The sequence below is a fragment of the Lineus longissimus genome, chromosome 3 (assembly GCF_910592395.1).
Source record: "Lineus longissimus chromosome 3, tnLinLong1.2, whole genome shotgun sequence".
Taxonomy (NCBI): domain Eukaryota; kingdom Metazoa; phylum Nemertea; class Pilidiophora; order Heteronemertea; family Lineidae; genus Lineus; species Lineus longissimus.
The window spans coordinates 10,304,196-10,376,284 of record NC_088310.1 but is presented as its reverse complement, the minus strand read 5'-3'; the positions used below and the strand labels follow the sequence as shown (position 1 = coordinate 10,376,284).

Below are 72,089 nucleotides of genomic sequence, written 5' to 3'. Positions count from 1 at the left end.
TATAGTATAATTGACCTGAAATTAGTTTACCAGTTATTGATACTGTACAATGTAATTGTATAGCACTATCCGTACAAAGGAAACGGCTACTGTAAATATAAAGAAGTCTTCTCTCACAGCATTGTCATCAAGAACCCGCGATAATGATCTTGACGTCTTTGATATAGTCATGCCAAGTAGAAGCCTGACCCGTAATTGCTGTCGTCAGCAGAATACTTTCGCACACGAAAATCTATTTGATCGAATCTAACAACTGAAGTTCTATAATAAACAAGATGTAACATGTACACGTATTTTGCAAGCGTATAATCAAAGCGTTTTTTGTTTCTAGTGATTTATGTAGATTTAGTGGTGTTTTCCTGTTTCGCCTATTCCTTTTCCGCCTATTCCTGTTCCGCCTAATCCTGTTTCGCCTAATTCTTTATTCGCCTATTCCTGGTTGGCCTACTTCCTGTTTCGCCTAATTCCTGTTTTGCCTATTCCTGTTTCGCCTATTCAAATGTATTGCTCACCTCCCCACAGACGTAGGAATATGAACCGTCCCTTACTATAGTGTTAAAGGCTATCATTAAAAATAAAGTCTGAAATAATGGATTCAGCAACATGTCAATTATTTCAGTATTATTCGGAATAACTTTGGAAAATTATACATAGCTTACATCGGCTTATGTTTCAGCTTATTTTCAAAGGCAAGAAATAAAATAGTAAGAAAGTTTTACCCTTTCATTAGATTTGAGAAAGGTTTCTCAGGATTGCATTTTATATTGTGGATTATCTTTCTTTTGTCTTAGTCAGTAACTGGCTTCGTAATAGAAAGAATACCTATATCTACATTGTTCTTTATTATGACATGGGTTTTACAGCTGATTTCGATCAAATAATTATGAGAATGTACAGTATTATGTATTTTTATCAAAAACTCATGAATTCCTGTTTTTATAAAATAAGCGACTGCTACTTCTATTAGTTTTTACTATGTGTCAGTATGGTCATATGGTCAAATAAGTCCCGGACTGTCCCCGCTTTCAAGGTGACTCTTTCAAAACGGTCATGGCATGGTTTGTTAATAAAGTTGATGGCATTTGATTAGTCAAATAGTCATCACATCGTTAACATCATCCAATTGTCCCCTCACATTTCCCCATAAAATGGACATGCATCCCTAAGGTTCCCCCTGGGAGAGTCGATTTATTGTAGGGGTACTGGAAAGTAGGCGAAACAGGAAGTAGGCGAAACAGGAATAGGCCAAACAGGAAATAGGCGAAACAGGAATAGGCCAAACAGGAATAGGCGGAACAGGAATAGGCGAAACAGGAATAGGCGAAACAGGAATTTTGTAGGCGAAACAGGAATAGGCGAAACAGGAATAGGCGAAACAGGCATAAACTGATTTAGTATGGTATTAGTGTGTATGTCACGTTATCAATGCAAATTTGCTTCAGATATCAGTAGGAAAATTTTCACATCTGTTTCGAAAGTATTTAGCATGTGTCTACAAGTAGATATCAAATTGAATTGCAGAATATTCATCACTTCAACATGAAATGGTCCGGTCTATTATGTTGGTAAAACGTTTGCACGCTCGATCAAACTTGGAAGTCAAAATCCATATCGCATAAAAACATAGGCGTACAAGGTAATACGATTAAAGGGGATGATTGCTTAAGGATCCATCCCTTGGATTGTGATTGTATGCAAAACTACCATGGTGAATTTTTTCATACTTGCATGGATGGCACCATGGTCTAAGTCATTAATCATGGTAAATAATGGATTGAATTTGACCAAATAATTTTCTTTTGTCTCGCTCTAAACCCCCAAAAGTGGGAGAAATAATATTTTACAATGAAATTACACATTAAAGTTGCTGCGACACCCTTCTCAAAGAAAGTGAAAAAATAATTTGACTTAAGAGGTTGTTCACGATCTCAAAACCATTGTACCAAAAAAACTGAGGTTTATACAGAGTGTTCATTGTCACTGTTAAACGCGGTCTTCACGTTTCACGATTCACGATTCACATGTCCTCTTTTGGCCTCGTTCGTGTGTCACCTTGCTCTTCCCGTATTGCAAAATTGAAAAAAATATGATGATGTGATAACAAGCGTAGAAACTTTGGTGTCAAATGTTTTGTAACAAATTTTAGTCATATATCATTGTTAACGTCAGTTTGCTTTGGAATCTGGCTAGTTTCAGTGAATTGGAGAAAGACCAAGAAGTTGGCTTTCGTTCCTGTAGTCCACTCCGCAATTTAGAGCTGCCCAGTGCAATGCATTCTCCAAACCCGCACAGTGACGAAATTTGATGATATTCAATTGATATTCAAGCATATTCTCCCTGCCAGCATTGGCATCCATGTTAGAAAGCCAATGTTTCGGCAAACATGGCGGCAATTTAAGCAGCGGCAAAACGACGTCATGGATAAATTGGGTTCTGGTCTTGCGTGAGGAGAGTTGAGTACGTCCAAAATGGTGGACAGCTCGGACATTTTTCAATTTTTTTGCGCTTTGGGCTGGGGCCTTTTTTTCTCATCAATGGAGTATTTTTGATCAACATTGTACCAATAGCGCGATGCAAAGAGTTAACATCTAAATGCCTACAGTTTTCTTTAGCGGATCAACCGTATATTTCTTTCACAATCCTCTCGAGTATAAGGGTGGAATAATTTTGAAAGGTTATCGGTATATGTTTTTTTGAGTACGGTCTTTTTTATTTGTTAATGTCGTTAGAGTCCTTCAAGGGGCTCAATAATGTAACATGAATGCGGATTGAACTCCACCAGTGCCTTGTGGCCAATTACAGCTCGCCATACAAACGCGCGATATTTCGGCAAATTTCTTTAATTATGTTGACAATGATCATTGTGTTGATTTAAATTAATTCTTTTCAAACGAAAATAACAGAATTAAGAGACCTTCATTCGACAATCAGGGATAGGCAATCCAACACGACATGTTCATTTCAATCACGATGTAATACTACGTGACACTCCGACTCTATGTAGGCGTATCCCTGGTGCATTTTGAATACGTACATGAATTACATGTCTTACCAGATTATCAGTTTATTAAGCGCCAACACCTTTAACATGACCCGCTCCACCTCTTTGTTAACATAGTTCACAACCACGTCGCATGTCTTGAATCGCTCTTCTAACCATGGGAATGGCCAGCCAAGCATAAATGGGCTCATAGTTGTCATAAACGTCCTAATATCCGCTCAGAAGTTTCTGGGTCGTTTTAAATTGTAATGAAAAGCAGTGTGGCTATAATCTACTTATTCTTTCACTAAGGCCTTTGATCTTTAATGGCCAGATTGAGGAAGCCCTATTATTTTTTACATCTTTTCTGAAAATCCGACCTTTTTGGCAAAAAATCAGGAAAAAGTTAGAGAAACCACTAATAAGTCGGAAAAAGCCCCCTACTGGATGTATTCGCATCCAAATCGCGCCTAATTTCGACTCTTGTTTGGATAACGAATACTAACACCTACGATGTTTCCTGCCTCCGCCACCGCCGTCCCCCCCCCTCCCTCCTCCTCCCCAGCTGCATCACGTTCCACCAAATGAAATTAATTAATTAGACGGGACAATCACAATGATTTGATGCGCAGGCCATAGTACCGTCCATAGAGGCTGGTTACTCTATTGTCCGTCACACTATAAAGTATGACCTAGCGTTGCCCCCCCCCCCCCAAAAAAAACAAACATACTGACTATTATACACCTCCTGCATCCTTTTTGTAGATTTGGCGTTGATTCATCTGTATTTAATGGACTCATCAATGTGGAAAGCGGTTGGGGGGGGGGGGGGATTTGAAGGACAGATATCCAACTACATCTTGGACCTGATAAAATTGCGATAGGCCCCATCTAAACGATATTATTGACGATATTGATTTAGACATGATGTCAAAGTTGTTGTGAGGTAAGTCAACTCTTAAAAGTGTACCGGAATGGTACTTCGAACGCGATTGATTGATATTAGAAAATTATTAAAAGTTGTGTGTTGCAATGTAGCTAAGTTAGCAACATTAGAAAGACGAGAGAAATTATGCTCAAATTGTTAACTATACATATTTATATTGTACACGTATCAAACCACAGTGCGCCTATAGCAGACTGTTTAGACTGTTTTATACTGCAAGACTGTTTAGATACATGTTATGTAGGAAATGCACGGCGTACATGTAGAATCATAAGTGGTACATGTATTTTGAAAAATGTGCTGGATTTGAAACGTTTGGAGAGGTTTTAGCCAGCACTCAAAGAGGTGGGAGAGGTTGCAGCTGTTTCCACAGGGTGTGGATGAAACATCATAATGTTATCGAGAGAAATATCTACAGAATGCCGATTTGGTGAAGCTTTTCTCAACGAAAATGATGTTAGTCTGTCACGTGCAGACTCATGCATTACATTTGTGAGTCAGCTTGAGATTTGCCAACAGTAGTTGCACACTGGCCACCTATCGGAAGGGACAACAAATATTACAGCGTATGGTCGTCCACTTTCTTATCATGAAATAATTTATTGAATTATATTTGCAAGTGCATAACAAGGATAAAATTCGTGTAATTTATGAATGAAACAGAAAATCCATATGAAAAATTAAGAGTTAGCAATTTTTTCGCGTCGTATAGAACATTCAAAACTTATCAGAAGATCGTGCGACGACATAATCCTGTCGCAGATAACACAAGGGCTCAGTACACATCCCCAATTATATCTGCAATAGGGTCCGCATACATTATATATACATACATTTTCGTGATTTAAAAGAAATCAATGCTGGGATTTTCATCAACATTTGCAGAAGTGTAGTCCTATATTTTGTCAATGCCATAAATGAATTTGAAAAAGTTCCAATGATTCTAAATAGTTTTATTAGTGATTTCAAGAGCTATATCAGAAGTTAATACGATACGTGGCCATGGCTACTGCCAGTGAGAGAATATCTTTCCGACCCAGTAAACTCCAAAAGAGTTCATATTTCAAAATCGACCTGAACTCTGTTAGTTGATATTATTTACAATCAGAAAGCCAAAAATGATGTTTTCAAACTTAATAACTAACATTCCCGGTGGTAGTTAGGCATAATATGACTTTTTAGGCACTTTATAATTATTTGATAGCACTAAACAGTTAATAGTGATCTCAGCCCACAAGAAAAAACGGTTAGTAGTGGCTGCCTTAGCGCCACACGTGGTGCCCGATGATATTAGCCAAAAAGAATTTTTGGTAGGTGCTAAATCGGATAACCAGGCAGTACGACAGTAAAACTTAGAGTACAATAGTGCACAAGTGAAAAATAGTAAGCGGATCGAGTGGGAATCGTACCCGGGTGGTCAGAGTGATAGGCAGGGGCATTAGGCCACTGAGGCAGCTAGCCGACAAACGAAATTTTCTTCTGATTATCCACTGATCCTTATCATTATATAGTGCTACCCTTACCCCTATCCCCAATCCGCCCTCGCGTACTGTCCTACACTGTACTATACTACAGAGCCATCTACAGTATAAGCCAACTACAGTATATGAATTTAACTAAACCACTAATGCGTACTGCCTGGCTATCGGATTCAGCCAACACCGTTGAAGAGCACCTGGAGTGCTCGTGGAACGCAATAACACGTTTTTGTGACGTCATCAGATATCCATCTATATAAGAAACCGGGGAAGGTAGGCACAATCACCATTCACCCGAAGACTTGCGCTTGGAACCAAAGGCAATATTGGTAAGTAAATTAAGCTTGCAACCCACCTCGTATTTTTGTGAGTTTTCCACGACATGATAGATACCCGATGATGGGCAACGCTATAAGGCCTGAACCCGATTGTTAGTTTCAGACATGGTAAAACGTCCCCTGATTCTCACCCTGATTGGGTTGATGCAGTTGGCGGCAACACAAGGTAAGACATCTTTCGACTTACTCGACCAGCTTAAGATGAACAAAATTACATACTTTTGATCTTGAAATACTCCCATAATGTGAATCGTGAATTTACCGAATTCCGACAACGTGTAGCTAGAGATACTTCTATTAAGTTTATTCGATTTCAGTACCTGCATTATTAGTGTATATAATAGACAATTACATTTTTCGACACTTAAGCACGCAAGCAGAATTAATTGGATGAAATGGGCTGTGATAAAGCTACCAAACCAAGGAACAGTGCCAATGCATCCCTTGTTGTTTTGAATTTCTGTTGGTGGCGATCATGGCTATGGCTGTCTTGATTCATCTGACAAAAGATAAGAAAACTTCCATGTTACACAGAACATCAAAGCGATCATGGCTAGGTTCTTTCTTGGGTCTGAGAGATTGATCGGTAACCAATCCCACCAAAATATTTAAAACTTGCACGGCTGCAGAAGTGTTCAAATGCCTATAGAAAAACATCTAATGCATGTAATATACGAGGGCGAATCAATAAGTTTTGACACTGTTTGCGGCAAAACAAGAAGTTGCGTCCTGCTGAAATCTCAGCACATTGCTGATACCACTCTTTGGCAGCTTACACATAAAAATCGGGGTTTAATCGTTATCCGTTAACCGTTGAAGGGCAATTTAACTATGAAAAAAAAGAATTCTGTCAGCATTTGGCTTTTCGACAACATATACTTGTTATACATATTTCCAGAATTCTAAATGACAACTACATTTTCTCTGAAGACATATTTATCAACATACCAGAGCACCGTTCTTTTAATAATTACAGAAATATTGCAATATTTAAAAATTGTCTTATATATTAACGTTAGTCAAGGATAGGTGGTTTTGACAAGCATCCCGTTTGTGACCGATAGATTTTTCCAGATTTTCACCGTACTTTATGATTAGATGATTGGTTAAACTTACCAACCCAACTCTTTGCCTTTAAAAAATATTCGCATCTATTTTATGACGCTTTTTCATGCTCAACGTCATGATAAAACCAGCAAATTCAGTGGCATGTACCGATCTCTTTTAAACAGGCTGCAATTCCCGTAAATGTAGAAGTATGAGGACAATTTTACAAACATGTGCTCATGAAAGATGCATATTTGGAGTAAACGTGTTGTCAAAAGTCTGTGATAATCCCTTTTGAAATGAATGCCCTGTTGTCAAGACTTATTGATCCGCCCTCGTACAACAAATACCGGAGGAAGGAGATCATGGAGTCTGAAGAAAGGTCTGAAGGAAATTCTGAATAAAATTTTTAATTCTTACCAAAGCTACTTTATTTAATAAAGGGTGAATGCCATACCAGTTTCCTTTAATTAAATGATTGCATGAAAATATCCAGACAACAAAATATCACGAAAATACTACCTTTTTAAACCCTGCAGTTATCAGTATTCAGAGAGAACATAATCATATTGTGGTCCGTTCTTTGACGTTTTGATCATGACTTACAGTAAAAGGATTCGAAGAAATCTGTCTATTTGCGACTCTAAAAATTGAAAAAATTTAAAAGTGCCCGGTCAATTTTATACGCCGATATTATCCCAAAGACCGGGCGACAAGATGTCTGTTGCACATTTTTGGTTGGTTCCACGTTAACACTGTAAATAAATATTCTCACGAGTCCAATTTTATTTGTAACACGTGTATACTCTTTATGATTTCCACTGTTATAAGTCGAATATTCACAAGTGAACTAAAGTGTAAGAAAATAAAGATAGGCCTTCTCAAAGGACGACCGGATCACTGTAATCAGGGTTGGTAGTCTTTTTGAGGACTGTAAACGTCTCCCCGGTTTATGATAGCATTTATGTCGCATCCAGTTTCAACCCCGCAGTAGAAGCCTTGGAGTTGAAAGTGTCCTCCGAGACTCGTACATGTTTTTATTGGCCTATCATTATAATACCTCATCTATATTGTGTTTTTTTTGTTACTTCACGTCAAGTGAATCCTGCCCCCAACGGTAAGCTTTTGTACAGAACGGTACAACGGTAAGTTTTTAAAAAAATAGGATCTTTCGTGCTATTTTGATATTTTGATATTGCGGATTCATGTTATTTTGCTCGCGATGTGAATTTTTGAATGTAGCCACAGAAAGAAGAGGCACGGAATGCAACCTTTTGTAAATAAAGTAGTCTTGGTGAGAATTTTTGAATTTATTCAAATTTTGAAGTGTATGTAAACTTTCGGGCTATGCTAAAGAATACGGCATTGCATCTTTTTATAGTGTTTGAGTACATAACGTAAATAATTCGTAACAAACTAGCTAATAAATATGAGGGTAGTTTCTTTGCCATATTTAGGATAAATCTGAGAAGAACGAGAACAGATTCCAGATAGAACAGATTTTAGCCCCATTTAGTGAGCGGACAGAATCCAGTCCAATCCAATGTATTCACCAGATCATCATTTAAATGATTACTCGTATGTTACGTCGTTATCTGCGTAAAGATTTTGTTAATCTAAAATACCTTTTGATAACATTACCAAATGGAGGCATTAAAAGATTAACTGACAGTTGCAACTTTTTGTAATTTGATATGATGATAATACTGAATACCACAATAAAAAAGGCAATTGCGAAAATCGCGGAGTTGGTAGCACTGGCTTGATCGCAAGACCCAAGCGAGTGTTCTAGTAGCCTGAAAATCAAACGTTTTGTTTTCTTGTTATACCGTCAGTATTTGGTAGATAGCCGGTATTCGATGTGATAAGATGGTATAATATTTGTCTTATTTTCCTAACATTGAAAACCTATTAGGCAGCTGCTGTATTTTCGAGGCTGCAATGATTCCACAATAACTCGTCGGAATCCTTTGTCAAAATGAGTCAAATGCACTCCCTTTCAGTTCATTTCTCCCCTCCATTTCACCAGCCAGGATGGATATACCGGCGAGTCTTTATTTGTGGCCAAGAACTAGAATTTAGAGAAATAACATTGGCAACGTGGTCTGACACGTATTTGTTTATTTTTTAACATTTAAGAGATTTGCAACGGCCACGCGGGACTCTGCAAACTCACATTTGACAAAGTAACATTTCCTGGAACTCACAACTCAGGTAAGTCACTTAAACAATGAAGTGGGACAGATAGTGTCAAAGGATGACGAGGCGTTTGCCGCAACCTTTCGGATATGCACCAAATACGGACTGAAACTATCAAATGTTGATAGTGAATGAAGCAACTCGACTGTTATGAGCTTCGAGAGAGAACCACATGAATATGCACTGTTTTTTAATCAAAAGGGGGTTCGGTGGTACCCCCCCCCCCCCCCCCCCCCGACATATGTGTTTTGGTCTTTGAAACTTCAGTAATATCCAAAAGACACTTAAAATTGATATAATCCCGAATTGATCAAGAAAACACCGGGCGGGCGTTCGAAAAAAACATTTTTTTTGAGATTTCAATTTACCTTCAGAACGAATCCAAATCGGCCGTGGTGGGACACGAAGACAGATTATGGAGGAATAGATGTTTTCATTCTGGTTTTGCATATCTTCTAGTTTTTCCGAAAGAGTTATCAATATTCGCTAGCAGGCTTTTTATGCTCCCAGATATAAAGAGGGTTCTTTTTTCTCGTGTTCTCTGAACAAACTTATTGAGAGGCCAATGGGGGATGGGGGGGAGGGGGGGATTCCATCCAATGCCCTGGCTAAAACATGTCAGAAGGCGGAGTTTGGGGGGTCTTCCCCATGTCAACAGCTGCGTGAGTTTACTAGAGCTTGCACTTTAAATATGAATCTGTCAGAGTGCCAGACTACGATAGTCCGGACACCTTTCCAGGGGACATGTTCCATTTCTACACCGTCATTTGACTATTTTGATGATGCAGTTGAGGTACTGCTAAAGAGATAGCCTAAACGGAGAAAACCGTCTATCAAAACATAAAATTGCCGGAAGAAACTACAGCTGGTTCCCAACCAGGGGGTTAGGGGCGGTTTCCCCAAACCTAAAGGCGCTGCGCGCTTACTAGGGCACTGCACTGATGATACTAAACATATTTTGTATGTTTAAACAAAGTGGTTATAACAACATTATAAACTTATTTGTAATATAAAGCAAAAACATATATTCATAAGGGATAGAGTTTCTGAATTCGAGATTTCAAATTATGATAAATGAAATTTACAGCATCGAAATCAGCAAACGAAACAAAATATTGTTTTTCGAGGCCAACATAATAATGAAACCGTAGAACTTAATGTAGTGATATGTTGACTAATTCAGCAAAAGTCTTTGCAAACCCAAGTATCATCAGTTTCGTTATTTTCTGTTTAACACTAATATAGTTAAATGTCATCTTACCGTATCATCACAAATTATTGGTACATGTTTGGTACTCCTCCACTAATATGTGAACAACACCCTGGGGATGTTGATCGGACTCAATCTGTTACCACCAGGGGGCGATATGTGAAAACAAACTAAGTGCGATATTTCGCTTATTAGTGATTCATTTTTGATAAAAAAGGTAGGCCTACTTCTTGCTAGGATACATCACATATCGTATGAGTTTCCGATTAGACCTACTTTTCAAGGTTACGGAGGGCAAATGGTTTAAATTGACCGTCTATGTCTAACTATGGCACATTTCTTAACCACAAAGGTATGAACTTGAAGCTTGGTGAAAATGACGCCCTATGTCAGATAACCCCTGACACCCAATTTCAGTCCGATCTGATTTTCAAATTAACCACCAGAGGGCAAAACTGAAAAGGTAAAACGTGCAATATCTCACTTAACGGTAATTTGTTTTTGATATTTTTTTATGGCATCTACTCCAAGCAAGGATACATCATAAGTTTAAAATGTTTTTGATTAGACCTACTTTAAAGGTCACAGAGTTCAAATGGCGTAAATTGGTCGTTATGCTTTTAAAATTATGGCATATTTCTAAAAGTACAGTGACCAGTGATCTCACATTTGGTACACATGTACCTAATCTAGTCAGGTCATCTCAGGGCCAAAAGTTCGATTCGATTTGATTCATCACTTGGCCACTAGGCGGCCAAATTCGAGAAAAAAATTAAAATGTAATAATTGCGCGCCTGACTACTTGCCCGCTTACCACCAATCTGATATCATGGGTACATCTAACCACCACGATGTTTGTGTTGCATGGGTTTTTGATATGGTCCCTACTCTTCGAGGTCACACGGGTTAAATGGCATAACTCTTCCCTTTGGCTATAAACTAATTGCACGTTTCTTAACCAGCATCAATTTTCAGCTAATATCTATACGGTGAGGACAGTAGTGGCCTTTGGCGGTTTTATAGTTGTTATTTTCATTGTACAATATCACATCACACTAACTTCATCACCCTCTAATGCTGAAGTCTCTGAACATTAATCGCAACTTCACCATTACACACACCATTACAACTCACCCATTATAAAATTATCCATCTCAACCTTCGGGGAGGTAAACATTTCTAGTTTGGCTTGCTTTCGTAATAACATCTAACCTGTCTTTAGATTTGGGTGAACCAGGTCTGACTATGGACAGAGATCTACCTATTTTTCTTATTTTACAGGGGCGAATAGGGTCATGAAGTATGGTGGTTGGCCATATTTTCCCGCTTTGTCCTGCCCATACAGGAACCAAGATTACACTTTCACAGCCCAATTGGATTTTGGAATTCGATTTTTCGACATTGACACTCGTGCCAAGGGAGATACCGCTTACGCGAGTCACAACACAGCTTACGGACGAAAGTTATGGGAGGCAAGTGCAAATTTGAAACACATTATTATTAGATAAGATATCAACACATAAGTGTATATCAAGGTGACTGTATATCAAGATGACATTCCTAGCAAACCAGCTTATTAACGCTGCAATACGTTGATGGGAACACAAATAATGACCATCGGGTGCATTCTGTTGATAAGGGAAAAAAATCATTTCAGATTATACGAGACATTGACAACTGGTTGAATAATCCATCGCACAGGAACGAGGTTATTGCCATTCGATTCCACGACACCACAATGCCATCCGGCTTCGGCAGGTTCATCCCCATCTTCAGAGACTACTTTACTGGAGCAAACGGGAAGGTCGGCATCAATGCAGTGACGGGCAGTTGGCCGACTCTTGGAGAAGCAGTGGCACAAAACAAGCGTGTGTTCATTTTTATGGTGGACCATCTTTGTGACAGCAGCTGTAGGAGTTCTCACCCCTACATCCACTCGGTAGGTAGCGCATTTGTCAATGACATACAACATATTAGTGACCAACAAATTGTATGTGCATGTACCCCACCGAACAACCAACATGACCATCAAATACAACGAATTTCTTTTCGAGAATCAATTGGCCACCGTTGGGAAAACTTGGTTTTTCATAGGGTGCCCCTTCAAAAGGTAGCAAAAAAACTACTTAATGCTCTTTCAGCCCCCCAGATTCCCGGAAACGTATATTTAGCGCTCAAAATTTCCAAATGCTTCGAAAGGGGGGGGGGGCTTTAAGACCCGCTCGTTCCAAGATCACATTCGATCCTCTACAGGTGTGATAGCAGCCCCCCCCCCCGCCTCCCTGAATTTCTGGATCCGCAGCTGTTAAACAATCCATATTTTTGCGCGGGGGGGATGTATAAAACTTCCTTGCTGTTATGGAAACCGTGACAAATCATATTTTGGCCATACTATGTTCAAGGTTTCAAATTGCAATATTTAAGAATAAAAATTTGCAAAGCGATATATTACAATCAATTGTTTATTTAGATATAAATGCGATTGAAGTGCCATCATTCCAAAACTGCTATTTTTTTCTCTCACTCAGGCTAATTTTTACGGCGACACATGGCTAGATCTTAAGGTGACGTCATCATGTGGTAGCATGCCAGAAGATACAAGAAGAAAGTGTGCAAGCATAAGCAAGGATATGATCATTGTCTCAGCATTTGCCTCTTTAGGCCTGTGTGTTAATGACATGCAGAAGTTGGTAGGTTACAAAATTATTTGAGGCACTGGGTACCAGATAAAGCTCTACAAGCCTTACTTCGCTAGTTTTAAGAAAATAAAGCGGACTATACTTAATTCCTGAAAACGATACACATTGTGAACGTGATCTGTCTTTTTATTGCTCCAACATCCACTTATCATAATACTCTATCCCATCAAATCATTGGGAGCAGATCCTCTTATCGTGACAATTTAGTTTGCTTACTTCACATAAAACTAAACTTCTCGCCAAGCACGTTAACCGGATGTTATGACTTAAATCATGAGAATTTTCAAGAGTAGTACATATTAGTTAATCTATTGATTCATAGGTGGCCGAACCTACTAACCAGAGCAAAATTTCTACTAAACTATCATTTCAGTTAAGATCCTTTTGGTAACTACGTCAACGTATCTGATTTAGGAACAACAGTTTGTACGAGAACACTATTTTATTTGAAGTATTCAATTATAAACACAGACTTGCTGTACATAGATAGGATTATAGATATCTATGGGACATGATCTCGCCTACATTTACGTACGTGTGCTCCGAGCGTTAGTGCTATATATACCTTACTTGAATGTTTCTGTTTATTTACTTCAGTGTAACCGGTACATCAGACCCAGTGCCATGTCCTGTTACAACGAACGGAAGAAGCAAGGCCAGACGGTGAACTTCCTGGTGGCAGATTACGTCAACCAAGCCAATACCAATGAAAATGTCATCACCGTCGCCAACGAACTAAATCAGCTCAATATGGGAAATTAAGTTTAATAAAATGTCGATTTCTTCGTTGTTTATCAGTGTAAGAATCACTTTCAAATAAACGTATTGACTGCGCAGTGCGAAATATGTGTTTCAAAGTATTTTACTGCACCTATCCAACCCCAACATTTTCTGTGATTGTACATGTACATCAATTAATCTGTAGTACAGGGGCAGTGCACCTTTCAGGTGTTCGACTGTACGATTAGGCTTTGAGACTGAATTTCAGCTATCTTATCTAGCGATAGATCCGTGTAAAAGACGGATAATACGACTTCGAATTTTTTAATGACATCTTGTCCATGAATTGGCTGATGTATTTGAAAGTGTTCCCAAGTTTCGATAAATCACAGTGCAGTGGCCAGAATCGGTGACAAATTCACAACCAGCTGCAGGCTAGATATATAGCGCTCATCATAAAAAGTTCGTCTTGTTGGCTGTGACTCTGTCTGGAGAATCCTCTGTATACGTGTCGTCTCAAGGTGTCGACTCATCACCGATTGGCATTATCAGCCTGGGGAGGCCTCTTTCAAGGTCCACCTCCAGTTTTATTTGGAGACATATTCACGACAGGCAGGAAAGAACTAGCGTTGTTCGAAGTTTGCCCTGCTGGTAAGAGCAAGCTACAAGAACCTTGTGTCCATACATGAGCCATTCGACATCCAAACATACACCGCGCTAATATAAACCCGTTGACGTTGTTATTTACCACCATATTGTTGAGCCACCCAGTTTTCATGGTTACGTTATTTCTGGAAGGAAAACCCTATGCCAAGAGTTATTTTGATAACATAATATACCCCTCAACCACGTGAGTGCTATGTCAAATAAAATGCCCGATCTCCTGGTTTCCACATTGATTCTTGTTTGGCACGGGAAAAGATACTCCTTCTATTGATTATGGCAATAACATGGTCTGAAGTAACGTCAATAAATTGACTTCTTTAATTAACTGAGTGACTGTGTAATCCCCATAGATTGTCGTCTGCAATGACTGCAGCCGGCAGTGCACCTGATGCCTCGGCTCTTGGTCAGAACCGGAGTTTTTAATAGTCAATTGTATATTCGGACGAAGAAGTGTGGACATGAGCCGAGCGCTTGGCACTGGCATCCGAAACTGTATCGGTAAGGTTTTCATTAAAACATGGTAATGCAAAGATCAATTTACCAAACTATGGAAATAATCTACGCCAACACATCACTCTAATTTCTTCGGTTGATCGCCAGGTTGGTCTCAACATAGATTCTTATGTTTCTCAATCCAGAGTCTTGTAAATGTATTTGAAAGACTCTGGTAAATCTATCTTTACATTACCATGTTTTAAATAAAAGCCTTACCGAAACAGTGCGGAGGCCTTTGATTGAATTGTGTTCAGACTTTTTCGTCCGAATATATTGTATACGGATCTCTGGACACTTTGTTAGAAGTGCGCGCAGCCTGCGGTGTCAGCAGAAAATGCCTCGCTTTCGATTTGTGCATTGGGGTTGGCAAGTATATATTCAAATCCATACTATAGGTGTATGGGTATATCCAGTATATAAATGATCCCAATGCACAACTGCTCATCACGGACATTCCCGGGTGATCGACTTTGGCTTTGCTGGGGAATGTATATTTAGCCCGCCAGCTTTCACATAACTTCCAACTTTTCAGAGAAGATCACTCCAGTCAGGACATCCCACCCCTGGATGAATACGAGCATGCGCCGACTGATCCGCCGGAAAGGCCCGCAAAAAAGCGTGGAAATCAGGAAAATAGATAAAAGATGCACAACGGTGCATGAACCTAGAGGGACCAAAACTGAGAACCAAACTGTGCAGGGCCAACTGAACCTTACTTGTAGAAGCGCCAACTTGAAAGATAACCCAAGTTAGTTCTGGCAGAACACCAAGGCCGCAAAAGCAAGAAGCATCGCAACACGAATGCAACATCTCAAATTGAACAAAGGACATATCAAATGCGATGATCAAGCCAAGTGTGGAAAGCCCGACCTGTGATGTGCACTCAACTCCTTCTTCCGAGGTTAAGCTATAGCGCTGAAATCATTCTATGTTATAGCGCTGCACATGACTTTGGCATTTTGTCTTCTCGATCAGTTGTGCAAGATATAGCGCTGCACCGTATCAAACTCCATTTAGAAAGTGTAAGTTATAGCACTGCACTGAATTTGGGATTTGTCTTCTCAGTTGTATGTGTTAGTTAAGAGCTACACCTCTTAGAGATAAACTTATCTGTGTGAAGACTTGTTCACTCCTCATTTGGTCAAGGGTGCAATGTTAGTGTGGTCATAGACTAGTCATAGTGACTAGTACCAGCCCAAACGTCGGTCTTCTACAAGTTGACACGGACACACCACGTTGACAGTACTAATATTAAAGAAGTTTAGAATCAACATAGATAAGAAAAAACATATATATAGTCATCACAAGTTATAGTCATTTAGAAAAAAATCCATTTAAGAATCTGCATTCCGGTTTATCTTGTTGCCATGTCCATAGGCCGCGCCATGTCCGTCCGGTTTCCCGTGGCTGCGAAAAGGCTGTGCACCAAGGACAAAGCAAGGACCGTCGTACTGGTTGGGTCTATTCTTCTGACCGCTGCAAATATCCATTTTTTTCCACACTATATGCAGTACATCAAGGATAATACTGAACGCTATGAGGCGGAGATACTTTTTGATAATATGTCGATCAGTAGACATTTATATGTGTCTTATTTACTGCGTCGTGCATGTGTCTCTGGAAATCCCCTCCTCATATATTTATATCAAAAAGATGACTCAACACACATTTGTATCCTTCGATGCTATAGTTGTGGTCGTCGTAGATTTTACATGTCTGTTTGTATGAAATTATCCGTTCTTGACACCAATAAGACTATTAAGCTCAGCTGGTTGCCACTATTAGTTAAAGCTGAACTGCATGAACAAAAACAGAAGCGTCCATGTTTAAAAAAGACCACCGCAAGGACACCGGAAGTGCTGGATCATGAGTGTGAATACACATACAATTACACGTAGGCCATGTCCAACCATACTGACGGAATACAATGTACATCCATGTTCGTGTGTGTGCACTGATGAAAATGAACCTGAAAGAAAATAGTTACAAGTTAGAATTATGGAAAATAGATGAGAAAAAAATCCCTTCCCCATCGAAAAAATCAACCTACACCGCTATTTGCGAGGAGGACGTACTAGATACGCCAGCTACTCTCACACCCTGGACGTGAAAAATCGATACTAGGCCAAGTACAATATGAGCACGTGGACAATCGAAAGGGGCAAATACATCCTAAAACCTTCCTAAAAGTAGAAATATGATCTGTAAAATCACACGAACTCACAGAAAGTATATTAACCTGAACCCCATCGTGGATTATCCGATGAAAAGGAGTTTAAATACAGAGAACTCCTGCTATATTCCGTCCTGAAAGCCTCCTCACCAGATTCCGTAACGCCATGTTTTTCTTCCTCGTAGGCCTACATACGGCCTTCTTTGATCAACATGACGTAGGCGTGGTTCGAGGTTGATCAATGTTATTCGCAATCTCTCATCCAGTGGATAGTCAGATTGGCCTTGCGGCTTGAACGTCGCGCTCAGAAATCAGAAGCCAAGAGTTCGAATACGCTTGATACCATTTTCTCATTATTTTTTAAAAGATAGACATTTTTTGCAACATTTGCCCCTGAATACTGTCATCTCGTCTGTGTACCGTCGTTCGTTACATGTATTTCGTAAGAATACGCTCATCTTCATTGTATTTTTTATTTTATGGTACGAAAATTTTTTTAAATTTTTTTATCTCCCAATACTGTAATCTCGCCGGTGTCCCGTCTTTTGCTAATTAACGCTATTATGCCTAATATTATCAGTGCAGTGTCCTAGTAAGCGCGCAGCGCCTTAAGGATGGGGGGGGGACCCCCAAACCCCCTGGTTGAGAACCTGCTATAGTTCCTTCCGCCAATATTTTGTTATGATTGACAGTTTTCTCCGTGTATTTCTTTAGCAGTAACTCAGCTCCATCATCATAATAGACGGCAAAGAAATTGAAAATGTCCCCCCCCCGAAAGGTGTCCGGACTTTCGTAATCTGGCACTCTGGCAGATTCTTATGTAAAGTGCAAGCTCTATTGAACTCGCGCAACTGTCGATATGGAGAGCCCCCCCCCCCCCCCCCCCACCACCCCCGTCCTTCTGACATGTTTTATCCAGTGCATTGGGGGAAGGCCCCTCAAGCCCCCTATTGGCCTCTCAATAAGTCCTTCCGAGCTGCTTACCCCGGGGCGCTCGAGTGGAACCCCCAAACATTCATGATGGTACAGTCCTGTGACACGTTTAACCCAGAGCGAGGAAGAGGTACTCCTTTGATGGTACCCTAGCCCCAACACTCAACCATCATTACCTTTCCTTTTCACTGGAATGATATTGGCAAGACTGCCAAGAGGTGGTACTGGTGGCTTCCTTGAGACAATTGCAAGAAGTTTTACCTGGGCAACCAATTCAATGGGTCAGGGATCAGGTTTTTCCCCCACCAACATGTTGCCGAATGGTAAATGCATAAAAAAAATTGGTTGGAAAGGGTTTTTGAAGGCCAAACGACTGGAAGAAACTTGACTCTTGAGGAACACCAGACTGATGAACAAAGAACCTGAGGAACAAAGAACCCTCTTCATATCTCGGAACATAAAAAGCCTGCTAGCGAATATTGATTATTCTTTAGTAAAAAACAAGAAGGTCTGCAAAACCAATGGTACCACATAAAAACATACATTCCTCCTTAAGGTGTCTTCGGATCCCACCACGGCCCATGTGGAATTCGTTCAAAAGGTTTATTGAAATCTCAAAATAAACTTTTGTTCCTCTAAAGGCCAGAGACATCTATTAGCCAGTGTGTACATTCTGTGTACATTTTAATGAACATAGGTTGGTGAAAAAAGTACACTAAGGGTGCTTTAATTCCCACCAAATTGTATATGTGTTATGAAGAGGCTTTTATCAAAATAAGAGTAAAAATTCAAAACATTCCAAATCCAATTGCATGAGAAAAATTGATTTGTGTACAGCATTGCCATCAAATCGTCTCTCGCGGACTGATATGGGCCTATAGAATACAAGTTCTAAACTGGCCAGTGACACAATATTTCCTTAAATTACTTATCAAAAGTATATCCCTGTTATGGCCTGGCTCTGCAGATTAAGAATCCACCAAAGATTGAAGAATAAATCCACTTTCACCCATCACAGTCATGTATTTACCACAGCTTCCCAGTTCAGTACGGACTATGTGCCATTTCCTCCAGTGGATAAATACATGTCTCTGCCCGAAACGCCTGCCCGTTTTTTGCTTCATTAATTCGGGATTATATCCATTTTAAGCGTCTTTTGGATATTATTACTAAAGTCTCAAAAATCAAAACACATATGTCGAGGGGTAAACCCCCAACCCCCCCCCCTGAAATAGAATTTTGATTAAAAAAACAGTGTGAATATTCATGTGGTTCCTTCTCGGAGCTCAGAATAGTCGAGTTGCTTCATTCGCGCGTTTATCTCTTTTGGCGGCCATTTTAAGTCAAATTTAAGCCATTTGAATCGAATCCATGGGCATGAGAAACATTGTTTACATTGGATACGTATGCACGTTAACTACAGTAGCGCTTCGGCTTTTCTACTGTGCGCTTATTATCGCAGTTGCTTAGCCCATGTATTCTAATCTTGTGCGAGAACAAGAACAGGTCCTTGCCGGAGGTTGCAAACAACAACCCGGCTCCGCAGTTTGTGTCGCCTTAAGAAATGAGACAGGGATGTAGATGAGACAGGAATGAGACAGGGATCCCTTGTAAGGCCTACCGACAAGCAAATCTCTGTGCCACAAGGGTTGTGAATCCGGGGGGTTGGGGTGGGGGTATACCCTCGACCTAACCCTGAAGCCCCGTGTGAGATAACGAAAATAGCTGAATGTCCTAATTATTGTACTGTTTATTCAGGCTCTTGGTCATTCTACTTGTAGAGATCCACCCCTGTCTCGTTCATAGAGGCAACACAAATTGCGGAGCCAAATTTTTATTTGCAACCTCCGACAAAGACCTATTCTTGTTCTGACCCAAGATTAGCGTACATGGGCTAAGCAATTGCGATAATAGGCATACTAGCGTTAGCAAAAATCGGGATACAGGCGAGATGACAGTATTGGGAGACAACAAAATGAACAATGGAATTTTTGTACAATAGAATAAAAAATGCTATGTAGATAGGGGATTGCGAATAACATTTGATGAACCTCAAACCACGCTTACGTCATGTTGGTCAAAGAAGGTCGTGAGTAGGCCTACGTGGAAGAAAAACATGGCGTTATGGAATCTTTTAAGGCGGCTTTCAGGACGGAAAGCAGACATTCTCTGTATTTACGCTCGTTTTCATCGGATAATCCATGATGGAGTTTAGGTGAATATTCTCTCTGTTAGTTCTCGTGCTTTTACAGATCAAATTTCTACTTTTAGGGACTTTTTTGGACAGATTCGCCCCTTTCGGTTGTCCACGTGCTTGTATTGTACTATAGGCCTAGTATCGATTTTTTTCACGTCCAGGGTCTGAAAGCCGGTGTGCAAGGGATAGTAGTCCTAGGGCTGATAGTCCGTGTAACAATAGCCCGCATTGCTAAATGTTTTGGTTAGGGTTAGCGGTACAATAGATCATGCTGCTTAATTGATCAAATACAATGCTACCGGACTATGACTCAAGGGGGACTATATCTGCTGTCACACCGGCGTATTGCATTTTATCTTGTACGTTCTCCCCGGAAATAGCGGTGTAGGTTTATTTGTTGACGGGGAGTGATTTTTTTCATTTGTTTTCCATAATGTTTTCTTTCGTGTTCTCATCAGTGCACACATTCGAAAATGGAAGTACATGGTATTCCGTCAGCATGGTTGGAATGGTCTACGTGTAATTGTATGTGTACCCACACTCATGATCCAGCACGTCCGGTGTTCTGCTGACAGACTTACGGCAGCGCCACTGTTTCGCCGTGGACTATCATGTTTCTGGCTGACTTCTGAAGGGTGTTTCGGGCGTTTGAAAGCGCATTTCTCTCGTCCAGGGTCTCCCAGCGCGATGGGTTTTTTTTAACATGGACACTTCTGTTTTTGTTCATGCAGTTCAGCTTTAAGGCAGTTACCTTCAAGATTATAGCATTAAGCCTCCCATCTAGAAGGTCTATGAAACACGTGCAAGATCATAGAATGGACGTTACTGTATAATTTTTTGGCGGGTGTTCAATTAAAGCCTCTCGTAGTCCATAATTATCCAATTAATGGTTCATGAACAAATTGGTATTATTCGTTTAGAAAGTACCACTCCTTGCGTTACGCATCCTCTTGACCTCACTGTCCGGAATGCACAAGGGCAGCCGACGCGAATTCCAACGACATAATTGCCGTTTAAATTTTTTGTCATCTATCATATAAGGTAAAATAGGGTATTTGTAACCCCGGTCAAATTGTAGCCCCTGATAATGTTTCTGATTCATATTGCGGTAACTGCGGAATTATTCAGCCAACCAAAGCATGGATATGAAAGAGGTGACTCTTGAGTATCACAACATCAATAGTTTTGGATTATGCAATATGTTATGTAAGAGCTTTGGCTATAAGAAGAAAACAAACCAGACACATGCACAAAAAAGTCGGATCGAACTTTTTACAGGTCCACATTTTCCATACTTGCAGAGCATTGATATATATGAAACTTGGTTGAGGTGATCAGTATTGAGTGTAGAGAATGTTGTATGCGGCATTTGATGTCATTTCAGAGACACTTTTCTAACCAATGTACCCTCGGGGTATTTGTAGCCCGTTGGTTCGGGGTATTTGTAGCCCCTATAAATAGCTCCATATACCATGTCATAAATCATGAAAATGATAGTTTTTTTATTCTTTTACTCGAATTATATTATTTGATCATAAACCTATTCAATTTTGATACAATGTTAACCCTTCATGTGCCAACAATGATACATTTGATGTTTCATACTAGTTCCTCTAAAATTATTTCGAAATAATTTTAATATTTTCAAAGTTACTGGTGTCTCTCGTTAAAGCAATTCCATTGACTAGATAGCAGCATTTCTCATGGTACATTACATTATCATTAAGTGATGCCAGCTATATTTGGTGTTGATACATGGCCCATAACTGAAACTAAAGTTTTTAATGGCGCATGACAAGACCGCCATTCTATTCAGAATATCACAAGCTATTGTCTGACACAAGATGTAATGTACAACAGAGGTGATAGATAGAACGTTGTGTTTTTACACCATTCTAAAATCAGTCTGATTTGTGACGATATTGTTTAAATTGTTGGTAAGTAATTGCATCGAACACCACTTAATGTGTTCAATAAATATCGTTTGATACCAGCAAAATCTCGTCGTCAACCTTGATTGGAATAATATTGAAAGCTTTATTACCAATAAAGACCATAAACCAATGAAAAAAGTGTTCTCATACATAAAAAACATGCAATTTAAAATTTTAGTCAGGGGCTACAAATTCCCCAAGGCCACGGGGTATTTGAAGCCCCTGACCACGAGTTTTGTATTGTCTCTCAGAGGCATTGTTTAAGATTAAGTGTCCTTAATTGCAGTCTGTACAATTGGAAGAAGTGCCACTACAAGGTGCAGGCCGGTTTCAGTGAATCTGCCTGGTAACAAAAATTATAGGTAAAAAGGGGCTACAATTACCCCAATTTTACCTTATAATTACTTACAAAGCTGCTGCAAAGAAGTATGGCATTTATTAGTGCATGAGGACGAGTCCAACATGGTCGCAACAAATATAACTCTGTCGAAACTAACCCGACGTAGCACAAACATTTGCCATGCAATAATATAAACACAGGCAAGTGTACATTTTACCACTCCGATCCCTCGGTCATTCTTGTTGTAACAGGAAACCTTCGGATTTTATCAATCGGAAGTCGACGCAACAGACACATTTCTGCATCTGTTTCAATGAACGCAGTCTGGCAGTGGCGGTTGTCGTTACGATGTATTCATGGGGTCGTGCCTTTTTTCCCGTGCTTTTTCACGATAGCCAAATATAATCAAAATGTCAAGGACATCGAGCGCCTTTATATTTTGCCTCATCAATGAACTTGCTGAAAACAGTTAATTTGTGTCTATCATGTTTAAATTGCAGTTGGGTCTTCGACGGTCTGGCGGCGAAGATAGAAAATGATACATAAACAATAATAATATTGAGTTCTTCTATGGCGCTTTTCCATCCTTCTCTGTTCAAGGCCAATTTGGCAAAATAAACGGTAAGTTAGAGAGGGAAACATTTTTGTGACTTTCAGAATCCTTTAGTCTCCTATGAAAAAGGCCAATGATCAGGCCTCCACATTACATGCAATTGCTCATGGACTTGATCATAGAAGGAATAATAAATAATCCAAACAATAGCTGTCTTGTTAAAATGCTTTATTTCTTGTTCTACATGTACCGTGACGCATCCGTAAGACGTGATGGAGGCTACATGAAGCACCAATCAGCCTCTATCTCCACTTCTTCAAGAGACTGAAGTCCGGTTTAAGTGGTTTAACCCAGAAGCCACGCTTGTTGGTGCGCCTTTTCACGAATGCTTCGAAAGCATAGTCTATTTCATCGTCTTCTACTTCTGAAATGTATGTATTAAAATATGACGCATTAAAAGAGAAGTGTATTGAGAGAATGCTAAGTCGACACTAATGCACGTGAATGCAAGCCCGATGCACCATCTGCAGGAGAACTCTGTTAACTTCTCGTTTGTCCCGGAGTTGCAGTCACGCATACGCACCTGCACATGCGCATCTTTACCTTATAAACAAAAGCGCATAATTGAATCCTCGGACCCCATACACTACTGTACGTCACGTAAGCCCCATATCTCGAATTACTCTTCATTTATGAGCGAGAGACAAAACGCAGGAGTATTAAGGTTAAACGAACGAAGGCACTGTTGGTATGATATCGTTTCACGGTACATCGGCAAAATTAGCAGCAGCATATATCGGTTGGTCAAAAAAGGGCACCGAACGTTAATGGTTGTTAACAACTATGGCTACCAAGATATCCAGTGTATTATATGTTAATTACTGGACGATAGGTCCTAATTGTTTTTTACGTAATTCTGAATTTTAAGTATAACACATTTATATACTTTTAGATTTACTCCAAAGTCAAAATGTTGTGTCAAATATGCTCGCTAAAGACCAAATGTTTTTCCAGAATCTCAAAAGGATCAGTGTCTATCCTGATGAAAATGCATGCATTTCCTAATTTATATTTCTTCCTACTTCATTTTGATATTCTCCTTAATGTTTAAGTACGTGTAATGTCAAATAAAAGAAATGCCCGTCAAAATCGTAGCGTGTAGTCACCTATGCAAATTGCTTTTAGTGATGAATTGGCTCACCATCCTGCTGCGATACCACCCAAAGCCTCTTCTTCCATGCATGAACTGATGGAACTATTGTTTAAAGGGACAATATAGGGATGCAAGGTAAAGTTACACAAAGCCGCCAACAGGGGGCGCTCACATCTCACAGTAGGTCGAAATGATTCACGCTTGCACGAGGGATATATTTAGTTTAGAGCAAATGCAGCTCATAATCAGTGGTACAAGAATCGTCTGAATCGGTCGACGGGTGTCTGATCTACAGCTGCCGAAAGAAAGGGTATATTTCTGATGTTTAAGCTGTGGGTTTTTTGAAGTAATCTGTCTTTGATGATATCAGTGGCCACAAGAGTGCGAATTTTCAATAATTTCATTTTGATTACATTTTGATTGTACTTTAAAAAGCGGGAGTTTAATTTTATATGAGTTTTTCTTTTTAGATCACCCGATATTTTTTCCCTACCCATAGAACCCTAGAATAACTTTTGATTTTAAATTCTTAGGCATTTCAAATCATTATTCCAAAAGAAATACACAGGCCTCGTTTGGACTGCAGAGGTCAAGCCGGGTCTTTTTTTATTATAACGATCATTATCAGACCACACTCATCAAATCGGTCATCCCTGGGTTTTACATTTATCGCAGGTCCCAACGACCGACTCTGGCAATGACTCTTGCAGACAAGCGATTGATATATTGCATGCAAACTATGCGTCTGCGAGTCGCTTTACGAACTGATGACATACCTGCCGCCGACACTTGGCTGATTACCAGGAGTACCAAAATGCCGAATAGCATTAATGGGAGTCGTTGCATCTTCACGTTTTTACTACGAATTCTGAAATCAGAGGGACTTCAGGTTATGATAGGCAGATTTTATTCCAGCAAGAAGACTTCAAACAAGATTCAGCCCCTTTCACAACTACATATAAATGCAAAAGACTATTTAACGTGTGTAGGCCCAATAGCACGAAGCACATTGTTCGAGTGCTCGCGGTTTATTGGGTGGCACACAGGCCAATCGGAGCCCAGAAAAGTGCCAAATAGTACGAGATGTAGTACAGTGCGAATCGCGGAGAAAATAGTACTTTTTTTGTCCGTCAGCAGGATATCGCTGCTACAGCATTACAAAATTCCTTGAATCGGATGCTAGCGACGTTCTGATTGGACGAATTTATTTCGTGCTTTGAACTAAAATGAGACGAAATATCTCTACCGTGGAGGTTGTGTGTAGGACCGATACACCACGAAAAAACGTTACCATAACGATATAAAAAATAAAGTTGTGTTCCACCAGTTGGAATGTTTAATGTTAAAGCGAACACCTAATTTCCTAAGGATCGGGTATAACATATACAGCCCGCCTCGAACAATAATTGAGAACAGTGCATATTCAAAACCAAAAAATTACTTCTATCCAAATATCTAAACAACTAATGCATTCACTCTTGTGAGAATGGCAAGCCTTGAATGACCTGAAAATAATTTCATCCCTCAGCACCTTCACACGGTGACTGATCAAAGACAAAATTATTTTTGGTCGCGTATTCGTAGTTAATCTGGCATATGGAACGGATGGCGGATGATTACTTAAAAAGCTGTTGCCCCAACTGATTGCAAATAATGCAAGAGTAATCGCCAAGAATACACCCTGCAGTTATGCCTGAGTGAAATCGCGTACTACGAATAAGATAACTTTGACTTTGATTGGAGACCGTACATCAGTGCCCAGCGGATAGGACTGTTCTTAGCAAGATACGTAAACAAGAGCACATGGTTTGTCCGAGCAAAAATAACATTGTTGATAAATCATGAACCCTCTCACTGCATTCTTTTCCAAAAATGTATTCCTTCAGTTATCAACCGAGACTGCTGATAATATTATCACCCTGCAGGCATGGCAGGATGGTGAGTTTAGGTAGCTGAGGGCTCTTGGGTGGGCCTACTAGTTTGACCAATAAAATTAATGAAAATACAAGAAAACAGCCATTAAGTGATCGAATTTACTCACTTTAAAAATTAGCTGAACGTGTACGGAATGTATGTGGCCACATGGTGAAACATGTTTTACACCAACTAAATCCATATATTGTCTGTTTGTTGTTTTTTTTCGCGAGTTTAGCAAACCCAATAGTAGCCGATCGAGTCCCTCCACCCCTCCCACCAAAAAGACCACATCTTTACATGTTTTCCTTCTTACTCGATCGGCTGATATTTGTCCCTTAACTCTTCCTCAATGTCTCTAAGTTTCTGATTATGTGGGAGTTCACTTACATGTAGCATCGACTGGGCTGATCTGAGAAGCAAACCTTGTTTCACAAGTTCTAATCATAGACCCTATCTTACTTACCGGGTGCTGATATAGCCTTGCTTTTCCAAATTGTCAATTAGTCGGAAATACAAACTCACACGTTTGAGAAAGTTCGTGTGGATGACTGCCTTGATCATGCAAGTTGGTTTATTACAAAATAATGGGATATATATTCATAACATTAATTCAACAACTGCAAGCCGATGACTTTTTTTGGGTAATTATCAAATTGATGCGAATATTGATAGGCAGAGATGTGCCAACCTCCATTTAGTATGCTGAATTAAGACGATAACCTTTTATTGGGTTGTCTATTTTACGTGGTTAACGGTCTGGCGGTTATATCTGCTGCTTGAACGCAGCGCCTTGAACAGCAGGCCCAGTATTTGTATACCCAAATAACATCAGTTCATCAGTACACGCTTGCCGGGAGAGCGATTTTTGGCTACGGAATATTTCGGGTAAATTCGGAACCCTGGAACATGAGGAACAAGAGATGCTCGAGACGGCGTAATGCTCGGAATTAAGAATATTGGTTCTCCGGGGCTGGGATGTTCAAAACAAGGGTAACTTTAACGGAGTCGTTAGATTTTAATGGGATTAACTGCAAAGATAACGTCCTTAATGATGCCTAACATAACTGTTAGGGATAACGCGTCCTTTGTGCCATTAAACATCCGGACCCTGGGTGCTTCTGCGCTTCATAGTTAACAACATTTGAAAGAAAAATCATCATGAAACGTATCAATGAAGATCCAGTCTAACGCATTCACCCTTTCAGAACGAGAAATGTAAAACGGCAGACCAATAATCATGAAAATTCATTCACAAATACTAGTATGATTTCAAAACGAACTTCCCTCGGTATAACGGCCACTACAAGCACGGGCATTGGATTCCTAACCATGCAGTAGAAAGATGCAAGGTTATTTTGTGAAACACTGCTGCTGGGAGCAATTGATGACAATTCGACTCGATATTATTCCGGTGGGTAAAGGTATTGGACAGGTTTACCTTTGCATCAAAATGATATGTAAAATGAAAGCTCTAGTAAACTCACACAACTGTTGACATGGGGAAGCCCCCAAACCCCGTCCTTTTGACATATTTTAGCCAGTGCATTGGGGGAAGCCCCCCCCCCCCCCCATTGGACTCTCAGTAAGTCCTTCTGAGACGTTTACCCCGGGGCGATGGAGTGGAACCTCAAACCATCTTGATGGTACAGTCCATAAGTCCTTCTGACAACCATTACCCAGTCATTTCGTGCTATAGCTAACTCCCACCATGACCCTGCCTTCTGATTTGCTAGAGCTAACTCCAACCATGACCTTTGATTTTGATGCCGTTGTTTACCCCAACCATTACCCATCCTTTTCTTGCTATTGCTAAACTCTACCATGACCCTTCCTTCTCATAATACTATAGCTATACCAACTATGACATTTTCTTTTGATGCTTTTGCTGACCCTAACAATTAACTCAGTCTCTTCATGCTGTAGCTTACCCAAACATTGCCCCTACCTTCTCATATGCTATAGCTAACCCCAACCATGACCTTTGATTTTGATGCTATTGCTTACGTCAACCATTACCCATACTTTTCATGTTAAGGCTAACCCCAACCACTGACTCTTAATTTTGATGCTATCGCTATAAACCCAAACCGTGACACTATTACACTTCGTCAAATAACCATAATGACTCACCCGAAAAAAATGAATAAATGCATGTTTAGGATTCCAGCTCTTTCTAATGACATACTATACTTAAACTAAAATTTGGTAGTTAACATATAATCGATTAATCGATGAGTCAAGGAGGGTATACTTTTTTGAGTCACCCTGTAGTACACAATATTTTTATGTCTATTCTCGCACGAAAAATATCTACGAATCTTGAAAACCTATAGACGGGCACTTTTAATTTCTATAAACGTCATAAATGCCTTGCTCAAAGACACAAAGACGAAACAGTAGTGACCCTTCCGAGAATCGAACCCACGACCTCCTGATTATGAGCCCTGTGCTCCAACCACTACGCCACTGATCTAAAAGGTTTAAGAAGGGTCTTTCCCTCAGAGTTGGTGATGCGGACGTTGATCTTGTTGAATCTGTTAAGTATCTTGGTATAATTTTTTCTTGCAATGGATCCCTTAAGAAAGCAGAGCAAACATTAACAAGCAAAGCAAAGCAGGCAGTTTTCCAGTTGAATAAACATTTTAACATTTATCAGGGTACACAAGTAAAAGCACTCCTCAGTTTATTTGATCTTTTAATAAAAACACAACTTCTGTATGGTTCTGAAGTTTCGGGTGTTTATCTTTGTCGTAGAAAGCAGGTATTTGGTGGGGGTTTTTGTCTATGAATTGATTAATACGAAGTTTCGTAAGTCAGTCCAAGGAGTCCGGCGTCAAACGTGTAGTGTTGCTGTTCTTGCTGAGTTGGGACGTCTTACTTTATCTTTTACTATTTTTGTAACAGTTTCAAATTTTATACATCATATTACATCAAAGAATAATGAGTTAGCTCAGTTAGCTGTGAGAGCTGAGTTTAAGAATTTGCAATGTGGAATATCCAGGTTTTTTTACTTTCCAGCTAGTATACTTAAGTTTATAATAGGGGTCGACTTGGTAGATTTAGATTTAAATGCAATCAACACTTCGTTTGTGGAGAAAATGAGGTTGAAGATTAGGGACTCGTTAGAACGTATTTTGATTGATGAACTTAAGTGCAAAAGTAAGTCGGAGTTGTATTCTTCTCTCAACGTCAATTCCGGAAGAGAACGGTATTTAGATTCAGTGGTTAACGCTAACTTTAGGAGAGCCATTTCAAAGGTTCGTGTATCAGATCATAACTTTGATATTGAGTCTGAGAGAAGGAAAAATATACCTAAGGAAAAACGGATATGTTCATTGTGTACCTCAGGTGAGATAGGGTCGGAGTTTCATGTGATAATGGAATGTGCCAGGCATGATATGAAAGAAATTCGGACTAAAGCTCTGGAGGAATTAAAATTATTTACTGGTATTTTTCGGGGGTTGGACAGACAGATATGCTGGGTCATGACGTGAGTATAAGTCATATAGCAGAGGCCTTTCTGTGGAAAATTGTGAAATCAACAAAATAGGGCTGGGGATATTTTGATTCTATTATCACAAGAAGTTATTCGGTTGTTTGTTTTTTAAATGCATTTGATTTAGCTAGTTTACTTGTTATTTCATTGATGTTCAGCTTAGTATTGCCAGTATCATGTATATACATGATACTATTATACTTTATATGTCGTGTGCCTTTTTATATGGTGACTAATAAAGTTCATTTGAATTTGAATTATATGGATTTATTGATGAATACATTTCAAATCGGACAGAAGCCAAGCAGAAGCCGTCTTCAGAAACCGAACATTCACCGAGACCAAAAACGATCAATTTCAGAACAGATATGAACTGAGGGTACGTAGTTAACAGATAAATTTACAAAAACAGAAAGTTATCCACTCGCTGGTCAATGTTGTTTTTACTTTGTGTGGAGAGAAATCGCATGTTTGTTATCTTTTTCGTCACGTCTTTTTAAAAAGTTTTTTCTTACATTTTCACTTTCTTTGGCCGCCGCCACTTGCTCCAAACTCTGCCGGTACTTCGGTGCATTCCTTCATTGAGTCGAAAGGGGACGGTAGCAGTGCACTAGAATGCTTATGGGTCTACCGCAAGAATTTTCATATTGATGGACATATGGATTAGAAATGAAGTTTGTTTACATTTTCTATTATTCTTATATATACTCTTGACTCGCCGATCTAACGCCGGTTCATTATCTCTGGGCATGACCGCCCCCAGCACAATGTGCATTGAACAGGCCAAGGCCCCTTCATACCTGATTGGCTCAGGGCATATCTGCCTGTCGTTCTGAACCTTTGTTGTGAAATCTACACAAAAAACGCCAAGGGCAGAGCATAATGACACGACCATCAGAAATGTTAGGCAACTTGGTGTCGCCCCCTATTGGCTATCTCGATTGAACAATGATGAATGGCATCGAAGGAAAATGGCAGTATATGAATGGAGGCTTGGCATATTCCAAAACGGTGTTAGATCAGTGAGTCTAGAGTATACACGTAACCATTAGACTCACACCTGTTGTGTGAGTTGATAGAAACAAGCCCCTTCCATTACAGTGTCAGAGGGGTAAAATATGATAAAAATAATATATGCACGCCTTACGCCCCTCAAAATGGACTATTCTTTTGTATGTTCTTTTTTGTGTCGTCATTTTCTCTCCAGGTAAGCACGTATTTTTTTCTAAGGCAAATCGATACCTTTCGCTGCCATGATTGTTCGTTGCCTTTCAACATGTGTATAGAAAACGGGTAGGAGACGCCGTCCGATGGTCATGGCGTCATGATCATCCGTCCAGCCTTTGATTTTTTAATTAACTAGTCTTGGGTCGAAGAAACTGCAGTAATGTATATCAACCTCTGATTGTAATCAGCACTTCACATACGTATATTTCGACGGCGATTTTAGTGTGATAGGGAATTCATGGTTTAGCTGGTACATGGATCGACTTGGCCCAGCGGGCTGATCCTAGATGTCGTTTAAACGTTTTTTTAAGGTCAAAGTCAGATTTAATGACTGGATATCATAATTCTGATGAATGTGCTTAACATCTTGCAAGCCAGTCTGACAGACAGAATTTAGATTAGTTAATTAATTTTGATAAGGTATGTTTAATAGATGAGTTCCTTCACATGCATCTCAGGCACACCTGGCAAGTCTGGCAGACAGAATTTAGATAAGTTAATTAATTTTGATATGTATATTTAATGGACGAGTTCGGTTCCTTCACATGCATCCCAGGCACACCTGGATGATCATGATGAATCATATGGCTGTGTACATTTTGATAAATTGCCCCCATATTATCATTTTTTATAATTTATAATTTATTTTCTTAACTTTTGGAAAATGTTTCAATGGATATAGGTAGGAGGGGTGTAATACAAACCGTTACAAAGTTTTAGACACAGCTTTTCACGCATGAGCGAGCAAGGGCAAATTGCCTGAACCAAGTAAAAATTGGTTGGCACCGCAAAGGCCGGAATGGCATTTAAAGAAATGAAACTGACATGGAGGCAAAAGAGTTAGTGATGTAACCTGGAAACTTTGTGAAAAACCAAGCAAATGCGCCTAGTCTACCTTGCCATGGTCTTTAATCCAATTTGAATGCCATCCCTTTTCACGCGAGGCAGTTTTAAGATGTTTTATGCAAATTGCCCCTATTCCCTCATGTGTAAAAAGCTGGATCTAAAATTTTGCAAAGGTTTTTGCCTTCAAATATCCATAGAAACTTTTTCCAAAAATTAAAAAACTAAATTATAAATTATGAAAAATGCTGATATAGGGGTAATTTATCAAAATGTAAACTTTTTGAAATTTGTAATGGTTAAATGATCGGAACTTCATTGTCAAACCATATGAATAGTTCATGTTCTTGAATGAAGCTATTCTATGCAGAAATATTACTATGATTACGTCAGCATTGGATATTTATTTGCTAGGAGGTTTTACCCCCCCCCCCCCCCCCCCCCGACTCCAAGTCTCGAAAATTATCTCAGGGGCGTTTCCATTGATCCAGCTTCGTGAATTTAGCGTCTCAGCCTCAGACGAAGTAGCATTACAAGGTCCAGGCAAGCTTTGGTGTATTCATAGCTCAATTGCCGATAGAACTGAACTAATAGGCAAAAAGGAGGTTCATTTTCTCCCATTTTATCTTCCTATGAAATCAATACCAAGGTAACATGCCCATTAGAGAAATTGGTGTCGCTCACCCATTGTCCATCCCGATTGAACAATGTTAAATAGCATCCAACGACAATGCCCTCAATATCCAAAGGCCTGGCCACATTATATGATTCTGCATGTTGCGACCCGACAGTCTCGTCTTCCGGGCATGCAGTCTTGCGATAAATACGTAGTGCGACGAGCGTCCTCACCATACGATTGCATCAGCCAACTGAAACTCGCTAAAGTTCAATGGGACGGTCTTCACGTTCATCAGTCGAGAAGTCTGCCATGATTACTGTAATCATGTAACGAAGTGAAAAGTACTGATTGGCTATCGCAAGTGAATCGCGTCGCAACCCTTCAAAGACCTCATGACCCGACGAGCGGGTCGCTTTGCAAGGATGTTTGCACTACATGACTGACTACGACTCAGTCTCATAAGACTGGACCAATTTCTTGCAAGACTGGGTCGTGCGACCGCTGAAGACAGCCAACGACAGGTCGCAGATTTGTCCGCATTGGAGAGGTTGTGGATCATTTACGACTCCTACGCAGACTTCAAGAGTGAATTACTGTCATCTAGTGAAAACTTCGATTTAAATTAAGTGACGAACGTTTTCATATTGATCAACTACGTGTACATCAAAATTCCAGATCGGACCTGTCCATAAAGAGGAAATTATGAAGTCGTATTCCAAGTCGTAGTGATTGCCTATGACTTGAATGACGACTTCATTATATCTGTTTTATGCACAGGTCCAATTTGGAATTTCAAAAATGATTGTGCAGATACAGGTAATTTATCAATTTGAAAGCGTTCAACAATTCAGTTAAATTGAAGATTTCACTAAATGACTGTCAGCTTCAAACTCAGTTTAAGTCGGAGTGGGAGTCGTAATAGTATGCATCCTCTCTATTATCCCACCCGATCGGCCGACAGAGTCTTAAGAGGTGTACCATGAAAAAGCAGGTTGTGAATTTGTCAGAGTCTGACCACTGCACTCATTTATCGAAGCTTGAGAACGCTTTCGAACACATCAATCAATTCATGGACAAAATACGTATTATTTTACACGGAGCTATCGCTAGATAGCTGAATTCAGTCTCGGGGCTGAATCGTACATTCGGTCATCCGTTCTGAAAGGTGGGCAACCGCTGTACTACAGATTAATTGATGTGTCCAATCACAGTTAATGTTGGGGTTGGGTAGGTGCAGTAAAACATTTTAAAACACATATAGAGTCAAAACTTTTATTTGAAAGTTTCAAGAGATTCTTACACTGATGAACAATGAAAAAAAATCGAGATTTTACTGAACTTAGAGTCCCATATTGAGCTTATTTAATTCATTAGAGACTGTGACGACGTTTTCATCGGTCTTGGCTTGGTTGACATAATCTGCCACCAGGAAGTTCACCGTCTGGCCTCGCTTCTTCCGTTCGTTGTAACAGTCCATGGCACTGGGCTTGATGTACTTGTTACACTGAAGTAAATAAAAAAGCAAAAAATATTCAAGCAAGGTAAGGCGCGAACGCTGGGAGCACATGTACAGAGGTAAATCTGGGCGAGATCATGTCGCATTTGTATTTTCTAATCTAGCCTTGGTACAGCAATTCTGCGTTTGTTATTGAAAAAAACCAACGATTTTTTCTTTGCGTCAGTGTCATTGGCATTAGGTCGCCTACCGTCTTGGGCGACGACACGATAATACAACCACAAAATACTTATTGAACGTGATTAATAAATGATCTTGAATACCTCTGAGGCACGATCTCGCAGGTAGTTACTACTGTGCGCCCCCAGCTTCAGAAAATAATATTTTGTAACTGACACCGCTGGAGACATGATTGTGGACAACATCGGATTCGCATCAAGAATTTAAAAGGCCTCAGCTGAAAATAGCGGTCTGTTGAATGTGCGCGATAATGAAAGGAATGGTTGGTAAATACATTTTCGAAAGTGTGCAAAACACATGTTTTGACTAGACACGCCCCCCTCCCCCCCAAAAAATGGATAATGCTTTAAAATTGTCGATTTCTGAAAATATCTTCAACACTTATAAATACCGGAGTCTTCAAATAAAGAGTCAGGCAACTAGGAAAATACATGGTTTCAACATCAAAGCAACCGACCATTCCGAAAGACGCGCGTTGGGACAGAGCTGTCTCGGGTCACGTGGTACACCCAAGACAATTCTGCACAACTGGACTTTGAACAATTCTTTGATCAGCTGAACATGGCCGTTACAAACACCCCGTTTTAAAGCAAACGCCTGCTTCAAAGTCACTGATATCTATAAAACTATTCAGATATAATGTCAAAGATAACATTTATATGAAAAACGACATGTTTCGCATTTTGGTTTTCGACAGTTTTGAGGAGAAGTGATGGCACTGGTTTGAGAATAATTTTAGAAAAGCGTTTTTCTTCTCCACATCATCACATATTTTTGTAGTTGGCAGTTTAGTATGTTGTCGGTGCTTAGTGGACCATCTAAGGGTATCACATGGTTCCTTTGTAAAAAACACGCTGTTTGGCTTAAACCTTATAAACATTTATGATGTGTACATCAATTTTTGAGTCCCCTCATAAGAAACAATTTACACTATTATGTTGCCATTGATTACAACCGGATTATGGATTTTTGATAACAAATTGCAAACAGATGAGAGTGATAATTTATACTGCATGTATTTGTAACCCGATAAATCATATGTGTACCTCATGTGCAGAATAAATATTTTTCGTTGGATTTTGATCATTCCATCATTGTTTTACACCTCAGCTCAGTTTGTAGCTGAATTAAAAAGGGCTTCATCGTGGCTTCCAGTAAATTGCCTGAGAGAGCTGTGGGATCAAAGGAAACTTGCCGTAACCTGACTCTTTATTTGAAAGACCCTGTTAATACCAAAAAATTAAGACTCAATATTTCAAAGTGTGCAGTTGTCCAATGACCCCCAGCGTGTGTTTTTCACCTTTTGAAAGTAAGTTTCAGTGAATTTGAATGACCCATAAGCATGTGATAACGTGTTTTTGAATCCGTGACAGCATTTCGGGGGCATAGTAAAAATGATCTTGTCGTGAAGGAAGGTGCTTACTTCACAAATACAGAGTTCTCACAAAAATTGTTGCTCCAAAACCAGATTCATTGACATAGTAACCAAAAAAAACAAATGGGCTCGAAAATTTGCATCCTGGTTCAGGACTGAAGAAAGCAGGTTCGGCCACCTAGGAATCAATAGATGAGCTAATACTTACTGCTCTGATCATTGGAAATTTTCATGATTAAAGTCCTTACATCCGGTTTACGTGCTTGGCGAGAACTTTAGTTTCATGTGAAGTAAGCTACTCAATTATCACGACAACAGAATTTGGTCGCAATTGTTGGGTAGAATATTATGATAGGTGGAGGTTCGATCAATAGCGGGACAGATCAATCTCACAATGTGTGTCATTTTGCAGGAATCAAATATAGTCAGCTTGATTTTTCTCAAAACTAGCTAGGTAAGGCTTGTAGGGCTACAGTAGCCTATTCAGTGCCTCAAGTAATCGTGTAACCTACCAACTTCTGCATGTCACTGACACACAGGCCTAAGGAGGCAAATGCTGAGACAATGACCAAATCTCTTGTCGCGCTTGCACACTTTTTTCTTGTATCTTCTGGCATGCTACTACATGATGACGTCACCTTGAGATCTAACCATGTGTCGTCGTATAAACTATCCTGAAAGAGAGAAAAAAAAACTATTTTTAAATGATGACACTCAAATTGAATTTGTATCTAATTAAGAAAATTTACGGAGGCTTTTTATAATTAATTTTTATTCTAATAACGTTAGGTGTATTTGCCTTCGCTGGTTTAAGCCTGTCGACCACCCTGAAAGCTGTTTCGTGGAGTCGATGTTATCAAGATTTGTTCTGATGACCCTTCGATGGACTGTTCAATGCGAATTTAGCCCTAGGTGCGAGCGGGCTATGTTGAAAAACAATAGACCGTGCAGTGGGCTAGGCCTGAATGCTTTTAACAGTGAGGTAAAATAAGTTTTAGTAAACAGTTTTGCTGTAAGTTTTCTATTAGATACGACTTATATTTCCATTGACAATTCCTTTTTAAGTGACGCTATATAAAAGAATATTATAATTTAAACAATTTATTGTAATGTATCGCATTGCAAATTGCCATTCTTACATATTGCAATTTAAAACATTGCTTGAACATCAATAAAAAATATAGAACAGCCAAGTTATGATTTGCCACGGTTTTCATGAGAGCAAGGAAGTTTTATACATAATTGTCCCAGAAAGAATATGGACAAAATAATAGCTGCGGATCCAGAAAGTCAGGGAGGGGAGGGGGTGCAATTCCACCTAGAGAGGGCCGATTGTGATCTTGGAAACGAGCGGGTCTTGAAGCCCTCCTTAAGAAGCATTTGGCAATTTTGAGCGCCAAATATGCGTTTTCTCGGAATCTGCATGGAGGGCTAAAACACATTAAGTAGTTGTTTGCTTCCTTGGGATGGGCGCCCAGAAAAACCATCCCACTACGACAAAAAGGGGAGTTGCCCGCTCATCATGCGCAACCCCTAAATCCACCATTGCCAAATACTAATATTCTGATTTTTGTGTCATCGAGCAAGTTAATTAAGCTCGATAATTTTTGGTGAGGAGAAATTAAACAACATGTTTTCCCAACGGTGGCTAATGGATTCTCGAAAAGAAATTCGTTGATGGTCATGTTGGTTGTTCGGTGGGATACATGTTAATACAATTTGTTGGTCACTAAAATGTTGTAGGTCATTGACAAATGCGCTACCTACCGGGCGAATGTAGAGGTAAGACCTCCGACAGTTGCTGTCACAAAGCTTGTCCACCATAAAAATGAACACGCGCTTATTTTGTGCCACTGCTTCTCCGAGAGTCGGCCAACTCGTCATCGCATTGGTGCCGACCTTCCCGTTTGCTCCAGTAAAGTAGTCTCTGAAGATGGGTTTGAACCTGTCGAAGCCGGAGGGCATTGTGGTGTCGTGGAATCGCATGGCAATAACCTCGTTCCTGTGCGATGGATCATTCAACCAGTTGTCAATGTCTCGTATAACCTGAAATGATTTTTTTCTCTTATCAACAGAATGCTCCCGATGGCCATTATTTGTGTTTCCACTTATAATCAACGTACTGCAGCGTAAGAAAGCTTGTCAGCACCAGTCCTTGATTACTCACTTGGGACCATGGGTGCCTCAGGCATTGTCAGGCGGCTCGTGCACGTAGAGCTTCCATCAAGGTCATCCACTCCCATTGCGTTTATTTGTTCATGCTTTTTTGGGCCTCACGTTATCATGATTTGCCCTGATAAGCCTTTGATAAGACAGTGGAACAAAGGGAATTTAGGCTTAAGTGGACGATGTTTAAAGACAAAAGACCGTGTATCGGGCTAGGCCTGAATTTTTTAAAATGCCAAATAAATGGGCAAACTATCGCAATTCCTTTTTTTCGGCAATCTTCTAAGACCCATGTAAAGCCTTTCCTTGTTTTAACCTTCCCCGTGTATCGGCTCCGGTTATCCTTCGGTCTACCCCTCCCTCATCGCCTTCTATGCATGTGTTACCAACGAGAGAGCCGTTACCAATGACAAGTCTGACAATAATTGTAGGAAATTAACCCGCGATTTGGTGCTTAACATAAAACAAAAATGGAAGGGGCCTTTTAAAATAATAATCTTTTTTTTTAAACGTAACTTACAATGAGCTCATGTTCAAATTATAGACTTCTGGGATTTCGTGCCATCTGGGTTGACCCAGGGTTCACCTCAACCACGGATTTATAGAAATCAGTATGTCCGTGCCTGAGCGATCGTCTCAAGGCATTCTTCTCAGTTTCGAGAATTCTTTAAGACATTGCATTTTTATAGCAGCCGTTCAACCAGCCCTACACAAGTAACTAAGACAGCATGTCTCGCCGTCTTCTTCCGCATGAAATCAATTTCTATAATCGTGATTCATCAGCTAAACTATGTTGTGGACAACGTAATAAACGCAACCAAAAGACGAACAGTTTTTGGATTCGGACGACGAAGAACCTCATGGACCCGGGTCATTGAATCCTTTTGGAGGCAGTATATGCGGCGATTGTTATGCCTAAAAGGTACATATATTCATGAAAACATTTGCAAGGCAGGTGATCATTAAAGCCTTTGGTACGCAGAGAAGGGCCGGGGTGATGATTCCTAAACCTCAACGGTTTGGGCATCATCACAAGCGAAAGCCAATATATGCCTGTGGAAATTGCACGACAACTCTTTCGGCCTATCACTCCGATCAGAAGTACAGTATCTTCTCATTGAGCAGCCTTTTAGGCTGACTACATTTTGTCTAACGGCTTTCTCAGAGCATGCACCTTGAATGTGGAATTCACTGAGTCACGACCTGTATTTCAAATTTGCACTTGCCTCCCATAATTTTCGTCCGTAAGCTGTGTTGTGACTCGTGTAAGCGGTATCTCCCTTATTACGAGTGTCAATGTCAAAAAAGCGTATTCCAAAATCCAATTGGCCTGTAAAAGTGTAATCTTGGTTCCTATACATACAGGACAAAGCGGGAAAATATGGCCAACCACCATACTTCATGACCCTATTCGCCCCTGTAAAATAAGAAAAATAGGTAGATCTCTGTCCATAGTCAGACCTGGTTCACCCAAATCTATAGACAGGTTAGATGTTATTTCGAAAGGAAGCCGAACTAGAAATGTTTACCTCCCAGCATTTGATAGGCAGGAAGGTTGAGATGGATAATTTTAGAATGGGTGAGTTGTAATGGTGTGATGGTGAAGGTGTTTGATGTTAAGAATGTGTATGTGGTGAAGTTGAGATTAATGTTCAGAGACTTCAGCATTTGAGAGTGATGAATTTGAGTGTGATGTGATATACAATGAAAATAAAAACAATGAAACCGCCAGAAGCCACTCTCCTCACCGTATAGATATTTAGTGGACAATTCATGCTGGTTAAGAAACGTGCTAGAAGTATATAGCCAAATGGAAATGTTATGCCAATTAACCTCTGTGACCTTGAAAAGTAGGGGCGAAATCAAAAACACATGTGACACATATCTAATGGTGATAAGATGTACCGATGAGATTTGTGGCAATCAGGCAAGTAGATAGGCAATAACCACATTTTAGGTTTCTTTTCTCACGAATTTGGCCGCCTGATGGCCAAGTGATGAATCAATCGAACTGAACTTTCGGCCCTGATGACCTGACTAGATTGGGTACAAGTGTATCAAATGTGAGATCAATGGTCACTGCAGTCAAGAAACGTGCCATAGTTTTAAGAGTCTAACGACCAATTTACGCCATTTGACTTCTATGACCGTGAAAAGTAGGTCAAATTAAAAACCAATTTAACGTATGATGTATCCTTGCTTGGAGTACCTACCATAAAAATATCATCGAAAACATTAGTTACCAATAAGCGAGATATTGCACTTTTCAGTTTTGGCCCCCTGGTGGTTAAGTTGAAAATCAAATCGGAACGCAATTGGGCGTCAGGGGTTATCTGACATAGGGTGGTCATGTGTACCAAGTTTAAAGTTCATAGCTTTAGCGGAAAGAAACGTGCCATAGTCCCGCCCTTACGGCCAATTTACGCCATTTGACCTCTTTGACCTTGAAAAGTAGGTCAAGTCAGAAATCCTATGCGATATGTGATGTATCCTTGTAAGGAGTACTTTTTATTGAAAATGAACCACTTATAATCGAAATATGGCACCTAGTTTGTTTTCACATACCCCCCCCCCCCCCGCCTGGTGGCAAGAGACGAAGTCGGGTCGAAATTTTAAGGGTGTTTTGCACATCATTGGGGGGGGGGGGGGGGTACCAAACATGTACCTAAGTTTACTTTAGTTAAGTTTACCGCCAAACAGTCGAGGAGGAAATACAACTTACGGACTGACTGACACACTGAGTGATGGTAAACGATAATGCAATATCTACCAACATTTTCAGAAAGCGGGGAGAGACAAAAAATAACCAATCGGATGATAATTGGGTTTGCAAAGATTATTTGACAAAACCATTCGGGACTTTAGCTGAATTAGTCAACGCCAACGTATCACTCTATTGATTTCTTCGACTTATTAAGGTTAGCTTCGAAAGACAATGGTTTGTTTTGTTTGCTGATTTCGATGCTGTAAATTTCATTTATCAGAATTTGAAATCTCGAATTCGGAAATTCTATTCCTTATGGATAGCGCCAATATATAGATATCATGAATACAGAAATGTGTGTTTATAATGTTTTATACAAAATATATTTATAAATACATTCATGTCTCCTTTATCCCATTCATTGGTCGTTAAATAGCAAACCAAGGCGCACTTTGATGGTGTTGCCAAGAAAAAAAACTACTTACATTCAGTGACAATATCACAACGTCTATCCACATTTGATAGTTTCAATATGTATTGGTGCATATTCGAATGGCGAAGAAAAACGCGTCTTCATGATCCTTGGACACTATTTGCCCCACTTTTTTTTCAAGTGACTTACCTGAGTTGTGAGTTCCAGGAAATGTTACTTTGTCAAACCTGAGTTTGCAAAGTCCCTCATAGCCGTTGCACCTCTCTTAAATGTTGAAAAAGAAACAAATACGTGTCAGACCAGTGTTGCCAATGTTAAAGTGGTGATTTCTCTTTTGCCCAGTAACTAGAATTAAAATTAAAAGTGGTGATTTCTCTTTTGCCCAGTAACTAGAATTGGGCACAAAAGACTCGCCGGTATCCATCGTGGCAGGTGAAATGGAGAGGCGAGTTGCCGTAGAATTGCAGGCCGATTAAGAGCCAGTTTTTATAAGAAGCAGACATTGGATGATATATGACCGTCTCAGATTTGCCTGATTTTTTGGGTGATTGGCCAATGGGTATATAGAAAAATCCTGAAATTCTAGGTAACGAACTTTTTTTTATAACAATCTTTTATTTTTCTACGGCCTCTGGAACGGTCACTGTTTTGAGGGTCAAAATTGGACTTCTTAAATAATTGCTTTTGAAGTTGAAATATCTCAATGCGCCGATGACTGCCCAGCTTTATTTTGATAGATGTCGATCTATGATGGAAGGAGCTGCGGAAAATGGAATTGTAATTGTAGTGTAGTGTATGCGCCACTACACTACAGCGCAATGCGCCACTACACCAAGCGCATTGCGGATGTTGTCAACATTCAGACGATCCATTCTGTCAGAATAAAACTTCTCTAAGCAAGTCTTAAAATATCTTTTTTTAACTCCCGAGTTCAAAAAGTAAGAAGTTCCATGACTTTTGAGTTCTAATGAAAATAAGTTGCACCAAACGTCACAGGGTTCATCCGTGGCACAAGTGCATCATTCCACGTGGAAAGGATCGATGCATGTAGAGCTAACGCGGGTCGAATCGGAGTCAATATCGGAAAAGCGTGACAATTCAGTCAGACTTTTTTTTCCTTTTTTGTGCGATTTGTTGATGGAAACTACTTGATGTGTAGAATAGGAGGTGACTGGGCAGCCGCCGGCTTGGTGTTATTGCACTTTATAATACAAATGGTCCTTTATAAAGTGTATGTAAACTTCCGGGCACGACTGTTCCATGGTAGCCTAGACTTAACACAATTTGATAATTTGATAAAATGAAAAACTTACCCAGCTTATCAAAGAAATGATTTTTTGAATTCCCAGTGCTTGTAGTTGAGCAGCTTTTACTTTTCATGTAGCAGTGACCGACTTCATTCCACAGGAAGGCCGCGCAGGAGCTGGTTGCTTTACACTTGTCACTGCAGGCCTGCAGGTTCAACGCTTGAAAGCCAATGTCATTTCCTGGACAGTCGCCAGGACGATAGCCAAGGCAATTGCACAGGCAAACGTTTGGTAGGTGGAGGCTTAAAGTACACAGTAGCGACTGTCCGTTGAATCCAGTTAATTTATAGCGCCGGTGTGGCAGGATTGTGAGACATAGTCAGTCGCCAGGTTATCATTAAATTGGTTGGACGTCTTCTGAGTTGGTTAACGTCGTATCTTACAAATAGGAAGCAGAGAGTTGTGATTAATGGCTCGGAGTCATCACTTTTAGATGTACTGTCTGGTGTGCCGCAAGGGTCAATTTTAGGCCCTCTTTTATTCTTATTGTACGTAAATGATATTGCTGAGGTCGTTAGTGACGGTACTGCCATGGATCTTTTTGCTGATGATTCCAAAATGTGTAGGGAGATAGAGTCTGTAACCGACTGTCTGCTACTTCAGACCGACCTTGATAAATTGTACGCTTGGAGTAAACGGTGGGGCATGACATTTAGCCCAAGCAAATGCATGGTCATGAGTGTTACTAGGAAGTTAAATCCGACACACTTCTTTTACAATATCAATGGTTTTGCATTGTGTCGGGTTGATAAATTCAAGGATCTTGGTATTGTCTTTTCTTCGGACCTGTCATGGTCATCTCATGTCAATGGTATTGCAAGCAGTGCAAGTAGAATGTGGGGTATGATCAGGCGTGTATGCGGGCGTACTGCAGACGTTAATTTGAATATCATGTTGTATAAATCACTTGTGCGTAGTCGCCTTGAATATGGTACGGTGGTATTCGACACACATGTGCGACGTGATCTTGAAACTTTAGAGCGTGTCCAGCGGAGGGTGACTCGTCACATTTTAGGCCCTGATATGCCATATGTGGAGCGTCTGCGAGCGTTGTCTCTGCTGCCCCTGTCGTACCGTCGGGAAATCAAGGATCTAGTTTTTATGCACGATTCTTATTATAATGTCCTGGATTTTAATGCACGTTTTTATATAACCCCGGCTGTAAGGGGCGACGGTTTACGACTGGCGCAGCCGAGATTCCACTCGGAGACGTTCGGTGCCTCATACTGGGTGAGGACACCGAAGCTGTGGAACAGCCTCCCGGTCCAATTACATAATTTGAAAAAAATGCATTTTAAATCGTCCCTTAATGTTTATTATTTTGACAGGTTGGATCGTTTGGATGTCGACGACATGTGCACTTTCGTCACTTTCTGCCGTTGTGCAAACTGTCGGCCCACTTAGTGCGCATGTCGCCGGCACCCCGACGACACAACCCATATTATCTGGTGCCATATAATAGGTCTCGACCTACATGGTTACCAGTGTAATGCATGTACGTTTTATTTTGTTCATAATCCAATGTCTTGTCATGTTATATCAAATATTGTACATGTATTTTACACGAATAAATAAATAAAAAAAAAAAAAAAAAAAAAAAAAAATTAAATAAGACTCCAGGGCGGATCAAGGTGAAGTGCAGAGAGGCAACTGATACCAATTAGGAGTTGAATATTAGGAAAATATTATCAATATTATCATGTCTTTGTTTGGTAAACAAATTTGGTGACGTCCTGTTTTTCTTGAAGATAATAAGGCTCCAGAGATTGGCTCGGTGCGATTGGTTTTTATTCATAGTCGATTAACGATTTCCCGAATGTCACTTGCGATATATATTTTGTTTCTCAAGGGGCGAATTGCATGAATATGCCATGTTCAAAATACAACAATTACTTTGGGTGAACTTCTGAAAGATAATCGTGTTTGAAGGCTACATTTAGATTTCAATAAACATGGCGATATAATTAATCATGGTATAATACACCTTCCATCATAAACAAAATACGCGTTTTGATATAATAGTGTAAATTGTTCAATTTCAGAATACTCGAGGTTATTGAAATAAAATTAATGAACTAAAGTGGACAAGTTGTTGATCTCTCACCAAAACTACCTTTCTTTGGTAACCTGTTTAATGGTAACATGCAAAAATTGGCATTGCGCGCAAAACATTATGAAAATGTCACAATATCAAAATAGCTAACTCTATAGATAATGCAGTTGATAATCTTGAAATGTAGAGCTGAATCGTACTCTGGTCTATTCTCAGAAATCTGTGAAGTTAAGAATGACTTTCTGTGTAAAACATTTGAAGAAAAAAAATCTGTCCAGCTCTTTCTGATCGACATCGCAAAATATCAAACATCTGGGATTTTCATGAGATTTTGTTTCTTTTGATGCCCTTTAAAATGGCACAATCTTTCGTGATCATTTGTGTTCACGTTTGACGTCGTCATGGTAGCGGAATCTACACGTTCAGAAAACTTCTGTGTCGCCGTGAAATTGGACACACTTTGAATTTTTGAATTCAGAGTAGACATATTTTTTTCAGAAAGTCAAAGAATGGATTTCAATATCGAGTATGATTTACTTCTATCTGAATATTGATAACTGCAGGATTTAAAAGGAAAATTTGTTCATGACAATTTGTTATCGGGATATTTTCATGATATTTTCATGCAATGCATGTCATCCAAGAAAACAGGTATGGCATACACGCTTTATTAAATGAAGTAGTTCTGGTAAGAATTGAAGATTTTATTCAGAATTTTTACGTGTATGTAAACTTCCGAGCACGGCTGTTCAATGGAAAGCTAAACACAGTGGTAATAAAGATACAATGCATAACTTACGATTCTTATCAAAGAAATGATTCCGTGAATTCCCAGTGCTTGTAGTTGAGCAGCTTTTACTTTTCATGTAGCAGTGACCAACGTCATTCCACAGGAAGGCCGCGCAGGAGCTGGTTGCTTTACACTTGTCACTGCAGGCCTGCAGGTTCAACTCTTGAAAGCCAATGTCATTTCCTGAACAGTCGCCAGGACGATAGCCGAGGTCATTTGCACAGGCAAATTCTTGGTAGATGTTGGCTAAAAGAACACGGTAACGACTGTAAGTCTGATGAATCCAGTTATCGGATACTGCCGGTGTGACAGTACATGTATTGTGAGACATAGTCAGTGGCCCGGGTTACCACTATGTATAAAACTCCAGGGTGCATGGATCAAGGGGAAGTGCAGAGAAACGACCGTCCCCGCCGCATCACTTATTCGAATTAATCTTTGGAATTTAAGCACTAACCATGAGCTGGGGTAAATTAAATCTAAAATTCACCACTTTCTTATTTTATGGGCGCCCATCGACTTTTTTTTCAGACTCCATGATCTCCTTCTTCCGGTCTTACGAGGGTGGTAGTACGAGGGCGGATCAATAAGTCTTGACAACAGGGCATTCAATTAAAAGGGATTATCACAGACTTTTGACAACACGTTTACTAAAAATATGCATCTGTCAAGAGCACATGTTTGTAAAATTGTCTTCAAACTTCTGCAATTACTGGAATTGCAGCCTGTTTAAAAGAAGTCGGTACATGCAACTGAATTTGCTGTTTTTATCATGACGTAGGTCATAAAATATAATAATATAATAATAAATATAATAAAACAAAAGGCAAAGAGTTATCGATGAGTAAAACAATCATCTATCATGTCTATAAGTTGTGTAAATATCGGTCACTTGGGCTTACCAGGTGCACCATTGTTATACAATATAATATTGATGACACGTTTGCAATGTCGTGAATTCTGGTCGATTCTGCCAAGACGCCAATCGCCATTCTAATAACATTTTAGCCTAAAATGGGTCGAATGCGCGTTATGCAATAAAGGATATAGATTCAACTGCTGGCTATCTATTCCCAGTTATTTTTAAATGTCTCACGTTTCATTCTGGTGGTAAATTTGGTGGAATTCTGCTAAAATTCATTCCGGTCACAAAACGGGAGGCTTGTCCTTTTTTAACGTTGATAAGACTACGTTAAAATATTGTATTATTTCTGTAATTTTCAAAAGAAATGTGCTCTGGTATGTTGATAAATATGTTTTCAAAGAAAATGTAGTAGTGACTTTATAATTCTGGAAGTTTGTATAACAAGTATATGTTGTCAAAAAGGCCAAATGTTGACAAAAAAGCACTACCTGTTTTTGGTCATATCAATTGCCCTTTAACAGTTAACGGATAACGATACAACACAGACTTGTATACAGTAGTTCCTCACATAGCTCGCCGTCTGAACCAGGCCTGATTTAAAATATTTTCTTCCAGTCCAGCGAAGGTGTCCATAGCGATGATGTCCATTTTACTCCAACAATACACATCGATGATCCGACCGATTAACCGACTTGCGCGTTTACGGGATACTCAGTTATGTCAGTCCAGGAGGTTACCTGGCGTTTGCGAGCAATGTTGAAACGGGTGTCTATAAACCGAAGACCAAAGACCGAAGACCGAAGATCGAAGATGGAAGACCCCCCAAAACTATAAAACGAAGATCCCCCCAACTATAAAAGGAAGACCCTGATGTCAACTATAAAACGAAGATCCCCCAACTATAAAAGGAAGACCCTAATGTCAACTATAAAACGAAGATCCCCCCAACTATAAAAGGAAGACCCTGATGGTTTTCATTCTCATGTTCAGTTACTGCACAGTTTGTTTTCATTTTCGGTCCATGCTACATTAATGATTTGAGAAAGTAAGTGTACCGGGTACTACACCAGTCGTGTCTAGCCTTAGCAGCTTAGTGGCACAGTTTACATAAGGCGGGGAGCCCCGTACCTGTTACCATGCAGCCGTGCTCCAATATGACCCAGAAGTATTAAGGTAGCAGGAAGGGTTGGGCGTTTGTGGTTTCTGAGTCTGAGGGGTTGGTGTCTGTTGACTGTGCTTTAAGAGAGACTAGGCATGGCGCCAGTCTCTCTTAAAGCACAGTCAACAGGCATTTGGTCTCAGTATTTGGGTAAGTACAGAATCAAGGCAGCTCAGAGAGCAATGATTGAACGATGCTGTGGACAAGTCCAAGGATACTGCATCAGTCACGACGGGCCAACTTCTCATCAGAAAGCGTCACCACCAGCATATTCAATGTTCAGTTCCAACCTGTACCAGTCCAATGCACGTCTGACATGGTCAGTAATGGTCAGCTTAGCGCGATATGGAACATTCTTCCGAAACTCAAGCGAGGGAAGTCTGCTCATTAGCATATCTCGCGCACTGCTCCTTCTTGTCAAACATCGTAGTGAAATCGTAATGGAAAACGTCTGGCTTTGCGCCAGACATTGAGACTAATAAGTGAAGAACTAATAGGTAAAGAACTTCTACTTGCGCGAGACTGCTGTGATAAAATTATCATTGCAGAGACTCCGGTGACGTACACATATATTTTTTACAATCAAAAATGCCCTCTAAAGACGACATAGAATGATTATTTTATTGATATTTCCTACTATATACCTTCCAATTATCACTTTATACAAATAGATCGGCGTTAGGTCGCATGCTTTTCTTTCCTGGTGACACTATAAAGCAAAATAGTTGCAACTCCGTAAATGCGCTATAAGTCCAATAATAAGTGACGGTGACCCGTTATAAATGTTTTGCCAGCTTCGCTTTTTTGCCGCTACGCGGCGCGTTGGGCCCTTGCGTCTAGTTTCTCACTGTACTCATCATAGCCAGCCCTCAGCTTCGTCCAGAAGCTGTTTCTATGTGCATGTGTGTGTATCGTCATAGACTCCCAGCAGGTTAGTTGATCACACGGCCAATATGGAATTGGTCCTACATACAGAAAAACAATCCAAACGTGCACGTGCAGGCGATGTCTACGTGGCACTTGCCTGCTAGTTTTCATTGACATTGATTTTCAGGATTCCCTTTATCAGTTTTCAAACATGGCTTTTAAATTACCAAAATTGAATGTGTCAGGTAAACAGAAGTGCGAGACATTTTTCAAGAAATTCAAATGGGCCGATTTGAGTGTCGTAGAAGAGATCGGGCAAGGAGCTTACGGGACTGTGTTTCGGGCAAAATGTACGGGTAATACTGTTTCATATGACAACCCCGTCGTCGTTAAAAAGGTTCACGGCGACACAGTCAATGTTGAACGCAACTTTTTAAAAGAGTGTCGCCTGCTTAATGATATGAGCCACCGAAATGTAACTTCGTTTATCGCAATGTGTGAGATGCCTTTCGCGATTATGAGCGAATATGAATGCTTTGACTTTGCGCCGTTTGGCATTGATAAATCGGTAAATAATCTTTCCCAGTGGTTGTGCGTGATTGACTCTTTGGATGACATCAATCCATTATTAAATTTGTTTACTCTCGTTGGCAGTGATGCCATTAGTGGCCTCGCGTATCTTCACGGTAAAGGCGTTGCCCACCGCGACATTAAGCCAGCGAATATATTGATATCCAACAAGAACTACAGTTCACTGGAACCATCCAGTAAAAGATTCATGGAAGCATACGAGTTCTCTCCATTATTATGTAAGCTAACTGATTTCGGGGAAAGTCGTTCAGACATTGTCCAAACCAACACGGTGATGAACGCCGGAGCGACAACTAATGTACAGAGGGGGTCACTGCCATTCATGGCTCCCGAAATTCTAGTGGAAGAGCTTCGTGGGACCAATGCCTCACTGGAAGATCTCAAGAAAATGGATATATGGGCAATGGGGATGACTTTGTACACTCTCATTAATCCCGACCAGCCCTATCCATTTAGCTTGGAATCTAAAGAGGAAAATATGAGAGGTCAAGACCTCTACAAGAACCTTGTGGCTTCAAAGCTGAGGGTCGGGCACCGGCCTCGTCCTTCACCAAAATTCGAATTCTTGCAGAGGACCAAGTTGGCAAATTTGTATCGGATATACAAACAGTTCACCTTGCAAGACCCATATGCAAGGCCCTCCGCTGAAACATTGAAGCAAGCTTTTTTCATTGTTGACGACGTGGAGTTTATGTCTCTCGGAGTAAGCCAAGCTACCCCACAAGAGAACCCTGATCGCATCATAGCATCAGCACTGACCCGTGGAGAAAATGTGGCACTTGGCACAACCCCGGCAAACGACGGTACAAATGCCTGTACCTTCTTAGCTTTGGGGATTGCTTCCGACGTACAGAAGAAAGGGCCCGAATTTGTATGGCAGGACGTACCTTTATTAGCTGTGAAGTACATCAATATTACTTTGGAAGTGATCAATGACATCCGAGAACACGACCGTACGTATGACACTTTGGAAGCAATGGTAGTGATGAAAAAGGCTGGTCTTCTCCCCCCGTCCTTGGAAATATTCGAAGAAACACCATCCGGTAGTCCTGCCAATTCGGACAGGGGTGTTGAGGAGTTAGAGAAAGGTCTTCTATTTGGTTCCACCCAATCGGATTCGGAGTGTTATTGGGTGTACACGTGTGTCCCGTATTCATTTCTAATAGGGTTTAGGAGGGACTGCTTCTTTGTGGTGGACACTCACCCACAGGCAGATGGTAATGGTGTACTTGCTGTATTCGGAGAGAGTGGGATGTTGGAACGCAAAGAAATCGTCAGGAACGTGTGTGGTTGGATTGTAGATCGTGTTGGAGAAGCAGGCAAGAACCATGGCCAATCCCTATCGCGCATAGACGGGTAAGTCAAGATTTTATACTTAGGGCATAGGGGAGACATATTTTACACATATTGAAAAGAATGAAACTTAAATGGCCTATTTGTGATACCATTGGGCCTTCGCTATAGAAAACACACTTTTGGATCGTGTACCTTGATTTGTCCATGGAGGTATTACTAATAAATATAATACCTCCATGATTTGTCAAACTAAATACGTTTAAATGTCTTGTCGAAGTTGGCGAACTTTATCCCGCATTGGGGAAAACGGGTAAAACTTATCAATTAAGGGTAAAAGTTGTAAATCGACCATTCAAAGCAATGAGGGATATAATGTTTTGCTATACAAAACAAAAACACTTAAAACCCTTTCCCTTGCTGACCGCGCAATAGGGCCGTTTAGACGACGCGAAAAAATCCGGATGCGTCCCGAATCCGGATTAATTTTTCGTCGTGTAAACGCAAAAAGATCCGGATCAATGTGGTTGCATCCGGACTAAAAAGGTACCATCGCCTTGGGTGGTTTTAATCCGGATTCATCCAGATTCGATCCGAATGCGGTCTTTTCGCCTGTCGTCTAAACGGCCCTAATATTGCGCGCTTTCGGGCATTCCCCGTTTTCGTGACGTCAGTTTCGGTTTAGTGGTGGTATTTCGGTCGCTCAACTAGTCACGAAGTTCGTACTTGATCTCCGCTGATTTTCAGTGTTTTTTCTCTCGATTTTTGGTTAAAAATTAGCAAAATAAAGGGGTTTGACCCTAGGGAAGTTGCTAGACGACAGGGACGCCAGTGATAATCCGGATTTTGATGGGAATTACGGCGATTTAGGGGATGTTTTGTAGTGTTTTTGATCGCGCATTGGATAGCATACTATAGTAAAGTGTAAATGCACGTATCGTTTTAGTGTTAGTCTGGTGATGACCACAACCCCTCAGAGCTCTGGGGCCCAAGGAGGGGCAATTAAGCCTAATTACCAATTACTAATTAGCCAATTAGTTGTAATTACTAACCAAACATATCATTCTGGAAACTACATGTTCTTAACTTACAGAAAAATGTGTACTTTTCTGTAGTTTAGCCAGCAGGAACTCATAGAAATGAAAAATATAGGTTTTTGGTAAAAAAATGGGAAAATTTTAAAAAGTTTCAGAAGGGAAAGGGAAATTATTTCCTAATGTTGCAGTTTATTCTGCTTTAAAGAAACTTGCGTCACTTAAGGTGGACTGCTTTCATATTTTCAGATTCAACTACAAAGCACCAGTGCCCATTGAAAATGACAAGAATGAGCCAGCAAGGAAGATATGTAGGACTGAAAAGGATTGCAAAGGTAGGTAGGCTTGTTTTGGCCTAATGTATTCAATTTAGGTTTTGTGTTTGCACTTAGTATCTCATCTGAACCTCATGGTCTGATACTCCCTTTAAACAAAGCCGGAGAGTATAGCCCATGATTGAAGAATCCCATGGATGTTGCTGTTTTGTGTTTGATTCAACTTTAAAGCGCACTTAAACTTTGGGTGCCATGCATACAGCAGTGCTGCTCAGATAGCCAGTGACACTTCCTAAAATTTCTGTGCAAGCCTCATCATAAGCTGCTAAACACGCTTGACCAAGTTTCCATCACCAAATCTCCTTTTGTCATTTATCTAATCACCAAAATAATTCACAAAATTTGAGATATTTATTTTCTCTCGATGAAAGGAACATTCAAAAGTTACAGGGTCGAGGGGGCTTTTGCCAACGTGGCCATTGTCCTACAGTGTCTAGATTACATGTATCTTCAATGAGTCGAGCGAGGGATACATGTCATGCATGTGAAGCCACTTGATAGTTACTAATCAGTTTAATTCAATTGTGACAGAGGAAGCATAAAACAGTGGTGCCAAAGCCAAGGTTTTCAACCAAAAACCTTAAAGGTCAAGATATAGTATATAAAGTAGCTGTATTTTACTATTTTGTTTTCTTTTCAGGCCTTCATAGTGACATTGCTGCTGATGCAAACAATGGTTCGAGGCGAGGCAATGCTGATCACCGAGCAAGTCATGGTAAGGAGGCTGCAGCCTGATTAAAGCAATTGAATTAGAATGTATGAAAAAAAAACCAACTCAAACTCTAAGAAATCAGGAAATTCGCAAATGAGGTAAAATCTGCCTTCGCCAGCCCTCTGTATCATATAATTCAGTGGATGTAAATGGGTGTGATGGTAGCATGTGTTATCTATTTAGGTAACTGTATTTCACTAAATCCGTGCGTTTTCTTTTCAGGTCTTCATAGTGACATTTCTGCTGATGCAAACAATGGTTCGAGGCGAGGCAATGCAGATCACCGAGCAAGTCATGGTAAGGAGGGCTGAAAAAAAGTATATTTCTAGAGCACTCTGGACTAATTAGTCATCAGTCTCGAACCAGTCCATTCACAGCCTAAAGCTATAGAAAGACAAATAAGATACTCCCCCTGATGATAAGTCAGTTTGTTTTGTGACCAATATATCCAGAAATTTCACTCAATTCAAATTCGTAGTCCATTTTCCATCCACTGCTATTTCAAATCCACATGAGGATTTCAACAGAAAATGTCTTGATTTCTGAACCGTGCAAATCAAATGTGGAATGGTGGGAATGCCTCTTGGTGTGGCTGGGCTCGGCCAATCAGCATCCAGACAGGCACCTCTTTCTGCTTGAGGCACTTCATTCTGGAGGCGAATCCAATCGAATGGCTGGGAGTCCCTGGCTAAATTTCTCTTAAAGCTACTTGGAAAGTATCCCTCCCTCACTTTGATCATTTCTAGTTCGTATTCTACTTTCAGATGGCGATGCCCCAGATGGCATTGATGACTTTTCCAGCTTTGCAAGCCGAGGGCCTAAGCACTGCATTGATGGCTTCATAGATTCAGCTGAAGGTAAATATGCCAAGATCTGACTTTATGAGATGGCTATGGTACCCCTTTACTACCCTAGTTTTAATCTAGTGATTGAGTAAAAGCCACCCTGCCAATCTGTACCGGGCTAAGAAGGACAAGCCTTCCTTGTGTGTGCAATCATCAGGTGTAATTTTAGGCAAGTTGCCATTGACCTCAGTGGTTTGCGATAATGGTAAACCAGGAATATTTGTTGCTACATAGTTCCTGGTTTTTGGAATGAGAGACAACTCTGACTGTGATTAATGTGACGTTTTGGCTTCTGCAGACTATAATTTCAATTAACATGTTTTTGTTTGGTTCCCAATTTTTTCTTTCTAACTTTGCTACTCGCAGAAAAATACATTTGAAATTAAAATTCCTGCAAACATTTCTTACTCAAGCTTATTATACTTGTGCCTGGTGAGAGGAACAGTTTTTCCTTCATTCTGTAGACTGTGAATTGGCGTTCAAGTAATGGATGGGTTGAGTTCTGAAGTTTCTTAATGAAATATCACTATTCAACTACCTATAGTCAATCCATCCGCCCCACCCCAAAAAGGTGTGCTTGGGTTATTCTCTCAGTACATGATGACAAGGAGAACAGTTTGCTTGTACAAAGTACAGCATGCTGCCTTTATATCGCCTTACTAGATATTGTGCCCCAATTCTAGCATAATTTTTTATCATATGGGTTCTGCTTTCAGATGGCGATGCCTCAGATGGCATTGAAGACTTTTCCAGCGTTGCAAGTGGAGGGCCTCAGCACTGCTGTGATGACTACAGAGATTCTGAAGGTAAATAAATGTAGGACAAGAGATGGATTTGGATAAGAGCTACAAACTTTCATTATTCACCTCCCCCTCCAGCCTCCCCACCTTGTGCAGATATTAGATTACCTCTGTCATAAGCACTAGAGGATGGCACCTTCATCAGCCAAGAGATAAGTGACAACCCCACTTCTGCTCCTCTAAGTCTGTCAAACAACCTGTCTTGATAGATGGGCACCTTGCTATTTGTCATAGCATATCCGTTTTCCTTTTCCAGGTTTGCCTGCAAGTAACATGCCACATGGTCATTTGTATCGTGACTCCAGCTGCAAGTTTCAGGACATGGCCACTGAAGACAATGTAAGTATTGCCAGCCGCTTCATGAACTATCGTTCCATACACCAGCAAATTGAGTTGTATGAGATTTGTAGCATAGTACAGCTTGATATAAGTACTTAATCTAACAAGTAAAACAAAATCCTCATCATACTTTCAATGCACGGATGATTCACTAAAAATGATAATTACAGCCCAAACATTGGCGCTGGGGGTAAAATGTAGGATCATGCAGTTGTGTTACCAGAACCACACATTCTTTTATGCCTTACTGGTACCAATAATAGAATGATGTACACAGCTATAAAATTTCCCTCGTATTGTTTCAGGATTCAGATGGCGAAGAAGTATGCGACATAAGTGCCTCGCTGACTGCAGCCGAACATTTCTATAAAAACGACCCGAATATACCATTTCTTCATGTTGGGAAGACTGACCGGTACATACTGCAAGAAGTTGTCGATATCCTGATGACTCCTGGTAACTCTTCCTGCTCTAAAGTCCCGTTAAAAGTGAACAGGAACTACTCCTTCCTCATTGATTTGACAAAGTTGAAAGAAAAAGGAGATGTCAAGTCGGATATGAATGGAACTTACAACAATCCACTCCGAGTGGGAGTATGGACAATCCAGATCAGGAACCACGATAATCAATATGATGCTGAAGTCATAGGCAAAAAAGAGGTTCCCTTGAACAATGATGATGAATATCATTTGCGTATAAATTCTCGTAGAAACAGTGCTGGTCTCTGTCGTTCCATTTTTCATCTGGAGCGTAAGGATGGTAGCATTGTAAGAAATATGTCCTTATTGCAATACCATATTGCCCTGAAAGGTGTCACAGGTCAATTTTGAAGTTCCTTCACACGGTAACAGAAAATACGGTAGGGTGCCCTTCTATCCGACACAACAAAGCATATTAAAGGAAATGAGGGAAAAACTTCAAAACGGTTCTTCTTCAGCACATGTGTATGGTCAGATGAATGCCAATGGTGGGCCACTGGTGGCTCGACAGCCTGGTGAGCTGCCTAGATCACGCCAACAGGTGTACCAGATGAGGTCAAGTTCCAGTAAAGTTGATGAAACAGAGGAACTTCTGCAGTATGCGAGATTGAAGGAGGAGAGCATCATTGTTGGCCACGAAGACGTACTGTTATCGGGTCAACCACCCCATGAAATTTGGGTGATTGGGAGAACCCAACAATCCATCGACCTAGGCCGATTTTGTTCATACCCTGTAACTGTTGACCCAACCTTCAACTTTGGTAAATATGAGGTTACTCCCTTCACATATCGCCACCTTCTTCTTCAACATAAGCGAACAGGGGTTCACCCAATCTTTCTTGGACCAACTGCCATACACGAAAATAAAGAAACAGTGACATACTATAAAATAATACAACATGTTACTTGTGCGAGTCCAGGTTTCAAGCAAAATGCAAAAGGATTTGTTACTGATGGAGAAATTGCACTGAGCAATGCTCTTGCAAACAGTTTGCCGGGGTCAGTTGGTTTAAGGTGCTCCAGGCACTTCTTCTCCAACTGTGTACTTAAGTTAAATTCGTTAGGTATCAGGAGCAGATGTGAACAAAAGTGTTTCCTCCAAATGGTGTTTGGAGAAGATTATCGTAGTGGTGGACTCATTGATGAGGAAAATTCGGTGACTTTGGACAATCGACTGACTCTTGTGAAGGCTGCAATGGATGAAGAAGAAAGAAAGGTCCTTAGTAAACCAGATGGTTACCAGTCTAAGTTTTTTTTGTACCTGAAGAGGAACCAGAAAGTTATTTCAAACCATATGTTGATGGATGCTAGGAAGAAAGCCGGGATGCCACTCATGTCAGAAGGGATACCAAAGCGCCCTAATACCAATCAGTCGGAGAGCACCAACAACAAGCTGGCCAGAAAGAAAGAGACAGTGATTCAGAGAGAGAAGAAGAAGGAAAATGTTTCGAAGTTGGTTCTTGTGCGAGACGTAATCGAAGCCCTCTATGATGAACAGGGTAATGAGGTCATACTAGCTCTAACTAAGTCCAGCGCTGAATACGAACTGACCCCAGAAGCTGAATATCTTGCTATGGACCACAATCTCTGGTACAATGACTGGGATGAGACGCAAAGAAAGAATTACGTGGAACAATTCAATAAGATGACAGTTAATGATGTAGAAAACCAAAAGGTGATCAAAGTGTGCAAAAAGTCATATGTACCTGTTCCACTTGGGAAAATCACTCTTTCGGAAGATATAGAATTGCTACTTGCAAACATGTCCACTTTGAATATCACTTTACTGAAGGCCATTAGGGTAGAGGCAGAAAAGATTTTGAATACTCCAGATGCACTCACTAAGATGCCAAGCTTAAAATGTTCTGCAAGAAGGAAGTACCTTGTTGCTTCTAATGTGACAAAACGAAAGATGTTTGAGTGTACCGTGTACAAGAACTATGTGGGATGTCAGTGTGGGAATTATAGATATAACAAAGTATGTAAGCATAGTCTCTGCGTAGCTCACGTCAGTAACATGTTGAGACAGCATCTGGATCACATTGTCAAAACAGAGTGCAAGACTAAACCATCACGAGGAAATTTGCTGAATGAAGTGAGAGACGCTGCTGGCAAAAAAGGAGGTCATCACAGAAACCCCTGGCGGCAAAATCGATGTGCTGAAATTGGGCCCAACAGCGACTGTGTCCACCACAATGACTTACCGCTCATTGTTTTATTTCTGAAGGATGAACCAAGGGCACTGACCTGCAAACAGTGCTCCCAAGAGTTTAATCGAATGGCATCATCACCGTATGACATTGTTTTGTCTCATCGTGAAAGATGGTCCTATCCAAAACCAGGTGATCCATCTGTCAGGCTGCCATCTGCTCTCTACACCACAAAGTACTATTGTGTTGAGCAAAATTGTGTGATAGCAAGATTTCCATACTTCCAAGCATCAAAGCATCTGTTCATTTCAGCAGAAGTGCATCGTAAGCTAGATGCTTTCCATGAGGAGCACTTGGAAGCAGTTGGCTACAATGCAGCGCAATTGTACCACTAGGCATATATGACTTCACACTTAAGTCTGAAGCCACACTGGTCACGGACTACATGTAGTCTCAGATTGTGTTTTCCGAGAAAAGATGTGAAGGCAACACAACAGATGTACCGTACGGTGTGTATCAAAAATAGCTACATCCAACTTTGATGTGCAGTGTCTAAAAAAATATCTCTGAATTAGGGGGAAAAACAAACTGAGCAAGAGAAAAGCAAGAGAATGCTGATTGATCAATTGGGTATGACTGCAATTTTCACAGTTGGCTGAATATCAATGTTTCATTTTTCATGGTTTGATATTTTAGAATTGGATTATTCCCTGGTTAAATCAAATTACAGCACTGCCGCCCCCCCCCCCCCCCACACACACACACACCTTAGTTTTATACAGTGCACAACCTGCATCGTCTCTCAATATCACAAAATCGTTGAAAAATCTGCAGCCAAGGCTATCCCTGTATTTTCTTTATCTTGTTAATACATGCATTGGGGAATTTTTCCAGATATGTCACCAAAGTTGGGTTTACTTATTTTTAACACAAGTACGCCCTGTTGTATAGACTTGAGCATATTTGATAATATTTCTTACTTTCCAAATGGACAGAAGGGTCCTTCCAGAGTGCTTGTTTAATGTTAGATGAGTTGCCACAATCCACTACCTCAAGGCCATGGCTTGTGTTTTTGTTCCTTGAACATCATAAATATTTTGAAATGTTGCCCAAATAAGCTGCTCTGCAGTCACATTTTCTCAGATTTCATCCTTTAGACATAATGGATCGCCAATTATGTTTCTGCACCGCAAAATGGCCCTTGCACAGCTTAATTAAAAGCCCGTTAACATTGTTGATTTGTATTAACTATATGTAGATAATGCCAACTGTTAGTTGATTTAAAGTCAACTTCAAGAGCTCCAAAGAATTCTAATTTGTGGCTGGAATCATCATTTCTTGTTTAATTGGCGAATTGTTTCAAATCGTGTTCTTAATTGATGTACCCGGTAGTTCTGAACATTGTTATGCTTAAAGGTAAATGGTAGAAGTGTACATACTGTGAAGATTCTGTTTAGCCGATCTTGTTCTGTCTGTTAAACATAGACTTGATTACACGTAATAGAAGCATTTTGTGAAGGTCCCGGCTGCTACAGGACTGGTGCCCTTGAACGGGCTTAATTGAGTTTCCACAGTATATATTATTTTTTGTTCATGTAACGTGTGCTAGGACTTAGGCAATTACTCTTACCCGCCACAAAGATTGTGGCATGTTTTTGTGGCGATTGGTTGGTCTATCTTCATGCAGCTGATGAAGGCATAATCACTGTGGACATGACAAACCTCTCCCCTTCGTACGCAAGCGGGTTCAACCATTATTCGCCCTCCTTTATGAAATGAATTATTCAGGAGTGTAAGATCTATGAAACTACTCCTGTTTCACCCTATATTCAGGTCGGTCACAAAATAGATCATTTCATGATTGAACCCGCCTGCGTACGATGGGGATAGGTTTGTCACGTCAATGTCCACAGTGATAATGAGACATGAAATGTGGGAATACATTATTCGATGGTTTCTTAAGAATGATCGATTAGTAGTAAACCTCTGGTTCATGGTCTTTTAGTACACGAGAAGGGACTTCTGTTCTTGTCATGCTCATCATAATAGAAATTGGTCCCAGCAACCCAATTTAGGGTAGTCGGGGGGGGGGGGGGGGGGTTAATACAAGTTGATACAAATGATTTTACCGTACAATATTCTGCTGTTGATAATCACATTGAAATCAGAGCTGTTTGAGTTTTTCAGCGGTGTAGGCTTTGTCACTGATAATTATTTGTAAAACATATTGATATAGGTACACCATCAATAGGTTAATTAACATGATTAAGGGGAAATTACAATCTACGTGCATTTGACTGCACACACTTTAAGGTCATATATGGCGGTGAACGTGTGCTTTCACCATCGTAGTTACATTATGGTGGTAGCAGGATTGTGCTTGTGAAAACACAGAAAGTGATAACTTTCTGAGGGAGGGACATCAATAATTGTAGTGGTTCACTGAATTTGTTGTGGGACGTGCTCTACTGAAGGGAGGAAAAATAGTGTGAAATCATGATTTACTCTGAATTCTCTGCCCTTTTTGATTCAGTAAAGAAACAGAGCCCTATTCCTACCAGTTTCTCTGAAATTTATATGGAAATATAATTCAAGTTCATTAGATATGCGTGTGTGTGCGCGTGCGTGTGGGGGGGGGGGGGGGTTCAAACTGCACTTTAGACGACTGGTTTGAAAATCTTAATGTGTAAAAGGTTAAAGACTTGCAGGAAGTTTTATGTAATTTCACAGTTGGCATACAAGTATTGCCATGCGACAATCATTCTTTTGTCAAATTGATTTGCATGTATGGGCCTCAGAGGGTTCAGAAATGTACTAGTATAATATTCCTGTTTCTCTTTCAAAAAGCTGTTTGCCTTTTCACTGGTTCCAGCAGCATTGGTTTCAGTCTATCTCTCATTGTATATCTCTCATCTAATTGTTTGACTTGTTCTTACTGCAACTACAAAAATTATGCGTAGTACATTTCATGGATCTCATTTTTTTCGGGGTATGATTCATGTGGTACAAGTGCACTGCGCGTATAGTCTGTATAGTATGTTTGCTTCTATTCTACCGTGTCTATAGGAAATATTTGCTTCTCTGTAACAAGTGTAATGGTAAACATTAGTGTACCGGTAGCAAGTTTTTCAAAAGTTGTAGATATGAACTTGGATGACAGTAACTCATGGACGAAATTTCGGCATCTTTTCCTGTTTTGGCAACCTTAGACTAATGGCTACTAAGTATTTCTAGCGATGAGACAACATATATAACAGTATAATAATCTTCACGTGATCTTTATGTATTTCTCAGGGTCACTGCTTAGTCTCTCTCAGGGTTGCTGAGGTAAAAGTCGTCTATTTTTTATCAAGTCCAGCTATTTTTTTTGTCAAGTCCAGCATAATTGATGGATATCTCATGGCAAATGGTCATCTGACAAGTTTGACCATTTCCTAATGAAAAAATACCAGTACCAAGGTGAGCACTATCTTGGTTCATGAAAAAAATTGATCTCCGTACGGTCTCTTCCAGTCACAGGTAATCATATCAATCGAATACACTTATAAGAACTAGTCCATTAATGTAAATTTAATACATGTGTGCATAAAATTAATGAGAAGCCTCCACTTCTGTACTCAATCATTCAGATATGATTTTACTGCTGATTTCTTGTTGTTGAGTGAATAAAGTTTGATCATCATGTTTTACACAAACAAGTTGTTTTCTGTTTTGAAAAAACTGACAATTCCTTGGAGTGAGCCAAGTGATAATTACATGTGTCGGCTCCATGGAATCCTGGAGGTACATGTATACAAAAAGTGATTTACCTCCATAATGGAATTTACAGATAAGAGAAAAAAAAAGTTTTCAAGACTTGGGAGACCTTCGGAACCCCTGCCAGATTGCCAGAACACTTGTTTTCTCCGAGCAGCGCATCGACCCATAGCTACCCCCCCCCCCCCCCATCAGTTTCAATGTTTCCCTGCTCTGGGTGACTTGGTAATTTAGAATCTCGTCCCCAGGGGTTAGGCTCCACCATCATGGGTCGAGACTGGCAGGTCGGTCGCCAACTCCTAAATGCAGTGTTAGGAAAATCCGGAATTTACCTGAATGATCTGATCTCCTATGTCACTACGCCGCACTCAGGCTAGCTTGCTTGTTGAAATACAGATGCTCAGTCACGTGTTATGACGTGCAAGTCTGCAGTAACTGAACTTGAGGGTCTAAAACCATCAGGGTCTTCCTTTTATAGTTGACATTAGGGTCTTCCTTTTATAGTTGGGGGGATCTTCGTTTTATAGTTGACATCAGGGTCTTCCTTTTATAGTTGGGGGGATCTTCGTTTTATAGTTGACATTAGGGTCTTCCTTTTATAGTTGGGGATCTTCGTTTTATAGTTGACATTAGGGTCCACCGTTTTATAGTTTTATAGTTAGGGGGATCTTCGTTTTATAGTTGACATTAGGGTCTTCCTTTTATAGTTGGGGATCTTCGTTTTATAGTTGACATCAGGGTCTTCCTTTTATAGTTGACATCAGGGTCTTCCTTTTATAGTTGGGGGGATCTTCGTTTTATAGTTGACATTAGGGTATTCCTTTTATAGTTGGGGGGATCTTCGTTTTATAGTTGACATCAGGGTCTTCCTTTTATAGATGGGGGGATCTTCGTTTTATAGTTGACATCAGGGTCTTCCTTTTATAGTTGGGGGGATCTTCGTTTTATAGTTGACATTAGGGTCTTCCTTTTCTAGTTGGGGGGATCTTCGTTTTATAGTTGACATTAGGGTCTTCCTTTTATAGTTGGGGGGATCTTCGTTTTATAGTTGACATTAGGGTCTTCCTTTTATAGTTGGGGGATCTTCGTTTTATAGTTGACATCAGGGTCTTCCTTTTATAGTTGGGGGGATCTTCGTTTTATAGTTGACATCAGGGTCTTCCTTTTATAGTTGGGGGGATCTTCGTTTTATAGTTTTGGGGGGGGTCTTCCATCTTCGATCTTCGGTCTTCGGTCTTTGGTCTTCGGTTTATAGACACCCTGTTGAAACATGTTACATGTGTTGTCAAAGCTTCAAAATATTGGGCTGTTTAGTTAGTATAGCGGACTATCCATGTTCACCTAAAAATCCTGCAGCACTCACAAACGCAAAATCAAAGCTGCCCTTAGAAGTGGGAAGTGCGTTGCAAACGATGCTTATGACGGATGAAATGTTGCTACGTAGATGAAGAGAAGGCAGATGCATAATTTCAATGTCAACTTGCGATTCCTTTCACCGGGATAAGGGTACATTTTATCTGATGAAGCAAAGAACAATTTTGTTTATTCTTGAAAATCTGGCTCTTCATTTAAAAAATGTAAATCATCTTCCTTGCCATTCTGTTAAATTGCAGCTAAATTGTCCAAATTCTACTTGTTGACCTTCATTGTCGTCAATAATTGAGCAGACGGTTATCTCCAACTCTAAAAGCAGTGCGCACAGCATCAGCACTGATCCTCTCCCAAGACAAGCTGGCTATTTTCAAGACCTCTCGAGGTTCGATTGGGTGGATGATCATCAGTTTAGTGACGATGAGGATTTGCATTTTGTTTGCCGAAGGAGAGCCAGAATTATAAAACCATTGACCAAGTACAATGTCTCTTTTGTTTCTTTAAAGGTGGGTGTATATTTTGGGTGACATAATGGACCAGGGCAGGCATGAAGCGAAGCGGCGACTTTATTATGGGGTTTTATGGCATCAAAATTGTTCATGTTGTCACCCAAAACTAGGCTGCATGAAATATAAGCAGTCAATTGTGACAATTATCTCATGAACAATGTCCCCAGGCAGGATCAGTTTCATGAGATCAGAAGGACGTGGTTCGTAGGAAATACACTATGGGTAGTTTCCTATTCATGACACTTGAACAACAATGACAGGGGTTTGTTGTTAGCCACTTTATACATCAAGAAGTCATGTCCGTTTCATATTGGTATAAGAGAAAACATTGTGTCTTCCCTGAAATTTTCAGCAGCCTGATACTTGTAATTCCTGAATGACTGGTCCATCTGCATCAGCCAGTCGCCCATTTATAGGGTGCTCCTCATAGGTATTATGTAAAAATTACAACAATGGGATACCCTGCACCCTGCAAATCGCCAATGTTGTAACTGATTGTGATAGGAATAAAAAGTAACCACTTTCTGTTTAAGTCCGCCTCTAAGTTTCACCATCATTTTGCTGAATCAATGATTCCCGCCATTGATAATCAGACTGAAGCTGTTATAGACCTAATTAGGATAACTCCAGATTGAGTCAGGAAAATGATCTTAAATCTAGATGTATCCAAACAAGGTGGTGAAGATGGATTGTTGTCTGATAAAATGCTCAAATTAGTTGCTACCTCCCTGGATACACCCCTCTGTATATTATTCAATATACTTGTGGATTCAGGGCATTTTTCTACCTGTTGGAAACTTGGTATGTAGTCATCCCAATGTATAAGAATAAAGGATTCAAAAACTGTGATGATAATTATAGGCCTGCAACTCTGTTACATGCCATCTCAAAATTATTTGAGCGAGCTTTATATGAAGACATTCTTCATCACCTACAGGTTAATAATCTACTGTATGAACGCCAGTCCGGTTTCCTTCCTGGTCATGACATACAGAAGCAACTGTCTGATATTGTTCATAAATTGTTAATGAATAACGAATCTAGACACATCACAAGAGGAACATTTCTCGATATTTCTGGTGCATTTGATATGGTGCCATTTCCTTCTGGGGAAAAAAATGTTTTGCTATGGCATTAGGGGCAGAGTTTTGGATATTTTACAAAATTATTTGAAAGATCGCACGCACTATCAAGGCGCGAGTAAACAATTCCTTCTCGGATGTTTCTTAGAAAGGTTATATAAACTCAGGAGTTCTGCAAGCGTCAATACTGGCTTCCCTCTTTTTTCTTATCTACATAAATGATCTTGCTAAAGTACAGTGGAACCCCGGTCGGCGACCACCTCAATAACGCGACCACCCCGCGAACACGACCAAAATTCTCCGGTCCCGAATGGTTTTCTCTCTAATTCCCATTAACTGGCCCTCGCTAACACGACCACCCCGGTACCCGAACCGCGACCACCAGCTTGGTCTGTCCCAAACTGCAAATTAACCCCGCTAACGCGACCATGAGGCCTAATTGCCGTAATCAACCATGACCGCATCGTATCAATTGGCACCTTCTCGCAAATCCGTGTTGATAGTTAGCACCTCGAACACAATGACCATGGGAATCCATATGAAAATAAATGATGTGTAAGTGAGTTTGATCAAATGTAAGCGCAAATAAAATGAAGAATAAACTTTCTTTTCGACTCACGGTTTGTTTTTCATCATTTAGTATTAAATGATGTCAAGAGGCATGCACACGTAGTTTTTAGGACAAATAAATTATGTTGATTAGTAAGAGTACCAATACTCAAAGTAAAGAATGCTTACTACGTCGTAATATTGATAAAATACGTTTTTAAAAAGATGATTTAATCAGTACCAGTTCAAATTGGCTGAAGTTAAAGCAGGAAGACATCAGGAAGAATTCTCAACATCTTCTCACATCACCTCTCTCAATGTTAGCGGGAATATTAGCTTGACATCAAGAAGGGCAGCTGCCGATGGTGTGACGTTGAGGACGTATTAAAGGTTCTTGCAGAGGTCAAATCCGAATGGAGAACCGGGGATATAGCTTTGCAAGTATAAAGTCATTTCAACCGCTACTTCATGTATACAATTTGATTGTAACCAAAGACGAATTAGTTTTTAAAAACCTCTAACTTGGATTTCCTCAATTTTTGAATGAAATTGCCACTTTTCAACCCCTACCTGGCGGTCGCAGTTTTTGGAGGATTGTAATGGTTAGGGTCTCAAAATGACGCTATTGCTCTCCCCTTACAGCCGAACAGGGCAATTTAAACATTATTAAAGTGATACTATGATGTGATTTACAACTTTGCGGAAATACGTCCGTTTTTAATTGTTGATCACAAATATAAAGCTCAATTTTCCATTTTTGATTAGATTCATTATAAAATCGCTGTTTTAATCGCGTCAAACTGGCCAACTGCCGAAGACGTTTTGAAAAACCCGCACTAAGTCACGTGACCTCATGACGTCACATTATGAACAAGTCAGACCGTCGACTATTTTCCTATTCGCTCTAGGAAGAAGCTAAATCCTAAGTAGTTCGCGTACGCTCAGGAAAATCTAATGAATATTAAATAAGGTCTAAAAATAGTTTTAGGAATGCCATTATTATGACGTCATCGATGGAATTTCCTAGTTCGACTTAGGAAATTTATGATGAAATGACTAGGACTGTGGCCTTGGGGGAGGGGCCGTCCCTTCCCTTACCTCGTTACTTCGAGATTTTTTCCAAATGTGCTGGAAGACCCCCAACGGCAGATGAATTTGGAGTTGGTTCTCGAAGTTGTGTTCCGGCGGAGCATCAAGGAGTAGAAGATGAACCACCGGCTGGTGACCTCCTAACTCGAACTTCACGGTGACGGCCCGGTTCTTTGATAGGGTCAGGTCAGCGGAAAACCCCAACACCTTCAGTTTTGCTGGTGTTGCCGCAAAACATCGCAGCACAACGCCACCCGATAACTCTTTTCTTCTTCTTCTCCATAATCTTCAGTTCTTATCGTGTATATATTGTGTAAGGACAGGATGGAATGTCAATGGTCAATGGCAGTTGTAAATAAATGGCCAGAGACCTCTATTAGCCAGCGTGTACATTCTGTGTACATTTTAATGAACATAGGTTGGTGAAAAAAGTACACCAAGGGTGTTTTAATTCCCACCAAATTTTATATGTGTTATGAAGAGGCTTTTACCGAAATGATAGTAAAAATTCAAAACATTCCAATACCGATTACCTGAGAAAAATTGATTTGTGTACAGCATTGCCATCAAATCGTCACTCGCGGACTGATATGGGCCTATTAGAATACAAGTTCTAAACTGGCCAGTGAGACAATATTTCCTTAAATTAATTATCAAAAAGTATATCCCTGTTATGGCCTGGCTCTGTAGATTAAGAATCCACCAAAGATTGAAGAATAAATCAACTTTCACCCATCACAGTCATGTATTTACCACATTTTCACAGTTCAGTACGGACTATGTGTCATGTATTTACCACATTTTTACAGTTCAGTACGGACTATGTGTCAGTGCCACACTTCCGCCTGTGGATGAATACATGTCTCTGCCCTAGTAGTGAGCCAGTTTTGACCCCAGATCAGAATTTCTGCCATTTCCAGATTCCCCTAGATGTTCACAACAGTCTGCAACAGAAAGTTTTATATGATATTGACTTTTAAAGAAATTTGAGGAGTTCATCTACTCAAAGCTATATCTGAATGTGCCGCGCCCACCTTTTCATTATGAAGCTAAACCAAACTCAAGAGCTAATAATTTGTCAAATATGACTTAATACTATGGAGCACTGTTTGTTTTATACAAGGACTATATATGTAATCAGAAATAACAATATAGTGGCACATGTTATCATTGGCTCTGGTGCCCAATGCCCCAAGGGTCTGCACTTATACTCTGTGAATGCGTTGAAATCCAGCAAATATGTTTTATTCATTAAAAAGAGAGAAAAAATGTTCACATGCTTTGTTATGAATCCATCTCAACAGATAATAGATGTTAATTTGGTCACATTCTCAATAAGGAGGTATCGTGCCGATAGGCCTACAGCCTTGTCCTTGAAGAGTGATCTGATGCATCTGTGCCTCAATGAGATTGCGAAGCGAACTAACAGGACTCGGGTCTTGCAGGATACTGCAACCAGTAAAAGAGTCTGAAATAAAATGACTAATTCTGAATCTGACTGCATGTAAGGCCCTACATCAACTTATAGTACAGTTCATAGGCATGAAGTATATCACATACAACACTAGGCCCTATGGATTGGCCTGCACATTACATATCAGTTTTGATTTTTGGATTTCTGTTCAATAGCATGGAATGTGCTACACTTCCGCCTGTGGATGAATACATGTCTCTGCCCAAACGAATGAGATTTTTTTTTCGCGGGAATGTAAACCACCGCGACCTCGAAAATGTTCATGTTGTGGCTTCTTCTTTTCAATACTGGAACACAGTCTATAGAGACTTTTACGTCCAGGCGCATGCGTTTAAAATCTTTGTCATCGGTAAAAGGTGCTGGTGTTAAACTCGCAGTTGGATAAAAGGTAGTTCAAGGTGCAGGATAAAAACATTCGATCACGTGGCCTGGCTATGGTTGGACTGGCTCCCTCAGCAGGTTGTGCCTGAAGGAGTCGAGGGTCTTGGCAGAGACCGTGTTCTCGGGGAGTCTGGTGGCCCTGGCAAGGATGTGTTCGATTTTTACGTGGTGGTGCAGGATCTTGTACATCATGATTACTCGGGATTGACGTCTTCTTTCCTCTAATGTTACCTACCCAAGTGTTTGGAGCATGTCAGTGACACTTGAGGTGTTGTTGTATCGCCGGGTAACCCATCTCGCTGCTCTACGCTGGACCATTTCGACCTGGCGTTTCATTTGTGCAGTGTGTGGGTCCCACACCGGGGCAGCATATTCAAGTTTGGGTCGTATTAAGGTCTTAAAGGCCAGTGTCTTGACTTCCTGGTTCGGGGTCCTGATGTTCCTTCGTAGAAAAGCTAGGGTGGAGTTTGCCTTCTTGGTGGTGCTGATGGTGTGTTTGTTCCACCTCAGGTCTTTTGTTATGGTTAGTCCAAGATACTTTGCAGAGTCAACTGAGTCCAGCCGGTGGCCATGCAGGTAGTATTCTAGGTGGGATGGATTTCTTCCTCTGGTTATGCTGATGACTACGCATTTCTGCGGATGGAACTCCATCATCCATTCTCTCTCCCAGGTCTCAAGGGATCGGAGGTCTTGTTGCAGTTGTTGTTCATCTGTTGCATTTCTGATAACCCTGTATATGATGGTGTCGTCTGCAAATAGGCGTATTTGTGACTTCACGCTTTCCAGGAGGTCATTGATGTAGACTAGGAACAAGGCTGGTCCAATGACAGATCCTTGGGGAACACCTGATGTTATTGGTCTAGGGTTTGACATTTCCTCTTCGACGACTACTCTCTGAGAACGGTCAGTGAGGAACCTCTTAATCCATTCTCTGACCTGTGAGGAAATCCCGTACCTTTCCAGTTTGAGTAGGATATGGGTGTGGGAGACCTTATCGAAAGCCTTGCTGAAATCCATGACGATGGCATCAATGCGTTTCCTTGCTCTATGGGCTTCGTCTATGAATTCGATCAGCTGGGTTTCGCATGAGCGCTTGCTTCTGAAGCCATGTTGCTTCTCATGTAGGATGTCATTCTCCTCAAGGTGTTGCATCATTTGGCTGGTGATGATGTGTTCCAGGAGCTTGCTACAGATGCAGGTGAGGGAGATTGGGCGGTAGTTCCCTGGGTCGTCTTTCCTGCCTTTCTTGAATACTGGGGCAATGTTTGCTTCCTTCCAGTCCTTTGGGATGTCACCAGAGTCAAGCGATTTCTGGAAGATATCTTGGAGGGTTGGGGCGATGTGACTTGCTATGGCTTGCAGTACCCTGGGGCTCAGCTGGTTGGGGCCGGCAGCCTTGTTTGGTTTGAGGCCCTGCAGGAGTTTGAGAACACCGTTAGGTGTTATCAAGATGTTTGCCATCTTCTTTTTCTTCTCAAGTCCGATGATGTTTTTGCATGTCTGTTTAGGGGACGGGGCGTGATCTTATTGAAGACAGATTGGAATTTCTTGTTTAGCACTTCTGCTTTGCCTTTGCTGTCCATTACTGTATGGCCCTGGTCATCACGAAGTGCTGGTATGCCCACACTGTCCCTTTTAGTGTGCTTGATCAGCCCCCAGAATCGCTTATTAGCTTTGCTGTGATCTTCGTTGCTGTCGGTTTCTGGGGTTAGGATCTTATTGAGGTACGCCCAGTAAGCTTGGCGTATCTTGCGCTGGATGGTCGACCTCAGTTGCTGATGTTCATGGGTTGACTTGTGGCTGGGCTGTTTCTGCCTCTTCTTGTTGAGGTGTTTTGCCTTCTTGAGGAGCTTTACTATCTCTCTGGTGATCCAGGGTTTTTTGTTGGATGGTCTAGTGGTCTTTTGTGGGATGTACCTCTCTATTCCTTTGTGACGTCATCAACGAAAACGTCGTCGGCGTAGCGCGATTTCAACGGCATCGAAGCGAGCCGTCCGGGCGGGATTAAAACCATCAATTTCTAGAAAATGTGCATTTCGATTCGAAAACCTTACCGATTTATGAGAAAGTGACGTAGTCATTTGTTAAAAACAGCTAAAACATTATATGGTGAAATTTGACACAAGTTACCCTTTAAGGAATGCTTTCACCAGAAGACATATATACACATCTGTTTTTGGCCAAAACTGCCTGTCATGAGTGTGACTGTGGCCAGTCTGTTTCTGGGTGAATCTTGTTTTTACTGGTTGTAGCCAGCCTTTAAGCTTTGTAGATGGCTCCACCCATTTTCTCCTCGTGTTATCGCTTTTGCCGCCATTGTTAAGATCCAGAATCTTCCATATTTTTGGTCCATCAAATGGGTGAATTTGCCTCATCCCCGAAAGTTTTATAGAGAATTTAAGGGCCTTACAAAGGTAACTAATATGTCTAGAATAGAAATAATTTCCTTTACTGTGATGACAAGAACTTAGGAGAACTTAGTGGCTTGTTTTTTAGATCAAGTATAGATTTAATATTCTCGGTGACATTTCTTTCATTACACCACTTCGGACATCTCAACCTGGCTAGTACTTGATTATATCGTGATGTGTTCAATCTATCGTCTCTGTGAGGTAGCTCGGTATTGGAGCTCTTCATCTTAATAATTTTGTTTGTAGTTAACATCAAGTTTTGGGGCAGCAATGTGGACTTTAGTAGCATTATCTCAGTCTATTTTATGAATATTTTAGTTCAATATTCAATCGTCAGGTGTCTCCACTTCCTTGAGGACAGTGTTGTGACAGGTTTTCCTGTCCTCCTGGTGGATGTACTATTGTCTTCCACGATTGTCTCTTTGTTGTTACGAATATGTACTTAGTTGTTGTTCAATTATTGTATCTTTCAGTTTATTACGTGGTGAATAGATGGGAAATGAAATCAAGCTTGTTGGTGTTGTCTTCCGGTAATTTAAGGGTGGATGAAACAAGCCACGGCATGATTATCAACGACTAAATATATCATTGCCGCGACAATGAGTGAGTGTGATGGTCATGAGGAGTACAAAGTGCCAAATATTCCAATAGAGCGCCCATAGATTGATTTGCATATATACCACGACACCAACGCACGTAACTTCTCCCACCAACTTGCTGTAAGATTGCTGGTAGGCCTTATCGGCTATACAAGTGGCATAAAGTTTGCAAACCATCGATGAATGGAAAAGTCATGTAATATGAATAACATGTCATTTCACCAAGCTCTAACAACGCTGTTCGTGGCCATGCTGGCTGTCAAAAGTCACCATACTTCAGGATTATCTAATAAAATTCCTGGAAAGGCCACAGATTTATCATATGCTTTAACATATAAATTTGTAGGCCTATTCCCATGTCCGTACATTAGCCCTCAGTGCAAGTTGGGTCCAAAACTGGTTCCTTTCAAAACCTCATGATTAAGCCCATTAGAAAAATTGAAAAAGCTGCAAATAAAATCACCACTTACTCATAAACTATCTACATGTAGGTGATTTTTTTCTGCAAAATGACAGCTTGCCCTAGCAATGACCCTTATTCACGCATTGATAAGGTTTTGGGCAGAGAAAGTCAACAGGTTTGCTTATTCTTTGCACCAAAAAATTCTTTTGTTTCTCATAATTAGAAAGATTTGTCAACCTCAAAGATTGTTTCATTTATTCAATATTTGTTACTGACCCAGATATATTTTTGATAAGTTAGCAAACATCATTCTTTATTTTATTTCATATTATTTTAGGACCATAGACTTTGGACAGTTCTAACAATACAATAGAAAGGAATCACATTTCAATGGTTACCTGGCCTGAAATGATTGCGGGATGACAGATAGATCACGGTCATGATAAATTATAAACTGACACGCCTGCATCAAAGGTGTCTTATCCACCGAATACTACTTCATGCACACACTACAACGTTTTCACATGTATTACTTGCAACCATGTTGTTGAGAAGTACAAAAGGAAACTAATCAAAGTAGATTCTAGTTTTAAACACTGTGAGTTATTATTGCTAATTTCCATATTAATACCCACCCACTGGATTGGCGTAAGCTCTACCATGGCAACTTATTCATTTGTGTGTACACTTGCGGCAAATAGGGGGATAAAAGAACACAACAGGACCATTCCCTCAAAATTGGGCTCAGTTGTAAAAACAGCTGTACACATAATGCAACATGGTGATGAATTACTTAACTGAAAGACTAAGAAGTAAATGCCATTGGGGTAGTAAAGAGCAAATGCAGCTCCGTGGTACACGAGTCGTCTGAATCGGTAGACTGGTGCCTGATCTACAGCAGCCGAAAGAAAGGTTATATTTCTGGTTTTTACGTTAAAGGTTTTTTGAACTAATCCGTCTTTGTTGTAACCTAAAAAGGCACTCTTGCCTATTTTGAAGGTGATGTCTTAATTCAGGCACTTTCGGCAGTTAATTATGCGTATCACTGATACGGCTAATATTGCTATGCTGCCATACCCGGTTTGGCAGGTGATGGGTGCACCTCTGTTCCGTAGGCGGTTGGCGGTGTTTTCCCCCCACTTCCTTTTTTTCATGGTCCTTTCTTGTAAATACTCAAATTATCTACGCTGCATCTTTCGTGCATACATTTGCAACATTTCGGGCCTATCATCATTATCTTAATTTCAAGCACGGTGCGAAAGCGAATTGATATTTATCAGACCACAGTGGACCTAAATCTCATCGTAAACGAATTTAAGAGGGGTGTATATAATACACTCCTGATCGGACAACGTCAATTGCACCAGCAAAAATGATCGGGTAGGTCTATTGTTGCTGGAAACCCTTTTTTCCCGCCCAATGTGGTCGTGTTGAATAAAAGTCACTCAGTATACTTTTCATGTCTGTCTCCAACACATTCTTTACATGGTCCTGACAAACGTGTTTTATTTTTTTCTTTTAACAGGGACTAGAGGGGTCCATCCTAAGTTTCCTACCACTATATGGTTGGTTATTTTGCTTGTTCTGGCATAGGAACTAATTGCAACTAACCTTTACGTTTCATTTGAAGAAACACATTAAGGTAGTGTCGGATTATGTGCCTAGCTTAAAGGAATGGTCGGCTTTTTTATTGCAGTATGTTAATTGTTCTTCCTATGGTTCATCAGTAAACTATTTTTCTGAACGTGTTTAATGCTTTTCCATTTTCTTTCAGCTCTTAGAGCTCTGCGGGGTCATCGTGCGCCACCAGCGTGACGTCGGAAAAATCTATATCAGTACCATGACGTCAAGGGGTAGATCCTAGCCCCAGGAAACGATTTATAGTGCATCGTTCCACGTGGTGGAAAGAGTCGATGCGTGGAGAGCTAACTCGAGTCAAATCGGAGTCAACATCGGAATAGCGCGATAATTCAGTCTGATTTGGAATTTTTCCTTTTTTGTGCAATTTGTTGATCGAAACTACTAATGTAGAACAGGAGGTGACTGGGCAGCCGATAGCTGGGTAATATTGCCCTTAATAGTGCCAATGGTCCTTTAAGGACTTACAAAATGCCTGCCAATTCAAAAATCACTTATTCGATTCCCGGCCGGCGCATCACTTCTTCCTTGTTTGAAAGTCAGTGACGACGGCTCTATACCTCCCTGACAGCTTTGGTTTCGTCGTACTTATCTCAATGTTCTCCGTAGAATGAGGCCTAGGCCTTCTATCAGTACCGTTTTATAGTGCATATCGCGATTTTAATTATTTC

The 72,089-nt window shown here is 40.4% G+C and overlaps 3 protein-coding genes and 1 long non-coding RNA gene across 4 annotated transcripts; 2 read left to right on the top strand and 2 right to left on the bottom strand.

Annotated features, from left to right (window-relative positions):
• Positions 1-5,660: 5,660 nt before the first annotated feature.
• On the top strand, positions 5,661-13,741 carry LOC135485024 (uncharacterized). The gene is made up of 7 exons (XM_064766749.1): positions 5,661-5,733; positions 5,840-5,908; positions 8,929-9,003; positions 11,480-11,670; positions 11,856-12,137; positions 12,727-12,888; positions 13,495-13,741. The coding sequence occupies exons 2-7, from the start codon at positions 5,848-5,850 to the stop codon at positions 13,657-13,659; spliced, it is 936 nt and encodes a 311-aa protein (XP_064622819.1). The 5' UTR covers positions 5,661-5,733; positions 5,840-5,847; the 3' UTR covers positions 13,660-13,741.
• Positions 13,742-23,121: 9,380 nt separating this feature from the next.
• Positions 23,122-26,548, bottom strand: LOC135485641 (uncharacterized). The gene is made up of 3 exons (XR_010446592.1): positions 26,442-26,548; positions 24,838-24,929; positions 23,122-23,332 (listed from the first exon to the last, which is right to left on the bottom strand). It is a non-coding gene; the product is annotated as an uncharacterized LOC135485641 (long non-coding RNA).
• Positions 26,549-33,466: 6,918 nt separating this feature from the next.
• LOC135484735 (uncharacterized) lies at positions 33,467-44,929 on the bottom strand. Its single transcript, XM_064766396.1, has 7 exons — positions 44,697-44,929; positions 41,851-42,086; positions 40,727-40,801; positions 38,627-38,817; positions 37,002-37,280; positions 35,747-35,908; positions 33,467-33,667 (listed from the first exon to the last, which is right to left on the bottom strand). Exons 2-7 carry the CDS (start codon positions 41,915-41,917, stop codon positions 33,503-33,505), a joined length of 939 nt encoding a protein of 312 aa, XP_064622466.1. The 5' UTR covers positions 41,918-42,086; positions 44,697-44,929; the 3' UTR covers positions 33,467-33,502.
• Positions 44,930-48,491: 3,562 nt separating this feature from the next.
• Positions 48,492-57,716, top strand: LOC135484643 (uncharacterized). The gene is made up of 8 exons (XM_064766277.1): positions 48,492-49,525; positions 50,746-50,831; positions 51,472-51,546; positions 51,766-51,840; positions 52,308-52,400; positions 53,105-53,194; positions 53,445-53,527; positions 53,833-57,716. The coding sequence occupies exons 1-8, from the start codon at positions 48,492-48,494 to the stop codon at positions 54,355-54,357; spliced, it is 2,061 nt and encodes a 686-aa protein (XP_064622347.1). The 3' UTR covers positions 54,358-57,716.
• The last annotated feature ends 14,373 nt before the right edge of the window (positions 57,717-72,089 follow it).

Excerpts from the sequence above, each read along its gene's own strand:
- LOC135485024 (XM_064766749.1), top strand. The coding sequence starts at position 5,848 with ATGGTAAAACGTCCCCTGATTCTCACCCTGATTGGGTTGATGCAGTTG. Across the intron at positions 9,004-11,479 it reads TCCTGGAACTCACAACTCAG|GGGCGAATAGGGTCATGAAG; the intron begins GTAAGTCACTTA and ends CTTATTTTACAG. Across the intron at positions 12,138-12,726 it reads CTCACCCCTACATCCACTCG|GCTAATTTTTACGGCGACAC; the intron begins GTAGGTAGCGCA and ends TCTCTCACTCAG.
- LOC135484643 (XM_064766277.1), top strand. The coding sequence starts at position 48,492 with ATGGCTCCCGAAATTCTAGTGGAAGAGCTTCGTGGGACCAATGCCTCA. Across the intron at positions 49,526-50,745 it reads TCCCTATCGCGCATAGACGG|ATTCAACTACAAAGCACCAG; the intron begins GTAAGTCAAGAT and ends TCATATTTTCAG. Across the intron at positions 51,841-52,307 it reads AGATCACCGAGCAAGTCATG|ATGGCGATGCCCCAGATGGC; the intron begins GTAAGGAGGGCT and ends TTCTACTTTCAG.
- LOC135484735 (XM_064766396.1), bottom strand. The coding sequence starts at position 41,917 with ATGAAAAGTAAAAGCTGCTCAACTACAAGCACTGGGAATTCAAAAAAT. Across the intron at positions 37,281-38,626 it reads ACGGACGAAAATTATGGGAG|GTTATACGAGACATTGACAA; the intron begins GCAAGTGCAAAT and ends AAATCATTTCAG. Across the intron at positions 35,909-37,001 it reads CTTACCTCTACATTCGCCCG|GATAGTTTATACGACGACAC; the intron begins GTAGGTAGCGCA and ends TCTCTCTTTCAG.